This window comes from Microtus oregoni, unplaced genomic scaffold (genome assembly GCF_018167655.1).
Source record: "Microtus oregoni isolate MIOR12 unplaced genomic scaffold, Mior012 000006F_ref0000085, whole genome shotgun sequence".
In the NCBI taxonomy this organism is placed as follows: domain Eukaryota; kingdom Metazoa; phylum Chordata; class Mammalia; order Rodentia; family Cricetidae; genus Microtus; species Microtus oregoni.
This window is the reverse complement of record NW_024543065.1, coordinates 1344228-1416316: the sequence shown is the minus strand read 5'-3', so window position 1 is coordinate 1416316 and position 72089 is coordinate 1344228. Positions and strand designations below refer to the sequence as shown.

At 43.8% G+C, this 72089-nt stretch overlaps 1 protein-coding gene across 1 annotated transcript; it reads left to right on the top strand.

Moving 5' to 3' along the window:
- The first annotated feature begins 29515 nt into the window (after window positions 1–29515).
- On the top strand, window positions 29516–44733 carry Tnfaip3 (TNF alpha induced protein 3). The gene is made up of 9 exons (XM_041654783.1): window positions 29516–29860; window positions 33277–33589; window positions 37183–37373; window positions 38118–38265; window positions 38404–38574; window positions 39979–40159; window positions 40355–41232; window positions 41954–42135; window positions 42670–44733. Exons 2-9 carry the CDS (start codon window positions 33283–33285, stop codon window positions 42952–42954), a joined length of 2343 nt encoding a protein of 780 aa, XP_041510717.1. The 5' UTR covers window positions 29516–29860; window positions 33277–33282; the 3' UTR covers window positions 42955–44733.
- The last annotated feature ends 27356 nt before the right edge of the window (window positions 44734–72089 follow it).

Genomic DNA, 72089 nt, shown 5'->3' with positions numbered 1-72089 from the left:
TGGCTCTCAACCTTCCTAATGCTGGGACCCTTAAATACAGTTCCTCATGTTGTGGTGACCCCAACCATCAAATTGTTTTCACTGCTGCTTCGTTGCTATAATACTCTATTGTTATGAGTTGTCATGTAAGTAGTTTTGGAGATAGAAGTTTGGTAAAAGAGTTGCAACCCACAGTTGAGAACCACTGCTCTAGAAAGAGAGCTGGGCATATGCAGCAATAAGTCATGGGGCTGTAACAGGGTAAGTGGAGAACTGAGGTGGGAACGTAGGTTGGGAGTACATTATACGTGTACACAAAGTATTAGTGAGGAAGTCTGGAACTTGATCTGGTGGTCAACAAGTGGAATTTTAAAATTTAAACTTTCATTAAAATACAAAATCCTGGTTATGTTATGAAGTTGAAGTATTTCATTTGCCACTACGTGTGTGTGTGTGCGTGAGTGCATGCGTGTGTGTGTGCATGCGAGTGTGTGTGTGTGTGCATGCGTGTCTGTGAGTGTGCGTGCATGAGTGTGTGTGTGCGTGCATGCGTGTGTATGTGTGCATGCGTGTGTGTGTGCATGCGTGATTGTGTGCGTGCGTGCATGTGTGAGGGTCAGAGAGCCAAGATATAAAGGCGAGAGAAGGCATCAGAAACAAACAAATGGAAAAACGCAACTAGGACGCTACATTTGCTCAGAAACTAGTAAGATGATTTCAAAGGTTTATAAAATGCTCCAGAACTTCCAGGCCATTGGGCTTGGTAATAAAGCAGTCACTTTCAAACTATAAAGGAGTGCCCTCACTGGTAACAATTTTATGGGAGCTAGAATAGATTGGAAAGAGAATTAAAGATGTGGAATTTGGAATATAAGGTATTGTGAAATTGGAATATAAGACAGAGGACGGGTTTGTTTAATGTATTAACTTAACGTATTTATTTATCTAACACCACACATACACACACGAAAGAAAACCAAGTCAGAAAACAACAACAAGGATGGGCATGGGGGAAACTACTGTAGACAACATGATCACAGAGGATGAGGAAAGTGAGCTTGTTTCATTTTATAGGACAGAAAGAGCTCATTTGTAGGAGAAGAAATGACAAAAGAGCCAATGGAACAGAAACTGAAACGCAGAGGCTGTGAGCTAGGGAGTAAAGTACAAGGGATGGGAATGGGTTAGACCTGGTCACTGAGGTTAGGGCCAATCTAGAAGAGCATCAGGGATATCTGTTTCTGAGAAGGGAGGAGTGTGACTATGGGTGTAATTTAAACACCCCCTGTCCTGCTTAGCTTTTATTGTCAACTTAACCAAGAGTCATTTGGGAAGAGGGAGTTCCAGTTGAGGGACTACCCAGATCAAATCTCCCTGTAACTTTGTCTGTGGTGACTAAAATCGTGACTGTTGATTGACATTGGAGGGCCCAGCCCACTGAGTGGTGCAATCCCTGGGCAGATGGTCCAGGCTTGTATAAGTAAACTGGCTGAGAAGGACAGCCGGCAAATACCATCCCTCCATAGTTTCTGTTTCAGTTCTGCTTTGCTTCCAATCTTGGCTTCTCTCATTGATGAACTGTGACCTGGAAGTGTAAACAAAATAAACCCTTTCCTCCCCTAAGCTGCTTTCGGACTTGGTGTTAACATAGCAACAGGATACAAACTAGAACACCTTTTCCCCAAGGTTCCTGTGTTTAAAGGCTTGAGCCCCAGCTTGGCTCTATGTAAAGGTAGTGGAACCTACAGGAGGTCCTTGGATTACTGGAAGAGTATGTGTTGTGTATGTGAAGAGTATGTGAATTTTAATTTAAGATGTATTACATCTGTTTATGCTGTGGAATATTTAATGATGCAAAGATGGGTTCTGTTCTCTTATGCAGCATTTAATTCTGTGAAGCTGTGTTACTTTGCCTGCCTAAAACACCTGATTGGTGTAATAAAGAGCTGAAGGGCCAATAGGTAGGCAGGAGAGAGAAATAAAGGGGGCTGACATGCAGAGAAAATAAATAGGAGGAGAAATCTCGGGCAGAGAGCAAGGAGTAAGAAAAGAAGAAGAGGAGAACAACAGGGGCCAGCCACCCAGCCACACAACCAGTCATGGAGTAAGAAGGAAAGAGAGATATATAGAATAAACAACGGTAAAAATCCCAGAGGCAAAATGTAGTTGAAGAGAAACAGGATACGTTAAGTTAGGAAAAGCTGGCTAGAATGGCTAGAAACAAGCCAAGCAAAGGCAGAGTATTCACAAGTAAGAATCAGTCTCTGTATATTTATTTGGGTGCTGGGTGGTGGGACCCCAAAGAGGTAAAAAAAAAAAATCAAGCTACAAGTATTCTTAGAAAGGATTGGGAGGAATGGCCCATTTTCTGTTCCTGGTTAGGGTTGTAATCACTTGCTTGCTCCTGATGTCCAACCGTGATATTATACAGCCAAAGATTTTATCCAGACTTAAACGATGTGACTTCGACTTTCAGCCTTCAAGAGTGGGAACTAAAGAAGCCTCTTTTCCTTATAAAATACCCGTGAGTGATACAGGAGATAGATGATTCCTCTGTGGAGGGGAAGGGAAGATTGGAGAGTCTCACCTGAGAGTTAGTGGAACTCAACAAGATAAACAGTAAAATCGTTTGTCAAGTTGGAGATGGTCCTGAGTGCTCATGACAGGCCACTAGCCACACTGAGCACCCTCCACGTAAAGCCAGGTAAGGCTTAGGTTTTGATTTGGAGCTGCTTCTACCCACATTGAAGAACCCTTTGAAGATAGAGTATTACTGGGATGGCACTATCCATCGAGGGGAGTGCATGGTAGAAGGAGTGGTCAGGACCACCTGTGCAGGAGGGAGAGCAGCAGTTCAGGAAAGGCTAGAATTTGTGTGCTGGACTCTGCAGGACATCAAGTGTGTAGGAAGTGACATCGGCTTGTGTGCATGAGGAAAGACGCCTGGCCGGATTGCACAGCATACAGAGACAGGCTGTTGCACGGTGGCTAGAGGAAAGGGGCAAGTTAGAACAGTCAGCGTGCAAGATTCAAGGGCGGAATAGAGCAGAAGTTGGTGGCATGCCTGGGCAGAAGGTTTGGAGATGTGAGCCAGGGCCAGACCACAGTGGCTCTGTTTCTCCAAGAGGAGGTTGGACTTTCCTTCTACGGGAAGGAAAGTCATCGACCAATTTCCATCAAAGCAATGGCAAGGTTATGGATCTCCCATCCCAGGAAGTGTGGAGAAAAGCTTGGAAGAATTCCACTTGGCAAGGAAAGTGATGACCGAAAGCCAGGAAGCAGGTCTTTGACTAGACAGAAGGAAAGTGAAAGAGAGAGGGTAAGCTAGGGCAATTACTAGGGTTTGGCCAGTGTCTACATAGAAAGTGAAAAACAAGTCCGGCAGAGTCCTGGGCTCCCGCCAAGGTAGCCCAGTAGGGGAGCAGGCTCGGGGGGTGATGAAGCCTGAAAGAAAGTAGGCAGAGGGAATGGAGTGAGCAATCAATCAGCCGTGGTTGCCAACTACCACGAGGGGCCGGAGTACAGTCCTTAAAATGAGGTGATCTTGAGTTCTGCACTGGTAGGCAAAGGTTGGGAGGAAAGTCCCCTAGACCATGGGTTTGCAAATCGTGAGGGGGACAAAGGTTCTGGGAGGCCTGGAGACCTGGGATACGAGGCATGTGTGGTTAAGGTCAAAATAGAAAGTTTTAACTTTTAAGATGACAGAGGTGGAGCGCTTCCTGTCAGCCTTGATCTCTGAGACGTGGCCTCGCTCAGAGGCAGGTAACACTTTCTTTTACGTGCTATGGGTATGTATGGTCTGCCCCGAGCATCTGGGCTCCCCAGCATGAGTTCGGCTAATAAGATATTCAACCAGCTGCAGAATAAAAAGATTGGGGAAAATACTGCACCTGCCTGAATAGATATAGAGAGCTTTACCTTGCTCATTATTATTATTGATGATGATGATGGTGATGACGAAACAAAGTCTTGTGTATCCCAGACTGATATCAGATTCAATGTATAGCTTGATCCTCCTGCCTCTCTCCCTCTCACACCTGAAATTACGAGCACGTGACACCATGCTTGGCTTTGCCACTATTTCTTACACAATATAATATAGCAACTATCTGCAGGAAGCTTCTGTCGTATCAAGTATCATAAGTAACCTAGAAATGATTCGAAGCATATGGCAGGATGTGCTTGCATGCGTTATGTCTAAGATTCGTGAGTTTGATCAAATTTTGCTATTCATAGAGGGTCTTGGGTCCAAACCCATGCAGATACTGAGAAATGACTGAAATTTGAGGATTTAATATTACAAGACCATAAGTGGGAAAGCTGACGTGACGGTGACGTATGGACGGGAAGGAGTAAAAAGCTTTACAGAAGATAGAGAAGTAGCGTGGAAGAAAGCCCTGGCTGTGGTTTTTAGGACCAGGCACCATCTGCTTGCCAGAGTGTCCCTTCAGATGTTGTGGCTGTGCCCTGCCCCTCCAACCCAGCTGACCCTTCTTTCAGTTCCTGGAATGCTCTGGACTCTGCTTCACCTCAGAGCCCTCACAAATGCAATTTCCTCTTCTGAGAAGTTTTAACACCCTTCTCTTGCTACTCTCCCTTCCTCCACCGTGGTCAGATCTCGTTTTGAAAATCACTTCCCCAGGGAGACTTTCCCCAAATCTTCAGGCCCCAACTCTGTGTTGGAGCCTGTCCTTAGACTTGCCCAAGCTACCTAGTATCTCTTAGCATTCACCGCAACTTCAGCTTAGTGATTTTGCAATGATTTGTCAATGCCAAGGCATAAGTTTTCTGAAGACAGATCCTGTCTACCCTGACATCCAGTACAATGCAAACCCTAACACAGTAGTACATGTGTGATCTTTTCCTTGCCTTTGGTTCATAGAACCAGAGGAATCCCTGGGCAATTGTGTTACGTTCACACACACACACACACACATACACACACACGCGCGCACACATACCCCCTCTACACTCACACCCACATACCCACACGTACACATAATTTGAGGGTACAGCACACGGAGGCAGTGAAGGCGTGACAACAGAATTCTGAAGAGGTTGGTCACAACACGTCTGTAGTTACAAAGCAGAGAGTGATAACTGCCAATGTTCCCATATTAAGTATTCTGCTATAAAGTGCTAAAATAGTATTATGGTACATTAAATTTTAGATTAAGTGTTGAAGTTGACTTTGAGGTAAATAGTTTATTATCATGCTTCATTATATCACAAAATGGCTAACTTCCCAAATTGAGACTCTATAGGAATCAAGTGTGGTGGCCAACAGCTATAATTCCAGGACTCGGGAGGAGTAGGATTGCTATGGTTTCCGCCAGTCTGGTCTCTTGTCTGGTGGTTTCTGGGGAATGTGGAAATCCATTTCAGGTCAGGTTACAGTTTTATTCTTTATGCAGTTAGTTGCTGGCTTCATTTTCCTGGTGTGGGAAACCTAGTTTCCCTCATCCGGAAGGCCCTTAACTTTCAGGAGAATCTGCCTAACTTCCCAGCCACTCAATACCAAGAGGTTTCTCAATTCCTCTGATCTTCTAGCCTAGACATTTCTTCTGTCACTGTTATTTTATCCTTCAAATTCCTCCTCCTCCCTCTCCTCCCCCTTCTCCTTCTCACTCCTCTCCACCTCCTCCCATCCCCTCCCTGTCCTTCGGTTATTGAAACAGGCTTTCATAGTACAGCTCCGACTTGCCTCCTTTGTGCTGGGATTTCAGAATGTGCCATTAAATTCATGTCTCATCCACTGAATTCTTACAGCATCTGATAGCTATGAACTTATGTGTAATAGATGTTATTCTGAATTTCTCAGCACGTGTTCTTAGGAATATCACGTATCCCAAAATGAATAATTAATTCCCTACCCACTAAGAGAAATCAAATATTGAATAACCTGAATTACTGGTATATTCCCCATAAGGTGCTGCTTGAATTGTCTAAGTACTGAATACCCCAAATCCACACACATTTAGTATTCACTTTATGCCAAGAAGTCTTTTCAAAATTGTTTTTAAAGAAATCTGTGTTTGTACTTTAAATATCCCTTAGGAGCCAAAAATGGCAGTATGCATCTGAATTCCCATCACTTTGGTAGGGAGTGGAAGCAGGAAGATTAGTGTATAAAGTCAGCTTCAGCTGCATGAGACCCTCTCTCAACAGAACAAAACAAAATGAAACCCAGAACCAGTTAGTTATGTTTGTGTGGTTCAGGGATCACTGCCATTTTATTAAGAAAATAGCAATAACATGAGGGCTAGGATCCTAGATGCACATATCCCTTAGGAAGCAGTGGAGGGACACACAGTCTCCAGTAGCTAGAGGGATTCCTTGGAGAACCTGCGATGGTTCTGTTTAGGGCTGAGGGCTGACCATGGATCCTGATAAAACTTGTAGTACAGTTTCTCACGCAGACAGTTCACGTTCTCATTTTTTAAAAGCTGAGAAAAGGTAAGATAATATTGGAAGTTCAGTCTTCTTCCTGTTACTGAAAACACATAGTATGGGCAATTCTGTATTATCCAGGAAATCTCATCTGACTGGAGGAAGTTACCAAATATGGGCACACAGTGTCAGATTGGTGTTCCTGTGCAAATCACCTGAGGTGAAGAGGTTGGGAATACCCTTATTAAAAATTCCTGTTCCAAATTCAACTTTAAAAGATGTGTTCAATTCTTAAAAGACTACTGATGGGAAAACACAACAGTCATAAGGTGGGGAATCACCCAAAGTTTTGTGTAGACTCATGGGATCCGAGTAAGCACAGGCACTAATTTCAGGAGATCTGCTTCAAGTGGCATTTCCTTTTGATCCACAATAGGCATCTTTCTGTTTCAGATTGCCTGTGCACAATCCCCAGTGAGGCCAGAGTCATCACCCACGCAGAAAACAGACAGAAATATGTTCACCACCCCTATCCACTTCTGGAAAAAAAATTTACATGGAGATGCAGAATACAGTCTGAACTTGTACAATTCTGTGGGTAGGGAGGTCAAAACCATGCATGGCTGGTTGTGTGACATATGAAGATAAAAAGTACAATTTCTATTTTCATATAAAACATAATTTATATATCATAGCGTAGTGACATAGAAAGATTGAGCATGCCTGAAACCCCACTTGCTAACCAGGAATCCTCACCCACCCTCCCTATCCCCCTGTCTAACTGCTTCTACTCATAGAACCCAGAGACTGAGATCAACACTTGAGTGTGGTGATTGAGAGCATGGATGCTGGATGCTGAAGCCAGTCTGGAATGCCACTTGAGGAAGACAGCCTTGGGCATGCCAATCAGCCTCTTTGTCTCTGTGCCTCTCATCTGATCAGTGGGGACTGTAAGAATACCAGCTTGTTAAGGGATGGTGAGAGTCACCTAAGTGGTTGTGAGAGTTAACTAGGTGATGGTAAGAGTTAACCAGATGATTGTGAAAGTTAACTGAATAATATTGAGAGTTAACTAGGTGATAGTGGGAGTTGACTAGGTGATTGTGAGAGCTGACTAGGTGATTTTGAGAGTTGGCTAGGGTACTGCTTGGGAAGCACTCAGTCCATCACCAAGCACCCCGTAAATTCTGTCTTCCTAAATTGTCCTTAAGGTATCCATACTAATCTTGTCCTTGTATCTTTCCAACCTTTCTCCCAGGGGTCTCCTGGCTCACTTTAAAAAAAACATCTTCAGAAGGATGCCTCGCAGATCTCACTCACACTCACAAGACTACTAAGCCCCCAGTTCCTAAAGGGTTTTCCTCAAAATTGTATAGTGTTTACAACGACGGTCTGTTGATTGACAAATTCTCCAGCAGGTCCCCTTTGGGCTGGTTGGTTCTGAGGTCCACTCATGCGCAGAGGAGCCCTTGTCCTCTGGTATAGCCTGAGACATTGATGTTAACAGTGTAATTCTTGCATTATAATTCATCTCTTCCAGATATCACACAAGTTTCCTGTAGCTTGATTGTAATCTTGGTCAGCAGTGACCCTGTGAGTCGGTACTTTCTAGTTTCACTTTGCACACGAGGAAACTGAGGCATTAATATGAAGTTATACATGTTACCATACTGGAGCAGTCATCTCTGTCACAGAGGCAAATCGGGAGATATGAGTGTCCCTTGTTTGTCTTGGCCACCTGTCTGCCACCTGCCACAGTGGTGGTAATACAGAATGAGCTTCCCGTCTTCTCTGAAAAAGTATTCACTCCTTGACATCGAAATTCCTAATCATTCCACACCACTGGTAAAGGAACTGTGTGCCGTGAGCTGGCAAGGTTTTCCCATTGTTTTCTATTGTTTTGCAGTGGTAAGGATCCACTTCGCTTTACACATGCCCGGTGAGAGTTAACACACACAGCCCCAGGGGTTTTGTTTATTTCTTTGCTTTTTGGGTTTTCTTTTCACAGTTAAGTAACTAAAACAAAAAGGGAGATACAACTTTGTGACACATGAAGATTACATGAAATTAGTCGCGGTGTCGCAAAGGAAGATTTCCTGACGCACTACCACACTCGGTTATGCACATATGGTCTATTGGAGCTTAAGGACCACGGAGGTAGAGCTGATAAAACAGAGACCACGAGGCCCACAAACCTGAAAACATTTACTGTCTGGCCAAACTGGCTGTAGATTTTTGTTACTCAATGTGTGCGTCAGGGACGAGCAGAAGCAGCCTCACCTAGTAGCTTCTAAGTGGACTAATGCACCAGGTCTTAGCTCAAAATCTGAACTGGAGTGCATGCTTTAACAGGCTGTCCAACTGCACCCTGAAGCTTATATCTGTAAAGAGATCCACCTCAAGGAAATCTGGCTAAGATGGTGGAGTTTGGCACTCCTGGTAAATCCACGGAGGCTTGGACATCTTGATCCTTAGATGATACAGATCCAATCACATCTTGTTTTATAGGCTACTTGAAGGGACAGAAGTCCTAGGTGTATTAGACTTGACAGTGTCAGCCACATAGATGTATTAAGTACATTCTAAGCTGAGCAGTGGTGGTATAAGCCTTTAATCTCAGGCAGGCAGATCTCCGAGTCTGGGGTCAGCCTTATTTTCAGAGGTAGTTCCAGGACAGTCAGGGCCACACAGAGAAGCCCTGTCTTGGAAAAGCAACATTCCAGCTAAATAGTAGCTCCCATAACCATGAATTGTGCACGTGTGAGCTGTGCACAGCATCCTTAGAGCCTCATTTCAGCTCCACAAAATCTTGGGACAATAGCCAAGCATTTTCAGGGTGATTGATCAGAAGTTAAGAGGCAGTAAGAGCAGAAAGCTGTTACAGAATAAATAAGGAGCTATTACTTTGTTTGTTCCCCACCCCACCCCCTAGCTTCCCCTACTGGAGCCAATAGCAGGTGCAACCCCACCCCGTGCTTAGGGACAACTGTGTCCTTAGTCACTCTTCATGTGACTCAACATCAAGTCATCACCTCTTAAAGAACTACTGTCACCACCTGGAAACTGGGTGACAACCTTATGTCCCATGTATTCACTCAACAAATAGTCAGCTGACAGAGTCCAACAGGAGGGTCTTTCCTTGAGAACACCCCAACAATAAACCAGAGGGACATATGGTTCTTAGGAACAGGCCTTCCATTTGTATTAAAGTGATTCAGATCTACTACCCAAGTATCTACCTTGCTGACACACAAGATGGTCCACCTTGTCAGAGAGAAAATCCTAGACATGTTCTTTGAGAAAGAAGGTCCTCTGACACCCAACTTAGCCCTCATCTCTCTGCCAACTCAGGGATGCTGGATGCCCACATACTGCCAGACTCTGGACCTGTCTCTGTTGGACCATCAGCGTGACGCTGACTTTCATATGCCTTACCCATTCTTCCAATGTTAGCTTCCAGCCCCAGGTCCTCTGGGACAAGGCATGTCTTTCTACTTTCTAGTGACAAACCCGAATTCACTCCTCAGTTGTATGTAAGCTTGTGTGGGTGGTGCTAATGGAAGCTAGGAATTTTGGCTTGAGTCATTCTCCATGTATGACTGTAGGGGTTTCCTTGTTTGTGAAACATACAGAGATGCCTGGAGAATGTTCTTCCTTTGGCAAATCCATTTTCCTTGATCTGTGAGCTCCACACACCTCTTCCCTTGGGAAATAAGTCATTTTCTGAACTGTCCTTTTGGACATTGTGTTAACTAGATTGGAGAGGTGTTAAGCAGAAGTGTTAGAAGCTCTTCACTACCTAAAGATGTCTACACACAAACGTGAACAGGAGAGAGGGTAGTCCTGAGTATTTCTGTGGTATTTTCAGATGATGTGGAAATACACACCTTAACCCTTGAAAGCAAATATATCAAAAATGATACATTCCTCAGGGCTTTTTCGGGTTGGTATTCAAACCAGGAACTGTACAGTCTTTGGCCAAGGTGTGGTTTTATTGACAGAAAGAATGCACACACTCATTTCTAACATAATAATGCTTCTGCATCAGATGAAAAATGTGTGTCCTGACATAGCCAAATGCATTACAATGTATTTTACAGTTGATTTTATTCTCTCAGTTTGTATGTATATATGCATGGTTGAATGAATCACATGTGTAGGTGTGCATCATGCCATAGCACGGAGGTCAAGGGACAAATTATGGAGCTGGCTTTCTTTCTCCTCCCACCTTTACATAAGTTCTTGGGATTGAAATGAAGCTGTCAAGCTTTGTGGCAAACACCTTTACTCATGGAACCACCTTGCTGGCCATTGGTTTAATTTCTTCTAAATCTGATAAATACTGGTTAGGAGCGCAAACTTCAGAGACAATGGAATCCCCATTGTTGGATTAGATCTGTGACCCAGAGTGTGAGTTATTTTGACTGTAAAATGGGATGATCACACCAACATATAAATTCCACACATTATATAAGAGACAGTGAGACACTGAGTTCAGTACTGAGCACACTGTGTGCATAAGGCGTATGGAATACACGGATATGGAGCGCAGAGCTGAGAGGACCACCCAGACTTGCTGTATGATTGACAGTGACTTCCACACAGGCACTTCTTCCTGGGTTCAGATGCTTCCTTTATGCTGGCAGGACAGCCCTAACCTGTTTAACTCAACAACAAGGATGCCCACAGATACCCTTCCATGAACCTATATCAAAGATGAGGAGGACGTAATTGAGTTTGGCACAAGAAGAAAAGAGTCCAATGATAAAGCCAATTATGAGTCACAGCCATGGAAATTTGACATTGTTGAAAGACTGATTTATCTTCCTGGGTTAGTCACCTATTCCAGGATATGGCAAGTGTGCATTTGTCAGACACTGTATATCTGACTGTATGTTACATGTTACACTAAGGCATAAACTGTATATTATCTGGCTTTAATCTTTGTACGAGCTCCTTAAGGTAGTGTCTTAGTGAGGGTTTCTATTGCTGTGATAAACACCATGACCAAAAGCAATATGGGGGGGGGGGTCTGTTTAGCTTACATGTCTATAGCACAGTACATAATTGAGGGAAGTCAGGGCAGGAACTCGAAGCAGGAACCTGGAACCAGGAACTGAAGCAGAGACCATGGAGGAATGCTGCTTACTGGCTTCCTTTCCACAGCTTGCTCAGCCTGCTTTCATATATGACCAGGGACCAATAGCCTGGTGGTGGCCCCGCCCACAGTGGGCTGGGCTCTCCCACATCAATCATTTATCAAGAAAATGCCCTACAGATTTGCCTATAGGCCAATCTGATGGAGGCATTTTCTCAGTTGAAGTTCTTCTTCTCCAACAACTCTTAGGTCAAGTTGACAAAAACAAATACATATTCCAAACAGGACAGGTAGGTACTACCGTTATCCTCTTTGTATTATCACCTGCCTTATATAGAAAGTTCAAAATGCTACAGAGACACAGAAATAATTAAATGGAAAGACGTAGCTTAGTCTTCAATAAGTAGAGTCAATATCATAAATATGTATATAGTTTTCCTGATTTAACATATAGGTTTGTAGATTCCCTTCAAAATGAACTAATTGGTTTTGTTGATGGAAGAGGAACTAAATAAATAGATCATAAAGTTCATGTGAAAAAAGTAAAACAGTAACGGTCAGGAGAATTCTAAACTTAAAACAAACTTAAAACAAACAAATAGCTGGAAAGCTGACCCAGAGGCAAAAGTGCTTCCTGCTCAAGCATAAGGTCCAGCATTGGATCTCCAGAGCCCGTGTAAGTGCTGGATGGGTATCGTGGTGCAATTCCATCCTAAAAGCTAGAGACAAGAGGTCCCAGAAGCAAGCTTGCCAGCCGGACTATCAGGATCAGCAAGCTGTCAGTTCACCTGAAAGACCCTGTCTCAATGAAGGAGGTGGATAAACTGTAAGACTTTCAACATTAGCCTCAGGCCTCCAAACGCATGCACATATGTGCACATGAACCCACATATATGCAAACATGCATGCACACACACCTCACATGTGAGAAAAAAACTAAAAGTAATATTTCATTGGATGTCATCACATGCCATACCATTCTGATTATAAAAACAACTTATTTGCATAGGAACAGATAAAACATCAGTAGCACAGACCAGAAATTCCTGCAGTGAATTAAAAGGCACAGACAAAGTTAGTACACAGTGAACTCAATTGGAGATTGACTCAATCATCCGTAAATGTTATTGGAATCAACTGGATAAATACAGCAAAGTTATGTCTCTACCTCAAGGACTAAAAGACAGTAAACTTCAGATGAACGAAATATTTTTTTGTGAAAAAGACAGTCATAAAATGTTGTGGGGACAATTGTAGGAGAGAACTTTCTGCACATGATACAAACCCAGAAGACACAGACCATTGTTTTTTTTTTTTTTTTTTTTTCTAAAGCTCTGCTTGGAAAGCCACCCCATATGCAAAGGTAAAAGACTAAATTTACATAGTCTATAAATATGCTTATATATTTGCAGTTTATAACTCAGAATGAGAACTAATTTCCCTATTCAAAATGGTGTGCACACTTTAACAAAAAGAAACCAGTGCTCAACACAAAGGTCTTGTGATTAGAGAAAAAGAAGATAAAAGTGGCCCTGGGGGCTGGGGTGGACATGGAAGGACAGAGAAGGGATTGTGACTGGGGTGCAGGATGTGGAACTCCCAGGGAATCAATAGGAGTGTTATGTGGGAAAAATAAAAAAAAAATATGGCCCTTTAAACATAAAAGCCTGTTCAACCTATGACAGGGAAGATTTCTTTTTCAGTTGTGGAAATGGCTCTCGGGCACTGCTGGTCAAAAAGAGACAACCACAATGGGCAGAAAGTGAGCAGCTTTTCAGCTTCCTCTCTTCCACACAGAAAAAAAATTTGGCCCTGCAATTCCATGTATAAAAATAGGTCTTATAGAGACATTGATATATGTGAAATCACCCACCCACACTGCAGAGTTGACTTCCGGAGCAAAAGATTGGGAGTCCACGAGCAGTTAAATGATACCGGAGCTGGGTACATATGTGTATATGTATACGTACATGTATATGTGTAGTGGAATATAGCAGCCATTAGCAAGACAAGACAAATTTCAAGTGTTCATATACACACCTCCAAGCCATGTTAAGTTAAAACAATAACAGAACCATATAAGCCACAGAAAGAAGCTTCTAGAAGTTGAGTGACTTGCCTTATAGGACTTTCCATTGTATGAGGACGATTAGTACTAGAACCGAACGTTGTCTAAGCACAAAGCCTAGTTGTAAGAGACACTGGGCACTGTGATTCTGTGGCCACCAAGGTCACGCATGTTGTTGGTAAAATGGTACAGGCCAGTGAACGTCATAGTTTTGTGACCGTGCGGCATTTGTTTCTCAGGACGGTTTGTTCAAGGTAAAGGGTGTGGGATGGAGGAACCGGCTTCAAGATACTAATTCATTACAACTGAACAATTTAACTATTCTTATTTTATTTATTTATTTATTTATCTGCGTGTGTGTGTCTCCCCACATACGAACACTCACACCATGGAATGTATGTTGTGGTGAGAGGATCGCAGGTGTCAGCCTGATTGGCAGGTGTCATTACTGCTGGGTTGTCTTGGTGACCCTGATATTTCCCCTTTAACCCTGTCAGAGACATCTGGGACAAGAGGGATAGGTAAGGTTTTTCTCCTCCCCCCACCCCGACTCAAGTCACTTGAACTGGTTTCCCATTGAGACATGTAGTATTGAATAGCACGAGAAATCCTTCTCTAGGCCTTCCACTCCTTGGAAAGCATTTTGTACCCTGAAGAAAGCCAGGTACTTGCCGCAAAATCTTTTCTGTCCTGAAGGAAACAGCAGTCAGAACACATGAGCTTATCAGTCCTGGAAGGGCTCTGGTAACATGACGGTCCCATTCACGTTCACAGAAGGAAATGGATGCAGAGTTCTTATCTAATTAAAACAGCTTGGGGAAAGAAAGTGGGCAAAGGGTAATTACAAGACCTAACTTGGCATTTGGCCCAGAAAAGCCAGGTTAGTTCAATATTTCTTTTATGGCCAAAAAAAAAAAAAAAAAAAAAAAAAAAAAAACACCTGCCAGGAAACATCAAATTACAGTAGTTGCTTCAGAGTGGTAGGAAAATTTTCGCCCCTAAATCCCATGTAGTTAACACATATAAATTTTGTGGCCCTTGGCGTGTGTCCTAGAAAAGCAATCATTCATCCTTTGTAGTCGCTAATATTGAGATGAAGATTCCAAGGAATTTGCACTATCAACACTAAGCTCTGGTCCAGCCCCCTCCTCTAGTGTTTATCAAGTAGAAGAAAAAGAGCCTTGCTTAGCAAAGGCCTACTGACTGGTGTTTCCTAGAGATTCTCTAGGGGTGCATTGGTTTGTTCTTATCTGATTCAGACTTGCTGTGCTGCAGCTCAAGGCCAGGAGACCCGGGCTTGCGTCTGACCTCTGAATCTGCTAGTCTTCCCCTGCGTACCAATTCACTCCACGGAAGACAGTCCTCTGAGGAGGAAACTCACCCAGGACATTTGCTTAAATCAGATCACTTCTTCCCAGGAATTACAAGGTATAAGGCAGATAGAAACAAAGCCAGTTTGCTAGAGCAGGGAGACTCCTTACCATCCTGCGCTGACTTGTGATGACCTTGGTTTCATCTCCAAGGAAGGAAGGATGCTCAGGAAGGCTGTAGTTTGAAGAGCTCTATCTTGACTCTAAGATTTCAAATTCAATAGTCACATATTTGGAAAAAAAATAAATATATAAAGAAATCTTGAACTCCCCTGTATAAGAAAAGCAAGATCTCTTCCTCTTTAATATGGAAAATAACCATGAAGGGCCTCCATCTTTTAATTTGAATAATTATAAATAAACCCTGGGGAGTGGTTGGGAGAAGCCTTGTCCTGTGAATAGGTGAAGAGATAATAAGCAACATTTATTTAATAGACCTTGCTATGAGCCAGGTACTGCCTGAGTACCTCACATGTATTCATGGCATTTAATCTTCTCTAGAGCTGTTATTATTCCACTTCTCAAGTCAGAGATAATGTGGAGAAGCCAATAATGTGACGAAGGTTGTGGACTTGGTGTGTAGCCAGCCAAGTCCCACTTTGAATCCTGCAGTCCGATGCAACCCCAGGACCCAGATGTTCTGTGTCCGGTGTTTACCAGCAGGATATTGATTGACAGCAAACCCCCTGATGCAGCTGCAGAATAATTTTGAACTTAGAATGGCTCCAACTAATAAATCCAATCAGGTTTTTTTTCCTTCCTTCCTTCCTTCCTTCCTTCCTTCCTTCCTTCCTTCCTTTCTTCTATTTGATTACTTATGTTTGGCTACCATATAACTCAGATTGGCCTTCAACTTTCTGACCTAAAGCTCTTGATCCCAGCCTGGAAAGAGCTGGGATTCCCAGCATGCATCACCAGAGGTAAATCTTTCAGTTTGTAAATGAGCAAAGATGAAGCCAATTTAGGAAGGGAAAAAGAATCTCTTAGCAAGTCAGAAAATTCCACCTTTTACACTGATTCCTAAAAATGATTCCTGAGTGAATTTACAGCCTAAATATTTCATTGCTTTTTTTAAAAAAAATTAAAACAAGAATCAACTTGGGCAAATTCAAGCTTTCCAGTTTGTTACTTGGTTCAGGAGATTGTTTTATTTCACCATCATCTGGGTTAGTTCTAGGAAGGCACCATAAAAGCCAGCAGACTCAGGTCCTGGACCATTGTTCAGTTATTATTATAAAGACAACACCGTATCTAGGAAGTAAGACAGAATGTGATAAATATTTTCAAGTGATTCAAGTTACAGGGCCAAGCATTTTTTCATTCACCCAAGAACTACAATAATTTTCCTGATATTCAAAGTTAGAAATGTATGTATCAAGTACTTCTATTAGAGTTTGTGTTTTCAGTCTCAAATCTCACAGCTGTTCAAGTTTGAATGTTTGATATCAGGCCACCTACTTAACATCAAGGCCAGCTCACAATCCGGCATAACCAGAGATGCTGAGAGCTGATCACAAAACCTTTAAGAATTTAGACATCTCTCCTCAGAAATCCATTTCACAGAGGAAATGTAACAAGTTAAAGATTTTTTTTAAAAAAATTAATTGTTGATGTTGATTTGGGTTGGAGGTTATCCTATAAGATATCAAAAAGTCACTTTTGTAGAGGCATTTCATTTGTATTTTAATAAATAAAACTTGCCTGAAGATCAAAGAGTAAAACAGCCCCACTGGTCAGACTTACAGACCAGGCTGTGGTGACACACACATTTAATACCAGTAGCCACACTAGTTTGCCATAGAAACTGGGTGGTTCATGCCTTTAATCCTAGTGGTTTAAGCATAGCTAAACCCTAGAAAGAGATATAAGAAAGGAGGAGACAGCTCTCAATCACAGTCTCATTCTGAGATTCCTGGATGCAGGATTGGCATTTCGGACTGAGGTAGAGTACAGAAGCTGGCTGTTCGCTGATTTTCAGGTTGAATTCCAGTTTCTGCCTCTGAGGTTTTATTATTCATGCTACATACTTTTCTCCTCCAAGTAGATATAATTTTATCCTAAAAATAAATAAAGCATCATGCTTACCTAGCTGTATTCTCTAGAGAGCTGCACCGCTAAAAACACATTCCTTAGATTTATTTCCAGCAGGGAAATCTCAGCCTCACCTCATCACCTGAGCTTCCCATGAGGTCTACTAGAGATATGCCAACTACAAAGCCTTCTTCTAAGATTCTAAGAAAAACTAGAAATTAAGAAAAACCCTAATTATTAAGACTTTAAGAGAGTAGGAAGGGAAATAAACCTTTTAGTACTGTAAACAAAGTATTAATAGTTTCTATGTCATTTATTAATGAATAAAAATTAAAATACAGTTTGAAACTTCCAAACATTTTCCCTTGGGGGAAACAGCCAATCTGTGTTAGTCAGTTGTCCACATGTAACAAAATTGACTTAAAAGGTTTGGGGTCTTGATGTCACTGTATTGTCACTTGGCTCCCCTGCTCTTGGGCCAATGGCAATGTGGTGTTAGTTATCTAACAGAATGAATCTGTTCACGTCACAGTAGCTGGGAAGTGAGAGAAGATGCCTCTTGAAAGGTACATTCCTGCAGGCAGAGTTTCTCTGTGCTCTGGCAATCAGCTCTGCCCCACTAGCCAGCTCCCAAATAACCACAAAGAGACTTACTGTTCATTATAGATGTTCAGCCAATGCTTAGGCTTGTTACTAATTAGCTCTTAGAACTTAAATTAACCCATTTCTATTAATCTACTCATTGCCACATGGTTCTTGGATTTACCTGTCCTCCAGCATGTCTTGCTCCCTCTGTGTCTCCTGAGTAACTTGACTCTGCCCTTTTTCTTCCCAGTGTTCTCTCTGCTCCAAAATCCTGCCTAGCTATTGGCCAGTAAGTTCTTTATTAACAATGAGAGCAACACGTTCCTTGTGACATTCGTTCCTCTCACTAGCCCTTACCTCTGACAGGCTCTTCCTCAGCTACAGGCTGGGGACCATGCCTTCAACTCTTAGGTCTTAGCTGTCATCTATTCAAACCATCCATAATGCCCACTAAGTAGGAACAAACAAATATGGTCAACACATTCTGCGTAGACTTGATACAACTCTGTCTTACTGGTATTTATTATTTCAGTCAAGAAAGGAGGAAATGACTGATCAGGGTCATTGCAGGAACATGCCATCCTATTTCCAGCTGGACTTTTTTCTTTTTAGATGATTTAACGTTCACTCAGAAACACTTAATAGCAGGTTTGGGAACATAACATTTAAAAGCAGTACATCTTGTTTTCTGGTCTTGTCTTTGTTCTCTACCTTGTGTACAACGATAAAACATTTTAACAGATTAGCCCAGCACTTAGGTTCTGTAAACTCCATTGACTGTTTATGCTCGTGAAATACCATATATGCTAAGTTTTATAACACTATTTTTTTTTTAAGTACTGGGCATGGAGCTTAGGGTGGGGCTAGCAAAGGGCTCCATTACCAAGCTTCATCCTCAGCCAACAACTTGCTCATTTTAACCTTTAACGATTCCTAAGATAATTACTGATTTACAAATCCTTGTAAGAAGATCCAAGTGTCAAGGACTGGAAAAGGAAACAGTTATTGCCTGTATAAATACAGATTTGGAAATATACACAGAAGAACTATTCCCTCAGGCAGGCAAGATGACTCAGTTGGTAAAGGCACTTGCTATCAAGCCTTGATTCTAGAGAGAGAACTAGATTCTAGAGGTTGTTCTCTGACCTCTGTTGTAATATGAGCGGTGGGCCACTTCCCGCCACCTGGCTAGTTTTACCCGAAATAATTACACGGAAACTGTATTCTTTTAAACACTGCTTGGCCCATTAGCTCTAACCTCTTATTGGCTAGCTCTTACATATTGATCTAACCCATTTCTAATATTCTGTGTAGCACCACGAGCCGGCTTACCAGGAAAGATCTTAACCTGGGTCTTTCTGGAATGGGAGAATCATGGTGACTCCTGACTCGGCTTCTTTCTCCCAGCATTCTGTTCTGTTTACTCCGCCTATCTAAATTCTACCCTATCAGAGGGCCAAGCAGTTTCTTTATTAATTAACCAATGAAAGCAACAGATAAGATACAAGACCCACCTCCATCAGACCTCCACACAGGGGCTAGTGACAGAGGTGTGCCACTCCCACCTATACAACCACTGTAATAAATGAATGTAATCTTAAAGATTAAAAGTAAAACTGCCCCTTCAGTCACTCAGTGATTTTATTCATCTAACAAAATCTTACTTATTCGAGAACCTAATATCTATCAGACATACTGCTGGGCTCAGCAGATACATACTGAACAATGATAGGTAGGAGTCCTGTACTCATTTCTGATGGGGAAAGGCAGATAATCATTAGTTTTCCAGAAAAAAAGAAATAATTAATAAATGACCTTAGAGTATAATAAATAGTGCAAAGAAAATAATGAGAAGGAAGGGAGTGCATTATTTAGGAAGCTTCTCTAAAGAGACTTGAAAGCCAAGCCACTGGAAAGGCAATCTCTGCAGAGAAAAGACCTCTCTTCCATCATTTTTCCATCATTTATGGTTAAACAAGAACCATGAGCTTTTTCAGTACTTATACAGAGGCAAAGCTGCTTAATGAATGGTCAATCAACTTCGCATATATCACCATGAAAGTGTAAAGCGCTGTGTCTGCTCTGCATGTGCTACTATACAGTCCACGAGCCTGAGGCACTAGGCTGGAGATTTAAAAACATCCGCACACAGACAGATACACAGGGACAAGGGTCAGCCTTGAAACAGGAATGCCAACTTTATTGTGCTCCAGGGAAGCTTCTATAAGGATCCTTAACTGACAGCCACGCACTAGCTCTTGGGATTTCCAACTGTAAAACCCACCAGAATTCACTCCCCTGCCATCAGAAACTCATGAGAGTCTTGTGCTCAGAGCAGCTGCAGGCACAGGAAAACAAGTTGTTTTGCCCAGATCACTCCAGCAGAGAAAGGGTCTGAGGCAGGTCAAGAAAGTCAAGGGGCCAGGGGTCTGCAGCCCCCAACAGCTCCTGCTTTTCTATATAATTAGATCAGGTCTATTTTGGGTTGAAGAAGCACATATTCACATCTTACCCAAAAGAACACTTGTCTCAGCATGCAAGGACTCTGTCTTAGGTTGACTGTGACAGGCTCCTGTCTTACCTGTCTGGCTCACTGGTCTTTCCATAACCTGCTAACCCCTACTGTGCTCAGAGGAAGCCCACTCTCTTGGGCAAATAGCTGCTGCTACTGCTCCTGCTGCTGCTGCTGCTGCTGCTGCCGCCTGTTGTAGAGGCAGAGCAACAGAAACCTTCTAGCTACAGGAGCTTCTAAGGGCAGCTGTTCAGCAAGCCAAGGCTGTATGGGAGTGGCTGGATTGGCATGGGCGTGGCACAAATATAATGAAAGGAAAGGGAGCAGCCAACCATATACTCCAACTGTTTTTATAAAATGTCAAACCAAAAAAAAACAAAAAACAACAAAACAACAACAACAACAAAAAAAAAACACCTTGGAGAAAATTATATAGGGAATTCTGAATATCTAAGGTAGTGGCAACCTGTCTGGCTAGGGTATCAACAGTGCTAGCCAAACAGTCGTCTGACTGGTGACAATTCCAGTTGTCTCAGAGGCTGCAGTAGTGACAATAGCAACCACCACAATTGTGGTGATCCTGAAGTCTTAGCCAGAACGGCTTCACCAACCCAGGCACCAACTGGACCAGGGCGATGTGCTGCTGGCACCACACTGCAGAGTCAGGGACTGCTGCCTCCTCACCCAGCCTCTGCCTTCTCGGCCTCTCTGTGAGCACTCACAACAGTCAAGCACTCGCAAGGACTCCAGGAAGCAGGCTAGCACCCAGGAATCACAGGAGGAGCCAAAGCTCACTGCCTGCATGTAGTAAGAAGGCCTGCTTGTTTTCCAGCTGCCTGGCAGTTTAGACCCAAAAATAACCACACAGAAACTATATTATTTAAAATACTGCTTGGCCCATTAGCTCTAGCTTCTCATTTTCTAACTCTTAACATCTTAATTTAAGTGATCTCCATTAAACTGTGAATCACCAGGAGGTTGTGGCCTACCAGAGTTTTAGCACATCTGTCTCTGGTGGTGACTCATGGCTTCTCTCTGACTCCACCTCCTTTCTCCCAGCATTCAGTTTAGTTTTCCCCACCTAGCTATGTTCCTCTATAGCTCTGCTATAAGCCCAAAACAATTCCTTTATTAACCAATGATATTCACAGCATACAGAGGGGAATCCCACATCACCTCCCCTTTTCTGTTTAAATAACAAAGAAAGCTTTATCTTTAACATAGTAAAATTACATATCTTTTATCATAACTAAGGAAAACAATAACTATAATTATAAATTCTTCAACTCCATCAGACTTCAGAAGGATATAATAGTACCTAAGTAAACAGGAAGTATATTGCAAGCAACTTCCAAAAATTCTAGACATGACAGAGATATCTCACTGCCTGGATAGTCACCCAAAGTTCTTCTGTACCATTGGGGTATCCATCTTCAGCCTACAGGCCCATAGTCTCTGGAAGACTTTCAACGAAACAGGAAATTTCAAAGACAGTTCCACCAGTATTGGCAGTTTTTCAGTCACTTTCTTCTGTGTCCTACAGAATGTTTAACAGACTCTTTCATGAAGTAGGAACCAGAAGGATTGTCTCACCTTTAGGCAAGTTCAGCAATCATTGCTCTGTGGGTCCTGCATGTCCAGTTTATGCAACAATTCAGGTAAGAGCAGTTTCTTGCCTGAATGGCTAGCAAATTCTCTGAGGAGCCTCTTTGATGTCCATCTTCCTCTTAAAGTAATTGGTGCTGCCAGGAGCAGATATGTATCTGTCATGAAAATTCTTAACTTCTTAAAACATTTTAAATGCAATATTTTGTAGTCTTTGAATGATTTAAAGAATATCTATTTATCTGAAATACATCTCTGTACATCTAGAAAATCTAACTAACATGACTATAAGCTTAATTATTATAGATGAGTCTCTATTTACCTATATTTCTTAATTATACATTATGTTTTTAAATGAGTTAAACAAACACAATACCTTAATCAGGAGCAGATATATATCATAAAATTTATATTAAATTTGTATCAATATACCAAGATCCATACCAATGCAAATCATCCATCTCTATAGCATATCCACCTTTAAATAAAAACAAACATTTATAAACAATATTTGGGAATATGGGAATAGTTATTCTCCAAACTGCTTCCTGCTGTTTATTGGGCAAAGTAATTTTTTGAGGGGTGTTCAAGGCAACCTTTCAGGGGGTCTTAGTCCATCAAACAATATTAGTCTGGAAGCAATCCACAGGTTCTCATCCTTTGTGAAAACAAAAGAAGAACTTCTTTTCCAAAGCAACATATACTTAGACCCAAATTCTGAAGTCAAGATACCTTTATAATATACATGTTGCTTTAGCTTAGCAGTCCATACAATGAAATGTCTCTCTGTACTTAGCTCCTTCACATCAAAAAATTCTATGAAGACACAAAAATATACATAATCCAGACACTCTGTGTATATTCCATCTTTATGTGGCTTATTTTTCTTTACTCTTTTTTAATCTATGACTATCTGTACTATGTCTCTTTAAAGACTTTGCCCTTTTTTAAACCATTTACCTTTTTTATAACTGTTTATACTCTTTTTCTTCTCTCTTCCAAGCCTACATACATTTATCCAACACTGTGACCCATTCATAGGAACTCATGAGGGTCTTGTGCTCAGAGCAGCTGCAGGCACAGGAAAACAAATTATTTTGCCCAGTTCATTTCAACAGGCAAAGGGTCTGAGGCAAGCAAAGAAAGTCAAGAGGCCAGAGGTCTGCAGCCCCAAACATGAAAGCACATGTCTAGCTATGTCTATGGGAGTCTTTCCACAAAGTATTAACTGAGCAAAAGCAAGCAACCTGAGTGCAGGTGGCATCATCCATTGGCTATGCTACCAAAATGAATGAAGGGGAGAAGCCAAACTGAGCACCAGCACCCATATGTCTCGGCTTCCTTTGCAGATACAATGATACCAAATGCCTCATGCTTCTCCTCCATGCCTTCCTCATCCCACTCCTCATTCTGTGAGCCAAAGCCAACCTTTCCTTTTTCAAGATGCTTTATTAGGGTACTTGTTAGGTACACCGAGGAAAACAGCAGCAAATACATAGATATAGGGCAGCCCTCTTGTCTCAGGCTTAGACAGCACAAAGTTCTCTTCTAAAGCTAGATGTACCAAGTTCTAAAAGAAGTCCAAAGAGCCAAACCATACAACGACCTATTCCAAAAAGCCATGGATCAAACATAGATGTTGACAGCAAAGAAGAAAAAGAATGTAGCAACACCAATACATATACTCTGTTGTTGGTGAGTAAAAAAAGAACATGTTTGTATTTAATACAATTAGATTGCCCTTCCCACTGTTATTAAATCTTGAGTGTGACTTCTGCCCAAAGACTCTCAGGGTGGAAGTGCAGCCATCTCTTCCTCCAGTCTGCCAAGGAGCATGGAGTTTCCACCTCCAAGTTGAAGGATGTCCTGATGTCCATAGCGAGAATTGCTCAAAATTTCTAAGAAATATAACACAGTGCCGTGTAGTGCTCTGTTTCAATAGAAGTGAGCAGGGATCAATTGCATTGCCAGTCAGTCCCAGAAAAGAAGTCCCCAAGTGAACTAAAGCCAAAGTTCCGTTTTATGAAGATGAAGTATAAAGAAGACAGGAGTAGCAAGAAAGCATTGTGGTAGAGATCCCACATTGGCCCAAGGGGACTGAGGGACAGATGAAATGTGTGTGTGTGTGTGTGTGTGTGTGTGTGTGTAGTGTGTGGGTGGGGATCAAAGGTTCATTTACATATTTGCTAACAACTAATTTTTCTCAGTTAATAACCAGCTTACTGTTTAAACCAGCACAGCACAGCAGTGAGTTCCTAAGAAGCCATTGCCCAGTCTTTCCTAATGGTTCGTATTTACTTATTAATAGTTCCCTCTACAAAAACAGAAATGAAACCAAGAATTGAGCACTTTTATTTGTGATACAAAATAAAATTACTCGGCCAAGTATCTGAGGCAAGTGGTGACAGTAAATTAAACTGGAATTCACAGGAGTGAATTTCCTGAATAGTCTGGGATTGCAGCCACCCATTGCTTTCAGCCCCCGTAGCACTTGGCTTCAAACCTTCTGCCTTCTTGAGAAGGATCTTGTTCCTGGGACTAGTGACTAACAAAGTTACCTCAGATGTCCCTCTACCAGAATGGGTCTTGGAATTCTTCCTTCCCCCAGATAGCTCCTGTAAAGGATTGGGGGCCCTATAGGGCATACCCATATTTCTATATGGTATGACAGCCAGGCTATCAAGCCATAGTCAGTATCTGAAGGGGTCATGTACCCTTCCAGACAGGCTGTCACTACCCTAACAAAAAGCTCAGGATATGCTCTCCTTGCTTTGTAATTACATAGATCATCTGAGAAGAGGTGTCAATTCCAAGCTAGTGACAGAGCTGAGGATGTGACTAAAAGCCATTCACCTGGTTACCCTAGGAGACAGAATGCTAATGAATTTCCCCCTCAGTTTATGTTTTGATATATAATGCTGTTTGGAGAATAAACCAAAGGAATTCTTCTGCATGTGAACTCAGGACTTCATGAGGGACCACTGAGAACCTCCCTCCCCATAAAGCCATATGAGTGTCTTTATTCTCGTGCCTCCATGCCCATCAAGAAAAGATAGTTTATGTTGAGATCTGGTCCAGAGAAAATAATTTCAGGTCCAGGCTAACACCGGTCCCCGACACTATAGAAGAGGGTGGCATTTTGGAAGGAGGCCGCTTTGATGTGATGATGGAGTCCATAATGTCATAACCCCATTCCCACAGAGAGGTGCTTTTGTCTTCTTAGAACTAGTTTTGTAGTGGCTCTGACTTGCAAGCTGTATCCTTTCTTCCCTTTATTTTCTTTATTTATTTTTAAGACAGAACCTTCTCTGTAGCCCTGACTGGCCTGGTACTTACTATGGGGCCTGGAGCAGCTTCAAACGCTTGTCTCAGAGCTGGGTGGCTGGGACTACAGGTGTGCAGGATTCTAAGCTGCCTTGTAATAACTAAACCACCAGACTTGTATCAGGCCCTTGGAATGTGTTTATTAGGGGATCTCTTTTCACTAGAGAACAATGCTGGGAAAGACGGAAGGGGCAGTTGAGGGCACAGATGTCCAATTTTACTTGGATCCATGGGTCCTATGTTATGAAATTCCAAAGCCTCTCAGATGCTATCCCTGATTACTGACTGATTAAAGTCCTCAACATGGGAGTAGGGAAGATGGCTCTGTCCCTTGTCTGAGGTGGGTGGCCCTGGTGTCCAGGACTAACCAGCTCAACTACCACCCAGACCCGCAGTCAGGCCTAGGGTTGACCCATTCTCAACATCTATGCTATCTAGGACCTGCTGGAGCTCATGATGGGTGGGGTCCTGTGGAATGATAGCTGCAGGATCTCCATGACTCTCAGAGGCCGTGGGATATCCTAAAGGAGTTTCGTTGAGGGCCCAGTGAGGGTGGTGTGTGTACCAGAAACCAGAGGCCTTGAACCAGACCAGTGGCTCATTGCAATGAACATTTGCAAGTAAAGCTGACGGTGTGACACACTGAGGCTTCTAATGCCCAATGCCATCAGGAAGAATGAAGAGCTGATGGAAAGGTGGCCAAGATGGAAGAGCGAAGAGGCTTTTTGTTGTTATTTTGTTTTTGTTTTTGTTTGTTTGCTTGTTTTCAATTTTTTAAAATTTTTATTGGGGGGCACTGTAGGGGGAGAGGAAGACATGGAGGTACTGGGAGGTGAGCAGAATAAAGAAAGAAAAGAAGGAAGTAAGGGAGGGAGGGAGGGAAGGAGGGAGGAAGGGAGGGAAGAAGGAAGAAAGGAAGGAAGGAAGGAAGGAAGGAAAAAGGAAGAAGGAAGAAGGAAGGAAGGACCTTAAGTGCACTTGGGCTGAGCCCACACCCGCTACTGGTCACATTCCCATTTGTCTTCCTTTAATGAAATTTCAACTGTTCCTCCTTTTTTGTTCAGTGTTTGTTGTTTCTGTTTGCTTGTTTGTTTGTTTGAGACAGGGTCTGACGTGTAGAGGCCCAAAAATGTGAGCCTATTTCCTTGTTGACCAAAGGTCAGAGAATTGGAACCTACCTCTATTCCTTCAAGGTTGTTGTGTTTCTACCTCAAACAAAGTTCCCATCTAGATTTACATCAGAGAGTTCTTACTCTCAAGGTTATTGTCATCAGGTGTGGCTAATATTCAGCCCTTGTATTTCAAGAATAGAGAAGTAGATCTGTTTCTACCTCAAACAAAAGTCTTAGGATTCTTTATGGAGACAATATTGGATTCCACCCTGGGAGTGGTTTGCTACAGAATGTTTTGTTCTAGGAGGTGTGAGCAGACTTGTTTTGTTCTAGCAACAGAATGTTTAACTATGAAAGAAGCCAGAGACTTTCGATTGGTATGCTCATTTCCTTGTGTCATGTTAATGCAGTTTTTTGTCTTACTCCTACCTTTTGGGGTCAGGGGTATTTAAACCAAATGGAAATTAAACATGGGTGAATTTCAGTACTCACTGGAATTTCCTCCCAAAACTATCCTATGTTTCTCCGTTTCATTATTTTTGTTCGCGTCTTCATATTCTTTACTATATTTCTAAATCTACCCTGGCAAGAGATATTTTTGTCGAGGCTGGTCCCCAACACTTATGAAGCCCACGAAGGTCTTTAACTATGTTGCTAATGATGACCTTGATCTCCTGATCCTCCAACATCCATCCACCTTCCCCCAGTTCAGGAGTTATAGCAGGACCCTGAGATCCCCACTATCTTAGGATCTTTATCTCTTTCATGGTGTGGTTCAAAGACACAGGGCTGCAGGCATACTCACACAGTTTACATCCTGGATACGAGCCGTCAGCCACAGCACAAATGCTGACACACAGCAAAACTGGCAGTGAACTCGGCCTTCTAAGAGCCTTCTTTCTGCATACCTAGAATTCCTCTCTCCAATAGAGACGTTTTTCTACCACCAGTCCACTACTTGTTCATAAATATTCCTAGCTTTTGGCAGAGCCCGAGAATCTTGACAGCATCGACAGCAGAAATCCTGATGGGTCCCCTTCATTTCTTCGCTGGGTTTTAGAACTCCGTTTTCCCCCCAAACGAGTCACTCCGGACACTCATCCTTCTATCCTTTCTTTCTGATTCCCCAGGAAGACACTTCTTACCGGTATTGTCCATATATTCAGAGAGGGAAAGCTAATTGTGCAGACAAAAGTGCCCTGAAAGATATTCAAAGCTAGGAAGTATGCTCTCCCCCATCCCCAACTCGGACAGGAAGTCGTGGGGAGGTTGGGGGAGGCTGGAAAGACTGGCAGCAGGGGGTGAGGGGCTGGGGTGGGAGGGTGGGGAGGGTGGGGGGGGCAGTGTAGAGAGGCATTCCTAAACTGCACAGTGGAGCTGTAGGGAAATGGAAAAGGCAGCAATCCCACCAATCACAAACCTTAGCAGGCAAGATGGTAAAGCGGTTCTATGGGGACAGTGGTAGCGACAGGTATGAACTTGGCCTTCCAAGTTTGTTAATCTTCCTTATTGAATCCTCAGCTCAGCGAAGGAGCCAGGATGGGCACAGGACGCTGCTGGACTAGAGGAGGAGCCGCCTGAGATGACAGAAAGCCTGCTGGTTCTGTTTGCAGAGCAGGGCCTGGGAGGGTGGTCTGAGGATTAATGTTCTACGCATGGTGCTTTTTTTTCTGTCTGGTGTCTTTTATCACCTCAGTATGCCTGGGAGGTTTCCTGAGGGTGGAGCTCACATCTACTGTGGCTAGGTTGCTGAATTTATCAAAGGGATTCCTAGGCTTCAGATGATCACGTGGTTAATCCTCTCTTGTGGGCTTTGGAACAAGACAGACCTGGTTCCAAAGGCTGCCAGGCCACTGTGAACATGAGGCTTAAGCTCTCTAAACTTCATTAAAAATAATAATAATAATAATAATAATAATAATAATAATAATAATAATAATAAAAACAAAACATACCTGAGCCTATAATAAATACTTCAGAAATACCATTTTAGATTACTACCACTGTTTAGGTATGGACAGCTGCAAAAACATCTGTGAATATGAGGGCAAATACCAGGTTTTAAAGAAACTGGAGTGGGGTCGTTCATTAGCCCAGAAAGAATTGGACCAGTCTTGAGACAGTGGCCAGTACCCTCGCTCCAAGTCTTTCTTCACCCAACAAAAAGTGCCACTGTGCCCTGTCACTTAGCCCAGTCACCGCTGGGGAGAAGAACACACCTTTCTGGTTCCAACGTGCAACACCTGGCCTGGCAGTCTGACAAACATACCGAAAGTCACAACCTCACGGAGGAGCATTTCTGTCTGGTTTTGCGCTTTCTTTTCTAGGAATCCTGCCAAGGGGACCCAGAAGGGAAAACTCCAAGACAGAAAAACCATCTCGGCCTCTCCCGGCAGAACGCAAGCTTCTCTGTCCACGTGATGCAACGCTCTTTCCCTCCCAGAGAAAAAGGCAGACACGAGGATCCTGTGTTGGTTTCTTGGGGTGAACTAATCTCAAACCAGCTAAACAACACCTAAGAAAGCCTGGGGAAAGATGGCAAATAAACTCGGAGCAATTTCTAAACTAAAATGCTCCTTGGAGCTCCGAAATAAAGGAGAAATGGAGTGGAGGGGTGTGTGTGTGTGTAGTGTGGATCTAATTCTCTCTGAAATTGACCTTAGAACAAGTGGATGTGTGTGTGTGTGTGTGTATGTGTGTATAGGGTGGATTTAATTCTCCCTGAAATTGACCTTCGAGCGAGTGGATGGGTGTGTGTGTGTGTGTGTGTGTAGGGTGGATTTAATTCTCTCCGAAATTGACCTTAGAACAAGTGGATGTGTGTGTGTGTGAGTGTGTGTGTATGTGTGTATAGGGTGGATTTAATTCTCTCTGAAATTGACCATCGAGCGAGTGGATGGGTGTGTGTCTGTATGTGTGTGTGTGTGTGTGTGTGTGTGTGTGTGTGTGTAGTGTGTAGGGTGAATTTAATTCTCTCTGAAATTGACCTTATTCCTGTAACTCAGAAGCTTCAGGACCGCGGGATCTGAAGTTTCTGTGCATTGCACTCAGCCTGAAGCTTGGGCATGGGGAACCCTGCTGCTTTTCCTCGCAATCCCCTCCGGGATCCTGCCGAGGGCTCTCTCAGAAGTTCTCATCACGTGAGCAGCCCTGACTTCAAAGCCGGCCTCAGGCCTGTGGTCCTGGGTGTCCGGGTGGTTTTTAGGGTTTTCTTTCTCTCTAATTTCCCTTCTTTTTTCACAGCTATTTTCTTCAGAAAAGAGGCTATAAAAAAAAAAAAGAACCTATTGCATTTCCAGTTCCCATCACCGCGATTTCCACATGGATGTGACGTGGAGGCCAGCTTCCGAAATGCCCAGGTGACTCACGCGGGGACACCCCGGGGCGGGACCCAGGAGTTTCTTCGGGCGGGGCGGGGACAGCCTCGAGCGCCCTCTGCCGGCCGGCCGCGCGCCACGCGGGCGTCACGTGACTGGAAAGTCCCTCGGAAATCCCCTGTGGCTGGCGACACACATACAACTGAAAGGCAAAAAAAGGGAACTGCCCAGTCTGCTGCCTTCGCGCCGGAGGAGTGCCACGGGCTTTGAGGCCGCGGGGGCGGAGCGGCGAGTCAGGCCGCCGACAGACGTGCACACCCCCGGCCAGACAGCGAGCCCGATCGGGCGTCCATGGGGCTCCGCCTCGGCCCGACCCCCACCCGGACCCGGATCGCGACCCTCAGCTGCGGCGAGCGCAGTGAGTGACCGCGGGCCACTTGGGCTCCAGGGCACCGTGCGACTCCAAGAGGTGAGCGGCGTTCGGACTGCGGGGTGCACGGCCAGCAGGATGCGGAGTGCACGGCCAGCGGGGTGCATGGCCAGCCAGATTCGGGGTGCATCGCCAGCCCGGTGTGGGTCTGCCTGGCTCTGGCTTTGCACGGCTCCTGGGACGAGGGTATGGTTGACCAGAGCTGAGGTCCCGGTGCCAGGTGTTAGTTAGGTGACAGCCCTGGGTTTCTCCAACTGATTTGTAAGCTGTTCCTTTCCGGTCCTGCAGGGTGACATAAGGTGCAGTTGGCTGATGAATAGTCATCCCTTGGGTCCCTAGGTCGTGCTGTCGTGGGTGATTTGCTTCTTCTTTCTCTCTCTCTCTTTTTTTTTTCTCTTGGGAATCAAGTGCAGCATGCATATAGGCACGTAGACCTCGCAAAATCGCGCTGGGAGTTTTATCCCATATTGTACATAACCAGCCCAACGGGGGATGGGTTTCTCAGAGGCCACCTAATCCGATTTGGAGGCTTCAGTCATGGAACCTTCCGGGGACAGCTTCCTCAGACTTAGTGATCTGGCGGGGAGGGGGGTGGATGTTGGGGGAATGCTGTGAGATTGTCGTCCCTAGTTGCAGCAATGTAAGAGTATGCGTGCAGAAATGGGTCTCTGGCTTGCTTGTTGGGGGCTCCACTTTAGAGGGCACGTTAAACTCCCTTCTGCAGGCCCACCCCACACTCAGACTGTGGTTGTCAGTCCGGCTCGTCCCACATCCTGCCACCTGGCCTCTCAGGAAAGCTGAGGTATTAAGGGCTCTTTTTGGAGCGCGCTTTGTTTTGAGTTCTCCTGGTCTCTGATCTTTGGAAAGCTAGTCTGGTCAAGTGTCTGGGGGCACCCTTTGGAGCTGAGCATTGTTAATTAGTCTTCTGTACACTGATGTCCCAGATTATTCAGCAGCCAATCAGGTCTCCATTGTCATTGTCTGAGATACTTTTTGGACCTTTGAAATTCTTTGCATGGTTTTTTTTTTTTTTTTTTTTTTGGAGGGGTACTTCCCAACAATTGCCTGAGGTATATCTGTTGATAAATAATACATAAGTTTCCACATCGCAAACAAAACAAAACAAAAATCTGCTCAGAGTGGAAAAATAAAACCCGGGGAAAGACTTTGATGAGTAAGTTCTGTAGAATCTTATTGATCCTGTGACAAAAATTGGGAAATTTGTCTGTCAAGCAGTGAGGTAACAAATATATTTTTAAAAGTTAAGGGTGGTGCTGTAATTTTTTTTTTTTTACCCATAAGACACTACAATAATGTCAGGAAAATTTATTCTCTAAATGTGGGGGAAGTCCAAGAACTGGAAACTTGAGCCGTGGTTTAGGTTTGTTTTAAAGAACTTTTCCACGCCTTGCCAGGCAGTTTATGAATGGGATCGCAGGGGGCTAGCAAATAGTGCCATTTGCATGTCTTGCGCATGGTTTAAGGCCCCCACCGTTTTTAGACATGTGATAAAAGATCTCTAGTGTAGAACAGTCAGAAAAACAGAACGAGATGCAACTCATGGATGGAAAGTCTTCCTACCTTCTTGTCTGGTACTGAGGGCCGCTGTTGGATACTACAAGGAGATGGGCATAGGAAACAGAAAGATTTGGCTTCTAGGCAGAGCTAAGACTGTGGCTCCTGGGCCCGAGATAGGCCTTGCCTTCATTGCCTTAGCTGCAAACCTAGTGTTGTGTGATATCAAGGCTGGAAGTAAAGTCATAGTTTAGCTATAGCATCAAGCACAGGGATTGGCCTTAAGTGAGTGGCCTGGTATTGCTGGCTGCATGGATGGATGGATGGATGGATGGATGGATGGATGGATGGATGGTTGGATGGATGGAAGGATGGGGTAATGACATTGTGAAAGAGATCCTTGCTACGTTGCCAACTAGATGTCTGTGTGGTATGTATAGTTTTGTCTCATTCCTGCAATGTTTTTGCTTAATTCCATTTCCAAAGGATAACTGGCATCAGAGAGAGGAAATGGCTTCTATCTAGGCCTTAGATAACATTTAGATTAAGAATTCCAATGCAAATCCCCAGTAGCAACCTCTTCCTTTCAAGCAGGGCGCAAGAATTTAGACCACTTTATTGGGCTGAAGAGACCCTGGATCCACCCGGGAGTGCCTTCTCTAATCCCTAAATTTCTTCTTCATCTTACTCAGTCTTGACACCTTTTTACCTGGTGAGCTTGCCTTGGTAGAAAGCCTGATGCCAGAGGAAAGCATGATGCCAGAGTGGAATTAAGCGTCACCGCGAGACTTCTTAGGTGTTCTACATTGTTGTCTTCTAGGAAATCAGATTGTGTGGCCAAATGCCCTATAAAGGGTCCGTGGGGACAATGAGGCAGAACTGGCTCAGCATCGCTCCACCCTGGAGGATGTCCCTGTGCATCAGTGCTCATCCGTGCACAACTGGCTTGGGTGGCCGTGTGGCTACTCCTTTTTGTCCTGAGCAGTACCCTGGCCCAGATATTTTCCTGATTTGCTTCCAGGTTTCATTTCCTCCGCCTTTGACTGTGCTTGGTCTTCTAGGGTGAAGGAAGCGGAGGCGGTGTCTCTAAGCATTGGTACCTGGACCTCAGCAATAAGAGTTGGCCATCAGTTTAGTTGAAATCACAGAGCTCCCTGGTGTCTGTTGTTGTTTTCCTGGGAGGTGTGGTGTACCTCATTGTTATTCTGCTTTTTTTGTTGTGAAGTTCTGTGGCAGGATTCTGAGGTAGAGTTGACATTTATTTACTCTTAAGATTGCAAAGCATCTTGCCAGAAATAGGCTGATTTTGTGGTTGGTTATAAAACAGTCTGGTGTTGACTCTTTATAAATATCATAAACTCTCTAAAACAAGTGTTTAATACTTTTCTTTGTGGGCAGTACCATAGAGGAAATACCAGGCAGCAGCTAGATGCCACCTGGGATTTCCATCAAATATTTGCTGCCTTCGCAGCATCAAGAAGGGGATGTTTGAGTGACCTGGATCTAGACTCCTCAAGAGCAAGCACTGAGTGGTGGTGGTCTTCAATGACAATCGAGACTAAGGACTCCTATAAGCCCTGAACTGACCTTCAGAGGTCCTGGGTGACATCGGAGGGATCTGAGGTTGGCTTTGGGGAACGGGACCTGTCACTGACAGACAGACTTGGCTACCTGACAAACGTTACTGAAAGCATGGGTTATTCCCCTCCTCCTCAGTACCCACGCTCCGCCTTCCTTCTCTTGTTTAGACTAATCTTTAAAAGTGATGTAGCTTACAACAGTCCAGTGTGAGTTAATCTGCAGGGCCAGCTAGTATCCTGGGAGCTGAGGTGACTAAGAGAGTAATGACAAGATCAAACACTGGGGTTTCTTGCTGACAGGTATATGGGAAAAGTGTTAAAGGCAGGCTAACGGAATGGGCTTTTCCCCTTCTTCTTCAGGCCTTGATGAGGAGGACCATGGCTGAACAAATCCTTCCTCAGGCGTTGTATTTGAGCAATATGCGGAAAGCGGTGAAGATAAGAGAGAGAACCCCAGAGGACATCTTCAAACCTACCAATGGGATCATTCATCATTTTAAAACCATGCACCGATACACGCTGGAGATGTTCAGAATGTGCCAGTTTTGCCCACAGTTCCGGGAGATCATCCATAAAGCACTTATTGACAGAAGCGTCCAGGCTTCTTTGGAAAGCCAGAAGAGGCTTAACTGGTGTCGTGAAGTCAGGAAGCTGGTGGCTCTGAAAACCAACGGTAAGGCTTACCTTTTTCCTCCAACACCCTTCTACTAGCCTGGGGGTGGGGACACTGTTTCTGGTGATGCTTCCCCATTCATGAAGTTGTAATAGCAATAAACAGACAGCTATAGAAACTCAGTAAGGGACAGGTGACAGCCACGAATGTGTTTAATGAGTCTGCTGTTGTACTGAGGCAGGATTTCATTGTCTGAGCCAGGCTGGCTTCAAACTTGTGATCTTTCTGCTTCCGTCTTCCAAGTGATGGGATGATGGGATGGCAGGTGTGCAACATTCCATCCAGTTGCTGAAAAATTTATTTAAGGTAGTCGTGTGTGTGTGTGTGTGTGTGTGTGTGCGTGCGTGCGTGCGTGTGTGTGTGTGTGTGTGTGTGAAGGTACAGAGGACACGAAGGCTTGTGACAGGAACGCATTTCTAAACCCCAGGCCCCAGCTGGGGGATCCCAATGCTTACATTGGCCAAACCATCTATCACCTTCTCTGGCCCGAATGGGATGGCTTTAAATGGTTTTAGGTTTAATAGGAAAGCAGAATGCTGAGACCAGAGTCACGGTTGTCCGCCACTGTCACTGGAAACATGCTTGTGATGGTGGTCTTGATCCTCCTGGGTTGGTGGCATTTTTCAGGCTCACTCACAAGTGGATGTTAAGCAGTGGGGACACCTTCGTTTCTGTTTCCCTCACCTAGGTTCTCTTGCCTAAGCTGATGAGATCAGGACTTTTCTGCAGTGGAGTTCTTTACCTCTGATAGCTGTTTTCTATTACCAACTTCACTGTCATATTTCTTTTTAAAATCACATCCTTTGAGTAAGAATGTGTGCGTGGGCTGCAACATCCAATGATATTGTTTCCTACAGTTACAGAAATTCTGCCTTTAGGGCGTAGATATTTATTATAAGAACAGAGATTGTGTGAGACCAATTAAATACTTACAGTGTTGGTAAGAGTACAATCTCATTTTCTTGTATCAGTGACTACATTCTCTGGGTCAGAATAATACATCCAAGAGTAGAAAATCCTTGTTGGCAGTAATGTTGCTGGGAACGGTAACTTAATAACTTAATTGGTACATTAACTTAGGCTGTTCTTGACTTGAGTAACTTGGTGATGGGTTGATGTGGGCTTTTGTTTGTTTTGATTCTGGGACTCTTGTATATCACCTCTACATCTTCCCTATATTTATGAAGCTTAGACTCTTAAGAAACAGAGTCAAAAGAAAACTGGAGACAGTGATTATCTACATTGTTCTTGGCATTAAGTCAAGTGATGCCTCGTAGATAATTATGCTAACTTGTCATCAAGGGGCTTATAGACCTGACAGTTTGTGGTTTTTACCATGTCCCATTTTGTTACAAAAAGAGAGATGGAGTTGAGAGAATTAGCGATGGGGTAGAGAAAGAAAAGCCTTATCTTGCTTGCCACTCACGGAATTAGCAGACATTATATAGTATTTCCTTAACAGAGGAAATATCTGCTTTCCTGTGTGTGGGGGGGAGCACAGTAAATGTTAAACACTTCCTTTGCCATTTAAATTCTCAAGGATTCACGCTATAGCTAAAACTACAAAAGCAAAGGTGTTTTGGTAATATGTTGGGGGGAAAAAACGTGGATTTGGGTCCCCAGAATCCTCATTTTCCTGCTTTGAAGAAAAGCTCTTAAAATTATAAGAAAGGAAGAAAAGACCTTCTGGGGGGTGGGGTGGGAAGTGGCTTTCTGCCCTTTGATTATTATTAGCATCTTTTCTTTCCTTTTAAAAATCCTTCCCCTTCAGGAGGGTTCCTTCAAAGGCTGGTCTGTTTGGGGAGGGGGTGTTTCGGGAGTCTGCATTTGAGGATATGAGACTGCGGTGAACGAGGAAGGGAGTAAGTAGGTGGCATAAAATTGAAACTTTGTGAAAATCCCAGCGTCTATTGGCTGCGGCGATTTCACTTGTATAGTGAGTAGCCGGGTTCCAGCTCAGCCTGACCACACCCACTTGGAAAGTCCAGGGTGCAGTTCGCAGTTTAAATGTCTACACACCAGAACAAAACGTACAACAACTGTTGCTCAATTGCTAGTCAAATATCTCCGCACTGGGGAATTCCACATGTTACTTAGGGAATTTTATGCTGCTGCATCTCAATAAAGAACTGAAAGTAAGCGCAAGAAGAAGAAAAAAAGCCTTATCTTTGCTCTAGATTTTGCAAAGGGGAAATTTCAACAGAATGCAGTCCTTGCCACACCTCGGCCTGACACTGGGCTCCAATAGTCTTTCTGCTCATTAGTTCAGGGAGTTGTTGGAAGTGGACACACTGAAGGAATACTGACTGACCCTGGATGTGTATTTGACAGGTTGTGGTTTACTGTTTTGCTGGAATTAGAATTTGATGGAATTTCAAATAGCCTTATTGCTTTACTGACAGAATGAAGTGTGTGTGTGGGGGGGGGGGGGGAGCCTATACTCTTAACTTTTTAAAAATTAAAAGTATTTAATACTTTCCAAAAGAAAATGAGGAATTGGCTAGTTTTATATCACCCCCCCCCCCAATGTTTGGGACATGAAAAAGAATGCATTCTGAGACTTTGCCTAGCATTTGTGAGGCACCTGAGTACTGTCCAGAAGTGACAAAAAATAAAAGAACAACCTGAAAGAATGCAGTCTGGTGAATTGTGACTTTTATCCTGGAAAGGCCACAAATGAGTGTAAGAAAATTAAACTTGTATCTTTCTCAAAATGATAACCTCGCAAACACTGAATTATTTTATATGCCAACATCTTTTTAACTTTTATTTTTTAATTCTTTATTTTATTAATTGACTAACTGATGACTGACTGATTGAGACAGGGTCTCCTGTGATTTAAGACAACCCTTAATTCTCCTCAATTCACCCTGGAGCTAAAGATGACCTTGACCCTCCCAATTCTGCTTCTCAAAAGCTAGAATTAAGATCCTGTACGTCCAAGCGCAGCCGCCTTTCAATTCTATTAAAGGGTCTTTGCAATTGTTTACAGACAGGTCCTCCTAATGCATTGGAGGCTGGGGCAGGGCCGGCAGCAGTCTACAGGTCATTTGGTGCTGTCAGTCGTACTCAGTAAGCTAGGAGAGGAAACTCCCAGGTCCCCAAAGCTAAAGTGGAATGACCAAGTCATTTACCACTTAGTCATAGCCAGACCGGCCCTATCTAATAGGCTGAGCCACAGTGGCTTCCTGGTTTGTGTATTGCCCTGGGTGTGAAACCTTCCTTAGAACTAGGGAGCAGGAGTGCCAGGACCTTAGCCAGCAAACCAAAGACTAGGAAGAAGAAAAAGGACTAGAGTTCATAAACTGGTGTCCTCGTTCCACAAAGTAGAGGAGAGCTCAGGAATGTTCCCAAAGGCATCCAAACCAATTAGGGGCAGAGCCATGCTACAATGGAGGTCATCTGGCTCCTCCCCCTAAAAGGAAGGAAAAAAAAGTTTGTTCCTACCATCTGCCATTGGTAGCAGTTGGCCCTTGATTAAGATCAACCATACAGTCTTCCAGCAGTGGGCTTAATTTATCCTGAAAAACCTTTGCAGGGCATTCACTTTGGGTTGCTTATCTTTGCCACTCACGGCTCCCTTCTGTCCTCAGGTGATGGAAACTGCCTCATGCATGCAACTTGTCAGTACATGTGGGGTGTTCAGGATACGGATTTGGTCCTGAGGAAGGCCCTCTTCAGCACCCTTAAGGAGACAGACACACGGAACTTTAAATTCCGCTGGCAGCTGGAGTCTCTGAAATCTCAAGAGTTTGTGGAAACAGGACTGTGCTACGACACTCGGGTATGTTTTGCACTTGTGCCACAGCCCCATGGTGGACAAAGGGTACCCTGGGCCAGTCCCTGCTCCCTGAGGAACAGATGACTTACAAGTCATATGAGCTGAGCTAAGCACTGCATACTCAATGGAAAACACCAAGAACCTCTGTGGGATTAACCCCAGGCGTTAGCCACTCACTGCTCAGGCTTGTGAGCAGCAGATCCCTCAGTGTGCCTGGCTTCCAACCTTGGCTTTGCCTTATGTACTCCCCTGACTTCCCAGCCAAACCAGGGAGAATGTACCTCATAATCCTCATGGGTTTTTTTTTTTGTTGTTGTTGTTGTTGTTGTTGTTTTCTGAGCTAGGGTATCACGTTGCTCAGGGTAGCCTTGAACCTGCTATTCAGCAGAAAATGACCTTGCTGTGTAGCTGAAGATGATCTTCCTGCCTCCACCTCCACAGTGCTAGGATTGCAGGCATGCATCACCATGTGATTTTATGTGGTGCGAGATGTCAAACCCAAGACTCTATGCGTGTTAGGCAAGCACTTTTCCCAACTGAGCTATCCCCCTGCCCCAGGTAGCAAATTTTTCTGAAAGCAAATGCTGTCTGAATCCCCATCAGCTTTGAGTTTGCTATGTAGTGGGAAAAAGTAAGAAACCAAAACTGGGGAGGGGATGAACATTTGCATGACAGGGGACAAATGCAGAGGGACATCTGAGTGACCTTCTCATCTATTCTTCCATTCCTCTCATCTTCTCCTCTTAGAACTGGAATGACGAATGGGACAACTTGGTCAAGATGGCATCGGCAGACACAGCTGCAGCCCGGAGTGGACTTCAGTATAATTCCCTGGAAGAAATCCACATATTTGTCCTCAGCAACATCCTCAGGAGACCCATCATTGTCATCGCAGGTGAGGTGCCTCAGAGTTCCATGCTTCCCTGGATGCTTTTCAGCCATGATGCTCTAACCCTGAGGAGAAACCCAGGTTCCCCCACGGCTTCATGAAAGTCACCCAGGGTCTTACTTTGTTTTCTTGTCCTGTTAACAGACAAAATGCTAAGAAGTTTGGAATCCGGTTCCAATTTTGCTCCTTTGAAAGTGGGTGGCATTTACCTGCCTCTCCACTGGCCTGCCCAGGAATGCTACAGATACCCCATTGTCCTAGGCTATGACAGCCAGCACTTTGTACCCCTGGTGACCCTGAAGGACAGTGGACCTGGTAAGAAAACATCAGTTCACATTCGTAATCCTGTTGGATCCTGGAGTCCCGTGCCTTGCTCTATTGTTCCCAGCTGAAACTGTTTCAGTTAAGGCTGGTCTTTTGTCATTTGCTTAGTCAAGAAGGATGAACTAACTATCCCCTATGTGAAGTGCATGGAACCAATATTTCAGATTTCAGTGTCTTTCATATTCCTGAACGTTTACGTAGATTTTACCTTCTCAGCATCTAACCCCAGTCCAGTCAGATTTGTAGATCTGGGATTTTCAGATTGGAGCTGTACATGTTGGCACAGCAGTGCAATTGCAGTAAACATACTATTCTGCAATCTTTTTGAGTATGACCTAGGAAGCACTTTCAGCATGGTAAATACATGTTGGGCGGTCTTGTGCATGCCTCCACCCCTGTTAATGGTACTACATGACAAATTAAGGTGCGCAGAGCCTCAGTATCGTGTCTGGCACAGAGCAAGTAGATGTTTGTTGTGTTAGCTATTATTATAATACCTTAATGTGCGTAAGCGCTGTGCTAAGTGCTCCAGGCGGCTGTCGTTCATTTCATCCTCATAGCATCCCTGAGATGCTGGCGTGAGTAGTCTTATCAATGAGGCCATGAAAACTCAGAGAGGTTAAATGACATGCTTGGCTTGACATCAACAAAGTCAATATTCTAACTCTGGTCAGTCTGCCTGGTAGGCCTTGAATGTAACCAGTTCAGATCTCCTGTCTCTTGTCTGTGGTTACAAAATCAGCTTAGGTGACCATCACCAGATCGGTGGACAGAGAAACTGTGATATATATACATGGAATTGTATTCAACCGTAAGAAAAAAAAATTGTCATTTGCATAAAAAATGGAGCAAGAGATAATGATATTAACAAACAATATAGACTCAGGAAAACAGCATGTTTTCTCTTACATGGAGTCTAGAATTATTTTTAAGGGTATAGGGCAAAAGACATGGAAGTAGAAGGCAGAGGGTTTCGAAAGAAGTGGAGATAGCAGGAGGGGGAGGGGTGAGAGGACATGAAGTTCAGATATAAAGTACACTTATACACATGTACAAAAACACAACAGAAAATATAGGATCTTTGTGTTGTAAACAGAAACTAAAACACCTCGTGGCCTTCTGGCTACAATAAATACACAGAAATCACAAATGAAATCCCTGCTTAAGAAGTCCTCTAATGCTAGGCTCCTTGGCATTCTGTGAGCTCCCTGGAAACAAAGCATTTTATGTTCGCATTGACCACGTTTTGTTTTCCTGTTTGGCTGTTGAGTGTGACTGCATGATGCTTTCTGTATTTTTAAAATCGAATCACTCTGTATATGACCTTACAGGCAGGATCATTTAGTAGAAGAGTATCTTTTTCACATGCTATTTTTTTCTTTTTTTTTCCTTCAGAAATCCGAGCTGTTCCTCTCGTTAACAGAGAACGGGGAAGATTTGAAGACTTAAAAGTTCACTTTCTGACAGTCCCTGAAAGTGAGACGAAGGAGAAGCTTTTAAAGGAATACTTGATGGTGATGGAAATCCCTGTGCAAGGCTGGGAGCCCGGCACCACTCACCTCATCAATGCCGCCAAGTAAGCCGTCTTCTTTGCTTGGTCTGGTCAGCTTCAGAACGGGATAGGAAACGGTCCTGGCCACACCGGGTCGTACGCCTGCGTTTCGGTACTGGTTTTGTGCCACAGACTACGTTCCGGAAATGTGTTCTGGGAGCTAATGATGTCAAAGCCTTGGGTTAATTGGAGTCACTTATTTTCCTGTTTGCTCTTTAGGTTGGATGAAGCTAACTTACCCAAAGAAATAAATCTGGTAGACGATTACTTTGAACTTGTTCAGCATGAATACAAGAAGTGGCAGGAAAACAATGAGCGGGGCAGGAGAGGGGCGCATGCGCAGAACCCTTTGGAGCCTTCCACGCCCCAGCTGTCATTCATGGATGTAAAATGTGAGACACCCAACTGTCCTTTCTTTATGTCCGTGAACACTCAACCGTTATGCCATGAATGCTCAGAGAGGCGCCAAAAGAACCAGAGCAAGCTCCCAAAGCTGAACTCGAAGCTGGGCCCTGAAGGACTCCCAGGAGTGGGACTTGGCGCCTCAGCCTGGAGCCCAGAAGAAACAGCTGGAGGACCTCATTCGGCCCCGCCCACCGCACCCAGCCTTTTTCTGTTCAGCGAGACCACAGCAATGAAGTGCAGGAGCCCCGGTTGCCCTTTTACATTGAATGTGCAACATAATGGACTCTGTGAGCGTTGCCACAATGCCCGGCAGCTCAATGCCAGCCACACTGCAGATCCTGGTAAGTGCCAAGCCTGCCTTCAGGATGTCACGCGGACGTTTAATGGCATCTGCAGTACCTGTTTCAAAAGGACTACAGCAGAGCCCTCTTCCAGTCTCACTTCCAGTGTCCCTCCCTCCTGTCACCAGCGCTCCAAGTCTGACCCCTCACAGCTCATCCAAAGTCTCTCCCCACACTCTTGCCATCGAACTGGAAATGACGTCCCTTCTGGCTGCCTTTCCCAGGCAGCGCGAACTCCCGGTGACAGGACGGGGACAAGCAAGTGCAGAAAAGCTGGCTGCATGTATTTTGGGACTCCAGAAAACAAGGGCTTCTGCACGCTGTGTTTCATCGAATACAGAGAAAATAAACGTGAGTGAAATCCTAGATTGCCTACTGCAATAGTTACTGCCTGGAGAGGGGTCTTTGAAGGCAAGAAAGTAGCCTATCCCAGCAGTCAGAGCGATTACATCACTGCGGCGGCTTTCCATTGGCTTGCGCAGGGGACTGCCTCTTGCTCTGCTGGTGTATCTGGAAGCACTGGGCGCTATCTCATTATGTCAGCTCCAGTTACCACATACCCTGTATCAAAAGCACCCTATCGATATAATTCAAACTAGCTCAGGATGAACCCACTATGTAGCCCAGGCTGGCCTCAGAATCCTGGCAATCTCTTTGCTTCTGTCCCCCGAGTGCTAGGATAAAGTCATTGAGTGTCTGCTAGCCATGGATAGTTCAGACTTCAGCATCGTCGATGGGATAGTCTGAAGAGGGCTGACAAGAGACAGGAAGTATTTACAGATACCAGGAAAACATCTGTGGGTTAGGGATCTCTAATTCAAAGGGCAAGTGGGCAGTTAATGCCTGCAGTTCTGTTTTCCGACTGATCAGTGACCCGTGTTCAGAGCGAGAGACCAGTTAAGCCAAAGATGTCCACTAACATTATTTTTGCTGAGTTTCTAAAAGTTTGGCCTCAAGTACGTGTTGAAGGCTGTCCTCATCTATGCTGGGAGCCTGTTTCTTGTCTAATGTCAGTGTCTGTGCATGCACAGTAACCCAGATGTGATACTGACTAGCATCCACTCTTTTGTAGAGTTTGTCACCACTTCTGGGAAAGCCAGTTCCACAGCCCCCAGGTTCCAGAACAACGTCCCGTGCCTGGGCAGGGAGTGCGGCACCCTCGGGAGCACCATGTTCGAAGGTTATTGTCAGAAGTGCTTCATTGAAGCTCAGAACCAGAGGTTTCACGAAGCCAAAAGGACGGAAGAGCAACTGGTGAGACATTTGGTGGAACTCTGGTGTCGGGTCCCCCATCTGCAACAGATAGGCTGTCTGTCCCCTTATGACAAAGGGTCCCTTTAAAAGTTCTACTGGAAGGGAGCCTGGAAAAACCAGCCATATTTTGTTGGCGCATAAGCTGGGTGTATTACCAAACTGGCCAAGCACACTTAGAATTGATTCTGAAAAGCTAGTACATTCAGCCCGAGAGGGAAACCTCTGAGAGCATATGGGAAGCCAGGAGGTGATTGATCAGAGACCTCTTAGATTTGAAGGAGAAGAAGACTTCTCAAATAATCCTTTGTCCTGAACACCCCGAATGTTCCATTTATTGCCATATGGGGTGGGGGGACCTTCCCCAGATTGGATTAGCTTCTGCTGGAATTAGTGTGGAGCTAGGGATTCTCAATTACACATTCACGCTTCTCTGGCTCAGGCAGGTCAAGCCCTCTGTAGAATCCATCCTGTTAGTTTAAATCCCCCTCTGGTCTCCTGAGAAATGTTACATGAGTCTCTGTTCTGTCCTCTCAGAGATCCAGCCAGCACAGAGACATGCCTCGGACCACGCAGGGAGCCTCGAGACCTAAGTGTGCCCGGGCCTCCTGCAAGAACATCCTGGCCTGTCGCAGCGAGGAACTATGCATGGAGTGCCAGCACCTGAGCCAGCGCGTAGGCACTGTTGCCCACCGGGGTGACCCCACTCCTGAAGAGCCCCCTAAACAGCGCTGCCGGGCCCCTGCCTGTGATCACTTCGGCAACGCCAAGTGCAACGGTTACTGCAATGAGTGCTTCCAGTTCAAGCAGATGTATGGCTAAGCGCAAGCAGGTGGACTGGCCCAGCAAGAAGAGGCCTCAAACTGCCAGCGAGAGTGGTGCTGTCCTCCAGACCCGAGTGCCATAGAAGGGTGAGCCCTGGGACAGTGGCTTCAAATGTCTGAGCAGAGGAGGCAAGATAAGCTCTTCATCATGGCCGTGACATTCAGGTTTGGGAACCAAGACTATGTCCAGGTGGGCTGGCTGAGAGTAGACCTCGTGACCTGTGACCGGCAGTGCATGATGTCAGGTTCAACGCAAAACTGTTGCTGCTCGTCTACCAGGAGTCTGGGAGATCTTTAGATGTGGAATACACGCTAGGATTGGCCCCAGTTCCTGGGCCCACCTGCCACAGGAAACAGGAAGAAAGGCACAGGTGGGTTGGAGCCTGGAACCATCTTCCTGCCCCCGCCCCCTCGGAAGCTTTTCTCAGAGAGCCGAAGCTGAATCCTCAGAGCTCCAAAGCCTCTGCAAGAAGCTCGAGGAAGCTCAGGGAAAATGGATGTCAGTAGAACACTTCTGTAGTCGGTGGGCTTCCGTACCTGCTTTCTTGGTTCCCAAGGTTTTGCAGGAGAGCAGAGCCGCACATGGACTGTGACCCTGAGGCTGCTGAAATGGAACACGTTCATGTGGAGACCAAACAAGCTGCTCTTGACTGTACGCATGCACCTTTCAGAGAGGAGAACATCTTATGGGAAGACATGCCGCCACGGTCGTCATTGTCTTCGGTTCCAGAGAGGTTAGTTTGGACTGAGGTGTGTATCTGAGTGTGTACATATGTAATATACCCTTATATTATGTATGAGGGAGGGTTTATTTTAAACAGTGAAATGGTGCCCTAGAGGAAACAGGAAGACTGAAGAATAATAACCTATTTTCTGGTTGTTGTCAGCTTGCTCCTGTGTGTACAGCTTGTTACGTGAATTCAACAAGCTGCTCCCGTAAAGGGAGCCCTCATTCTACCTTATTTATTATGAACTTCAAAGTTATTTAAATGAAGATTTGCTTCTGCAGTATTCTCTTGGAATAACATACTTGCTTTCCGCCATGTTCTGGGAACCTGGCAAATTCCTGACCTTGGGGTGTCGTGGGGTGGTCTGCTCTCTCTACTTGTTGCCTCCCTAGGAAATAAGGGATTGCTTTATGAATAAGGGCTGTAGAACCTGATGCTTCTTAGGACTCCCCAGCTGCACAGGAAGAAATTGCCATCTGTCTTCTATAGTTGCTTCTAAGTATCCTACCTCTTTGAAGAGAAGATGGGGATGGACTGGTGGTGAGAGTGGGGAGGGACACAGAAATCTCGTGGCCTTGAACCCGAGCCTTGGGACTGCAAAGCCAATAGCCCTGAGGATGAGGAGGTTTCTGCCCTTGGCTTACAGCTTTACTGTGTGCTTTGCACTTGCCTTAGGAGGGAGATGCCTTTCTCCAGAGGGAAGGGCTGACATTCTGGGGTCTAACCCAGAACCTGAAGATGCTTGTGATGTCTAACTCTACATAGCCTTTGCTCCCCATATCTGACTAGTGTCTTTCCCCAACTTACGTCAAATACAATGCAACGTTTTCATTTAGTTCTTTCCAAGTTAATAGTCTGTTATTTCGTGTCTATTGATATTTTCATTCTTAATGTGAAGCCATGCAATTATTTATACTTATTATAGAAAGTATGTGAAATTTGCACATTTAGTTGTCTTTCATAGAGTGAAGCTACGTTTTTTGGATTTCTTCAGATTGTCTTAAAGAACTGTAACTTCACAAAAGTCAATATTAAAAAATAAATTATTTAAGAACAAATTCTGATGTTTTCTATTGATGAGTGTTGGGAGAAGATGGGCTCAAATGTGAATACTTTGAAGTCTAATGGGTTGTGGGTGTACCTTTTACCCATGGGAAGAGAGATAACTTCTGAAAAATAACCAGGGGGTTGGAGAGAGGGCTCAATCTGTAAGTGCCTGCTGCACAAACATAAGAAGCTGAGTTTGATCCCCATCACCTTTGTATAAGCCGGATGTGGTAGCATATGCAATTGCACATGTTTGCACACGCATGAAACAACCAGTGGGTGAGGAATAAGGGACTCAAGCATGGGCCTTGGGCTTAGTGATGCCACAGAAGCCAGATAGATGTGTGAAAGCTTCTTTCCCCACACCAGTGTTTCCCAACCTTCCTAATGCTGCGACCCTTTAATACAGATCCTCATGTTGTGGTGACCACCAACCATAAGACTACCTGTTTCTACATAATAACTATACTTTTGCTACTATTATGAATTTTTTTTTCTTTTTTTCCGAGACAGGGTTTCTCTGTAGCTTTGGAGCCTGTCCTAGAACTAGCTTTTATATTCCAGGCTGGCCTCAGACTCACAGAGATCCACCTGCCTCTGCCTCCCGAGTGCTGGGATTAAAGGTGTGTGCCACCACCGCCCAGCTACTATTATGAATCGTAATATAAATATCTGATATGCAGCCCCCAAAGATATCTCAACCCAGAGGTTGAGAACCGCTGTGGTCCAGGTCTCAGGAGACTCCTGCGGAAGCACTCATGAAGTAGAGAAACGAAACAATAAAGAGAGAGTGACTGGGAAAGGAAGAGGAAATGAGCGAGAGGAACACTGGCATGAGAGTAACTGTGCGAGGCAGGGCAGAAGAGGTAGCCTGGCTATGTTAACCACCAGAGCTGGAAACGCTATCAGCTCACCCAGAGGGAAAAGGAACCAATGTCAAACCCCAGGTGGATTTTACCTGGTTCTTAGGACTGACCCGCAGAAATAAGACTCCCCTCCTTAGATCTGATTCATTTTCTTCGGCAATTGTAGATTCCAGGGAGGCATATTTGTTCTTTTATTATAAAGGATATTGCAATAGGATGCAAAAGGATATTATAAAGGATGAATACAGATGGTAGCAACATATCACTCAGTATCCTGGAGGCTGAGAAGCCTCCAGGCCTTCTCCGAGCTGACCACCTTCCAGGCACCACCATGTGTCTAACCATATGGAAGCACTTTGAACCCTGACCTTCAGGGTTTTACGGATGCTTCACTGCATATGCACGATGCGAGCAAAGACAACTGTGCGGACCCATGGTGGGACAGAAGGAATATAATATTAACAGACTAATATTAACCTAATATTAACAGACTGTATGGAAAGGCACAGAAGGGCCTGCCTATTGCTAATAGTCTTTGCTTCTGGACAGCATAGAGCTGTTTCCTTGCAGGCATGGAGCAAGACACCTTCTAAGTTACAAATGTGATGCTTAACACTGATTGTCAACTTGATAGGATCTATAGTCACTGAGGAGACATACCTCTCATCGTGTCTGGGAGGGAGTTTCTAAATTGGGTTAACCGAAATGGCAAAATGCCCTCTAAAGGTGGCTTCCAGGGGCTGAGGTCCTGAATGCAATAAAAAGGAGAAAGGGAGAAGCTAAGTACCAGCATCTCTTTCTGTTTCCTGACTGCAGATGGAGTGTGACCAGCTACCTCTTGCTCCTGCCATGATAGACTGTATCCCCCAGGCTGTAAACCAAAATAACCCCTTTAGTCCTTAAGTCCCTTCTTGTGGGTCATTTGGTCACAGTACTAAGAAAAGGAACTGATAGCAAACAAAAGAGGTCAGATAATCTCTTTGTGACGAGCTCTGAGATGGAAGGTTGGGGTAAGAGGCTAGGAGATTTTGAGCTGCCTTGAAGACAAAGTTTTATATCTTTCACCTAGTTTGGTGAATTATAAGGCAAGAACCATGAAGTGTGGCCCCTACTCCTACCCCCACTGCAAATGCATCATCTCTGGGAAACTGAGTCAGGACCCTACACAGCTCCTGAAGTCTTTATTGAGTTCCTTGGGTAATTCAGCCAGATTTTAGATCCATGTTTGTTTGTTTTTTTTAATTATCCTAAAAACACTTTTAGCTTGTGAAAAATCATTTAAAAATGCAATGAACTCCCTTTAGCAACATTTTATTAAATTTGTTTCTTCTGCTTCAAAATTATTGGATGGGCTACTTGAAGGAAAATCTCAATTATTGTGATCTCACACCCACAAATATTTCAGTGTGTATTATAAAGTCATAAGAACGTGCTTCTAGCCGGGCAATGGTGACACATCTTTTAATTCCAGCACTTGGGAGGCAGAGTCAGGTGGATCTCTGTGAGTTCGAGGCCAGCCTAGTCTACAAGAGCTAGTTCCAGGACAGGCACCAAAGCTACATGGAGAAACCCTGATATGGGATTTCCCTCTGTATGCTGTGATTACCATTGATAAATAAAGGAACTGCTTTGAGCCTATAGCAGAGTTATAGGGGAACAGAGCTAGGCAGGGAAAAGTAAGCTGAATGCTGGGAGAAAGGAGGTGGAGTCAGAGAGAAGCCATGTAGTTTTGCTGGAGAAAGACGCTGGCACTTTAGGTGGTAAGTCACAGCCATGTGGCAATCCACAGATTAATAGAAATGGGTTAAATTAATATGTAAGAGTTAGCCAGCAAGAAACTAGAGCTAATGGGCCAAGCAGTGATTTCAGGGTTAAGCAGCTGGGAATGAATAAGCAGCCTCCTGTTACAAAAACACTGTCTCAAAAAAAACAAAAATAAAACAGAAGGAAAACCAAGGATGTTCTCCTTTGCATCCCTAGCTTAATCACTTTGCATTTCCTTGTGGTCCAGTAGTAGCTCAGGACATGGTGGTTTAATGAGAGATGTATTCTGAGAACTGTACCCTTCGTTGGTGTCATCACTGTGTACATTGCTAAGCAACACCATTTTATGGGATCACCTTCCTGTGTCTTTGATCAAGATATGTCATTAAGCTCGGGTGGTGGTGGCACACGCCTTTAATCCCCAGCACTCGGGAGGCAGAGGCAGGCGGATCTCTGTGAGTTCGAGGCCAGCCTGGTCTAGAAGAGCTAGTTCCAGGACATGCTCCAAAAAGCTACACAGAGAAACCGTGTCTTGAAAAGCTAAATAAAAAAATAAAAGATAAAAAAAAAAAGGAAAGAAAAGATGTCACTAAGAGATTAAGAGTTATATTGCTGGAATCTAATTATCAAATTATCTTCTACATAAAAGTCTTGCTGCTTCTGATTGTTATTTATTCTCTACTATTTCATTTTACTTTTACATACTATATTAGAATGATAAGGTGCTTGCGGTTTTTTTGCCTTGCGTTTTGCTTTTGAGACAGGGTCTTTCTATGTAGCACTAGCTAGCTTGGTACTAACAATGTGGTAAGCTGTCCTTGAACTCATGGCCTCGTGACTGAGTCTTCCAAGTGCTATGATTAGAGACCTGTGCCAACAGTCCCTGCCTGAGACAGTTCTTCTACAGAATATCCCTCGTTCTGAACTTGGATCCTTGTTTTTTTGCGGCATAGTTAACTTGAGCCTTGTCTTCTATACTTGATGTTTGCAGCTCGGCGATGGTAGTGCGTGTCCTATTGCCACCCATCGTGTGTGCACTGTGTGAACACTTCTCCAAAAGATCATAAACTCTTGACAGAACCCTCTCCTTTCCCTCCATTCTCTGTTTGCTCTCTTACTGAGCATGGTAGTTAGAGTTCTTCAGTCAGTACAATGAACATCAGCATTTGACCATAACTCAGCAGCATGTCTAAAATAGTAAGTGACATAATTAACTCTGACTCAGAGGATGGCTTCCAGACAGGGAACAGAGAGAGCTGAGAGGGCACCAAGGACTAGGTGAGAGCAGGGCTCCTATTTGAAGTGGGTGAACCTTTGGGCTGGTATGGTTCACCATTTTATGTAATGGGTACATCCATGTTTATGTTAAAGTGGAGACCCTGCCCTTCTTCGGAGCAGTAAAGAAATTATTGCCCCCCAAAGGCAAACAGTTCAAAACCTTGGGTAGAAAGAAGTTACATTTGCTTCAGTTCCCAGACGTTCACCCTACTGCTACAGAACAGCACAGGATAACATACACACTGCTGTCCAGATGCTCAACATCTGAGTCCTCCTATGCTTGAGGGGACACTATCCTCTCCTTAGCCGCCTCTCTATTTCCCCCGCTCCCACATCCCACACCCATGGTGTGGATCTCAAATCCATCCCTGCCCTCCATCCTGGACTCCAGTCTGAGCCTGAGCCTTTTTTGTCTTCTAACCTCCTGCTTCTTCTTTGTAGTCATCTTTTACTGTCCCTTTACCTGGTCATACTTTTCCTTAAAGTAAAACTACATGCTCCCTCAAATGCCCAAAGCACGAAAGTGTATATCCTGGGTGTAAAAAGCAATTAGGACACTGCTGGGTTTATCTTTTGATCTTAAACAGCATGATGTAAACTGCATGCTGCTAACAACTGCTATTTAAATTGGCACCGTGACTCTCCATTTGTCAGCGTTGACGGTGGATCACTGACACATGAGCAGTCACTATCATCTGAGTAACTGAGTGACTTTGCCCAGGAGTGCCTGTGAATGAACCTCTGTGTTCATTCACTCCCGGGTGCAGTTTCACCTAAAAACCCCTTTGCTGTATGCATGCTTAACCTTGGAAACCAGATTTGTTTTTCCTGGTCCTGAGGATTAGGCCTCTCTCGTGCTAGGCCAATGTTTTACTACCTGGAAACCAGATTTTTTTTTTCCCGTTTCTTTAAATATTACCCAACCAGAGGCTGAAGAGATAGCTTAACAGTTAAGAGTCCTTGCAAAAAACCCAAGTTCAGTTCCCAACACCCGTATTGGTGACTCTCAGTTGCCTATAACTCCAGCTCCAGAGGACCCAATGTCTTCTTCTGGCCTCCAGTGACAAATGAACACAGACACACAAACACAGTCACAGACACACACACACACACACTATTTTCATGATTGATTTTAATATCAACTTGCCACAAAATAAAGGCACCTTGGTAAGAATCTTCAACTGGAGAATTGTCCTGATTGCCTTAATCGATGCTGGTACCACCCAAATCGTGGGCAACACCTGAGCACAGTCCAGGTAAAAACAGCAGGAGAAACATGGCTCTACTTTTGCCCCCTGAGTGTTCCCTCTTAATTTACTCTGCTGCTGCTGCTGCTGCTGCTGCTATTGATTCCTTTACTGATATCTGAACCAGGGATTCCATATTTCCATCATAGACCAAGAACCAGGGGCCCTCTCAGAACCTTCCAGATTTTTCAGGAAATTGTCAGCCTTTGAGATATCATTAGGCTATTGTTATTTTGATTTAAGCTAATTTAATAAATGTACACACAAAATACACACACACAATTAAAATTTAAATATAATGGGAAATATCTTTCCCTTCCCCAACCAGAAAGGTGCTTTCCTTTCTTTCTTTTTTTTTTTTAACAAGGTCTCACTATGTAGCACAGACCTGGAAATTGTAACTCTCCTGCCTCAGTCTCTTGAGTAGTGCAATTACAGTTGTGTATGCCACCATGCCAATTCCGGGGGAGGGAGGCACAGACATTCTCATCCTTGGCCTGGAGGAGCATTTGTAGACTTTAGGTGTTTCTCTTTCATAATCCAATGAATCTAATGTGCTGCACGGATTTAGAACCATCAGATTCCATGAGGTGAGGGAAATTTAGGGCACAAAACTACAGTGCACATCTAGGGTATTAAAGGACAGTGGGTATGTCCTTCTGCGGGTGGCCACAAGTCCACTATGACATCAAAAGCAATGTCCCAGTACCAAGAACAGGTAAACCTAGGTCCCAGGTAAGCCACTGTATTGATGGTTCATGGACGGACTATTCTACCAAAGAGGTACCAAACTTGCTCTCTCCTCAGAGAAATGTCCCAGGGAAACACTGCTATCACTGTGAGCCTGAAATCAGACACTAGGGAGTAGTGACACTCCCGCTAAAGGGACATGCCCTTCTCAAATCCTCAGCATTGAAGCTCTTCTCTTTATTCAACAAGAACCCTTCAGAATCCTGTCTCTGAACAGGGTGCTTGGAAGGACACTGCCAATATGGCCTCTGAGATTTTGCCTGATCATTTCCTCACTTCCAGCACCTTGTGGGTGGCTTCTTCCCTTCAACCCTGATCACGTGCTCATAAGTCACCCTCTTCCCGTAACTTGATGGTTCTAAGAACATTTGTTACTTAATTAACTCACACACACAAAAAAATCTTATTCCAAGCTAATGTTTTTCTCATTATTAACTTAACTCCTGAGTTAAAGTCAGTAATTTGGAAAATCATTAGAGTTTATTAGAATGGAATGTGACATACAAGTTTTGAATACTTTTGCAGTGTGTGCATGTGTGTGTGTGTGTGTGTGTGTGTGCACAAATGAGTCTGAGAGTGGAAGGGGATGCACACAGTGCATATATGGAGATTGGTAGACAATATCTGGGAGTTGTCTTTTTCCACCAGGTGAGCGCTGGTGATTAGTGTCATCCATCAAGCTTGGTGGCAGTCAGCTTTACCCGATAAGCCATTTCACCAACTCCGTCATATTTTTTTCCCTTTATACTAAGAAGGACAGTTGGCTAACGTCAGTTCAGGTAGGAATCAAAACAAGAAGGAGCATGTGTACGGCTTGAGAAAGTGCAGCAGATGCTAGCAGGAGTTACGTTATACTGAGAAGCCTAGGTTAGGAATGGAGGTTAGGTGATGGAATTCTTACCAAGTATATACAAAGTCCTGGGTCCAGTCCCCCACCCCCCACATACAGTAGGGGTGGCTGGGCACACCTGTAATCCCACAGTGGGAGATGGAAGCAAGAAGGTAAGAAGTTCAAGATCATCCTGAGCTCAAGATCATCCTGGACTACATAAAATCTTGTCTCAAAAATAATACGTTAACTGTCAAAACAAAGTAAGGAATTTGTAGTTCTGAGATAAGAAAGGGAAAAAAATTAATAAAACTCTCTTTTCATTGTATGTGCATGCACGCACGCATACACGCGCGTGCACACACACACACACACACACGCATGCACACACACACACACACACACACACACACCCTACCACTTCAAAACAGTACTCATCTATTTATGTGGGCGTTTTAAATATTTTCCAGTATCTGAATCATTGAAATTCTGCTCAGGTTTGAGGGAGCTGGATCTTACTAGAGGGCTAGCCCCTCAAAATCCTCTAGGTCTTGGACGTTCCACACCCCCTCATTCCATCCAGTTTCTGAAGGTGAAACCCATTAGCATGTAGTTGAATATTAGTTTCACAAATGTATACACAAGTGCTCTGTAAACTCCAGGTATATAGATTTTCCAGTAGAGTGAGTCAGAAAATAGGAAGTGCCAGCACTTTTCACATCTCATGATCGTCTTTAGAAAACAAGCCTAAAATCAGCTTGAACTTTAGAATTTCTTACCCAGAAGCACAGAGAACTACAATATAGCATGGCTAGCTGGAGGCTCAAGTGTGCGGATCACTCCTCGAAGAGCTGAAGACATCAGTAAGTTTAATATTTTCAAAGCCAATACTTTGACGTAGCAAGGAGGAGCAGCTGCCTGGTAACTGGTTGTTAATGTTGTTTTCTGTCTCTTGCCTGTAGTTACTAGTTTATATAGTCAACATGGAGAAGGGTTTCAAACAGGAGACTGCTATTAGCTGAGTCTAAGATACCCAACATTAGCTGGATGGTGGCATACTCCTTTAATCCCAGCACTAGGGAGGCAGAGGCAGTGAGTTCTGTGAGTTCAAGGCCAGCCTGGTCTACAAGAGCTAGTTCTAGACAGATAAACTGTTAGTTTATCTGTATCTAAACAAATTCTGTGCCCCTTTTGTTCTCTAGGTAGGATTTGGTGTTTGGTTTGGTTTGTTTGTTTGTTTTTATTTCTTTGAAATAGGGGTCTCACTATATAGCCCTGGGTGGCCTGGAACTTACTATGTAGGCCAGGTTTGCCTTGAATTTAGCAATCCTCTCTCCTCAGTCTCTGGAGTGCTGAGATTCTAAGCATTCACCATCACATCTGTTAGGAGTTTGTATTTTTAAGAAAAAGCCAATTTAAGGTCATATATCTGAATAAATATGCTAAGTACATTAAAGAGAGTATTTGCCATCAAATGTGCCAGTGGTTATGAGAATAATCACCAAGCATACTTTCTAGGTCTTCAAAAAATTACACCATAAAATATTATTTAAAAAATAAAATATCTAGGCTTTTAATTCATGAAAAAGTCTATTTAACAAAGATCATCTAAACTGTCATCTCCTCTGACATGCCTGTCCATCAATCAAATGACCTTTCACCTGGGCCATCTCACTGCATACAGCCAAACCCTCTAAATGATCCTCTACAGTGCAGCCAGTGGTATGGTATCTGTAATGGTCTACTCTGTCCCTTTAAGAGATAAGCCATGCCCACTCCCTCCCCAGTCCACCAAGGCAAGCTAATCTTCAGCTTCTAACCTGAGTCCCTCCCCCCTCTCAGAGGCAGCTTCTGTCTCTCCCTTCTCCCCACATCTCCCATTTCACCCTTTTCTGTCTCTCCCTTCTCCCCACATATCCCCTTTCACCCTTCTCTGTCTCTGTCTCTCTCTCTGCCTGTGCTCTTCCCCTTCTCTCCTTCCCTTCCATAACCCACTAAATAAATATCCAACCTCACTCTGCATGGAGTGCCTATCCATGTCTCTCTCTCTCACCCACCTCATGGCTCCCTGCTCGGGACCAGCTGCCTTCCTGAGACCTGAAGTGTAGTCTTGTGGCTTGTCTATCCATCTCAGTCTCTCATCCACCACACAGCTTCCTGCCTGGGACCAGGCTGTCTTCGTGGCCTGCTATGGTCTCGGGACCCACTGCTCACTGCAGCCACTTGGGGATCCGTAGCATTTTACATTTACCATTACAGTATCTTTTAAAATGTTTAATCATACTCTTCCCCCGGGGCCGTGGAATACTCTCAACTTGGTGGTTTCTAGGGACAAGGACACAAGTGAAATCTATGTTCCCTGAACTTTGAGTAGAATGTCACTTCCCACAGGACTTGCTTCCACAGGGGGTCAGGTTCCAAAGAGGATGTGTGGAGTGTGTAGGGGTGGGGAGCACACAATGTGAGGGTGAGTCAGGTTGACTGCCAGCAACATTCAATTGAGAAAAGATTACTTCACTTATACTGCACATAGGATTCAATGGGAGACAAGGGGCATGTGAGCTGGGGTGTGGTTTGAAATCAGGGAGACAAGGAGCATGAGCAGGGGTGTGGCTTGAGATCAGGAGTTGAGGAATCTAGCATTGACCTTGACAATAGGCACCAGTCACACATTAATGAAAGGGCTGTAAGTTTCTCTTGGTGGAGATAAGAAGAATGACTGATTTACCAAGCTGGAACTTTCCTCAAGCCCCAAGGAATGGAGACTCTTAACCAAATGTCTGGCCTTGGGAAAAGGACTCTTGGGGAGCAGACACCACACTATGGTTTCTTAGTCTTACTATATGGGTCTGTTCCCTTTGTAATGTTCCCAAAAGGGAAGGTCCTGATACTTTACTCTGTTCCCATTATACTGTACCATTCTGACTTCTCTGTATTAATTGAAATCTTGCCTTTAATGGCCTTGGGCTCTGGATCTGAATTGTAGACATTTCATTCTTGGGATCAGGTGCGTCTAGTAAATCTCTAATGTTCTTGTTCTTGGCGTAATTAGGAAGGCACAATAGAATTTCTGGTTCTGTGGTGGCAAGGTTTTTTTTTTTTTTCCCAAGGAATTATCTTGTTTAGAGAGGCTACTGTTAAGTTTAAATTCAGGTGAATGGGAATCTACCACCTCAGATGTAATAAGCCAATAAAACCAAATTAATAAATCCAGGTTTATTCTGAGCACAGCATTCCTAGGTAGCTCCAGGAGAAGTTGAGGAGAGCACATGTTTTTCCTCTGAGCATTCCTGGGGAGTGGTCATTCTTTGGTGGGATTTCTCAGGGGTGGAGTCTGGACTGAGGCAACTCCATGGGGAGAGAGTTTAGGGTGGAGCCTCCATCCTTCCATTCTAGACTCTTTGGATATATGGATGCTAGGGACTGGAGTGAAACCTTCACCCAAACAGCTACCATAATATACATTTTTATCCTTTTACCAAAGCCCACACAAAATTTCCCAAAGGGCAAGTGTAATGGTAAAATGCTGTGCAGTTCCCCGAGGGGCGACAGTGGGCCACTGTGGGTGGTTTAGGGCAGAGGCGGGTGGGAGACCACGGCAGGCCATGATGGGCAGCCAGTCCCATGATCCGAGGCCTCTGTGGGTCCCAGGCGGGTGGAAAGTAAAGGGTGAGAGACCTCAGCAAGTTGTCAGCAGGACAACCCATCCCACAAGGAGCTGCAATGGGTGAGAGACAGAGATGGATAGGCACACCATGCAGGGAACGTGGGTATTTATTTAGTGAGTTATGGAGGGGAAAGGGGGAAAGGGGAGCAGAGAGAGGCAGAGAAAGAGAAACGGAGGGGGAGAGAGGAGAGGAGAAGATGCCTCTTCAGGGGAGAGATGGAAAAGAGAGAGCTCAGGCTGGAAGCAGAAGTAAGATCTAGTTGCCTCAGCGAAGTTGGGAGGGGTTCCAGGGCTACACATTTGCAGAAAGGTGCTCAGGAAAAATACTTAGCCATGCCCGGGACCTTAAAAGACCCTGCGGTGACCTATATGTGACATGGTTGCATCACCTACGTAAGCCCTTGTGCACATGCATGAGCTCCACCATCCACGTATGAAGCAGCTACATCAACCCCCTGTGTGCACGCGCTCGGCAGCCTTTAAAAGCTGGACTCACCTTTGTAAGTTCTCTTTTCTGCACACCAACTTTCCCAGGCCTGGTCACATGTCTCTAATAAACTACTAAGTGGGTTTGTGGTGTGCTTCGTGCTTTTACTTCATTCTCACTTGCACCAGGTAATTTCACAGGACGGCAAGACATTAATATTGAGAATCGTTGCAAATGGAAGTAAGATGGTGCTGGAGAAGTGTGGTCTGCAATGTTGAAATGCTGGAACTCTGTCAAGCTGCAGTGGAGTGGTCACCATGTGGTCCACGCTAGTTTTACTATTTTTGTTGTTGTTGTATTGTTGTTGTTGTTTTTTCGAGACAGAGTTTCTCTGTGTAGCTCTGGCTATCCTGGAACTCCCTCTATAGACCAGGCTAGCCTCCAGCTACTAGAGATCCACTTGCCTCTGCCTCCCAAATACTGGGACTAAAGGTGTGTGCCACCACCACAGGACTGGTTTTTAACAGATCTCCAACTAAACCCAAACCCACAAGACCCTTGGTGGCATGCACCCTGAACTCTCCTCTTCTGGGTGTTCTCAACATCCATTTGGCTATCATGCATAGTGCAAGACTGCCATGGCTGCCTTCCCACAACCTGCAGTATCTGAATCAGCTAGCCAGCACCTGAGCATTCTTCAGGACTTGAGCCTAAAGGCTCCTAATCAGGGAAACACACTATCAATTTTGATTTAGCTGCTCTCTTTTAATTCAGTGGAAGATATGACTTTGTCATTTTGAGAAGTCAAAACACTTGAAGAAGTGTTCGTCATAAATGTGAATTTTTTTTTTCAAGTAAGAAAATTACATTTTGTTGTCACCTGATTGCCTAACTCAATGTCTAAGACCATTTGGAGTTTCTCTAGAAGTAAATATTGAGATAGTATTTGAGAGAAATGGTGGTTATCAGTGAATATGAGGCCAGCCTGGTCTATGTAGTGAGTCCCAGGATAGACAGGGCTACATAGAGAGACCCTATTGTGAAGAAGAACAACAAAAAAGATATCATGTTTCATCTGAATAGTGTGTGTGTCTGTGTGTGTGTGTCTGAGTTTGTGTGTCTGTGGTGTGTGTGTGTGTGTGTGTGTGTGTGTGTGTGTGAGGTGCATGTGTGTGGTTTTTCTTGTGATCGCTACTCCTGGATTTCAATTCAAAATCATGGTATCAAAGCTCAGTATGTAAAAGTGTTTGCTGTGCAAACAGAATGACCTAATCCAGAATCAACGTCAGAGAAGATATGGTCGTGCTTGCTTGTTATCCCAGTTTTGGGAAGTGAGGGACAGCCACAGCTCTGGGTTCTCTGCCTGCCTGACTGCCCCTACTTGGTAAGTTCCAGGCTGATGAAAACACCTGTCCCCCGCTCCCATCCCATACAAAAGTAAATGAAAGGAAAAGAAAGAAAAAGACATTCAGGGCAATTTGCTGTTGACTTTCAGGAGGTGCACAAATTCGGGAATCACATCTCCCTGTCTATGTCCACTGTCTGATCTGTCACCAGGCAGAATGCTTTCCTTTTTCCTTCAGCTTTTCAACTCTCTGCTGAGGGTTTGCCAAAGACCTTTGAAGATGGTGCCAACACCGACGGGTGGTTCCAGCTAACACCGCCAGGTGTCCTGTGGACTGAGGCTGCCCATAGCTCGGAGTCTCCGGGGATCTGGTCTTGAGACATGAAAGGGTGCGGTTCAGAGGTCCTTTACATCCATGGGCTCTTACCCTGCTGACAACACTTTATCTTATATTAATGCCCTCTGAATGGTTATTTGGGGGTTAAAGTGTTTCCTCGGCTTCTGAGTCTATTAACTCTTCACACTGGGAAAGAGATGCCTGCTTTCTGAAATGAAATGGGAAGTCTGCTCAAAGAGGAAGTTGTCTCCCCTAAGCTTCACTGCATGGAGAAAACACTGGAAAACTTGGCCAGAGTTCAAGTCCTAAAGGCGCCATTCATTAGTTAAGCCACTACCACTAAGTCATCAGACTTTGTATCACCTCATTGGAGAAACAGAAATTTATGGAGCCTCTCTTACCATCTCACAGAGTTGTTTGAAGATTCAAAACCAGCTCGGGGAAATTGTGTAAAGATACTTTAGTGAACAATGAAGTTATAAAGGTCAGGATTCAACAGAACTCCCAAAACCTCAGCCAGGATCTGGGTAAGGTGCAACAGAATCAGATAGGAAGTTGGAGTTAGTGGACGATGGTCCTGGATGTGCTGGTTTGCTGTCAAAAGTTACAGTGTCAAAGGGACATGGTGAGCTCCAAATGTCATCAGTGCCTGTGAGGTCCGATTTGAGGCTAAACCAGACCATCTGGGCAGCAGTCAATCTCAAACTGGACACACAGCGGGGCTGACTGGGGTCTGTTTGCAGTAGCATTTCATCATAAAATCCAAGTACAGACAGTGTCATCTCCCCATCCCCGGCAGCTTGGCACAGGATGGGCTATCTGCATATTTGTATTGACTTGATCTAGGACCTAGAAGAATAAGAAAATAAACATCAGGGAATGAGAGGCCCCAGAGAAGGGAGGCGTGAGACCTAGTTGGGAGCGCACTTGAGAACTTCCAGCATTCATCCAGACAAGAAGCCCAAGACTCTCAGTAGAGGCCCGAAGAGAAAGGACACGGAGCACAAAGACACGGGAGGCTTCCCCAGACACCAAGGCCTTGGTCTCGGCATTATCTCAAGGCACGCTTCAGTGCTTGGTCACATCAGCTGTGTGGGCACTAAGATGAAGGAAGAACAGAGGTGACAGGTATCTAAAATGCAACAGGAAGTGAAAACATATTAACATGTTGCCCTATTGAGTTTTTAAACATTAACCTTATTCACCAGAAATACAGTGCAAATTTTACCTAAAGGGATTTTTTGTTGTTGTTGTTGTTTTGCATCTTAGTTTAGTTTAGTTTAATTTTTATAAGACAAAGTTTCGTGATGCAGCTCAGGGTGGCCTTGAATTTATGATCCTTCTGCTTCAGCCTCCAGGGTACGAGGATTATAACCATCACTCCTGACTTCGAAATGGAATTTGATGTGGATTGACTTTAACAAATCATTGCGCACACTCCTGTTACGAGGCATATCTGGTTCAGGGAACACTAAGAAAGCAGTGGAGGAGTGGTAAACAGCATGTATGTGCATGTGCTTCTATCTAGGCTCATGTGTGTGTTTCTGAAGAGAGAAATGGATAAGAACTGTTTTGACAAGGTTTACATGATAGCATTGCTCATAAAAGCAATGGCTGCCAAGCTTGATGAACTGAGTTCAGTTCCAGGACCCACAGGGTAAAAGGAGAAAACAAACTCCCTGATACCATGAGAGTAATCTTCTGATTTCTGTCTGCACATATTACTTGCATGCTGTGGAACACTACACACACACGCACACATGCACACACACACACACACACACACACACACACACACACAGAAACATATACAATAAAATAGATAAACCAAAACAATTTTTAAAAGTGTCTGAGACATGTCTTAGAGACATTGACCAGAAGTTCCAGAAGGAAATATGCCAAAATATATATGACAATATCTTCCAGTTTGGTAATGCTGTAATTTCTTTTTTTTCCTTTATGAGTATTGTAACAATGGTTATGATATGCTTGCAATCACCTAAAAATGATCTTTTTATGCTCTGTCCCTGCTACTATCCCTATCATTCATAAAGATGGAAGAAGCACTCCCACTGTCCATTCTAGAAATTCAGTTTTTTCTTGCTATGGAAATCAAACTCAAGCACAGAGTTGGGCGAATAGTTCAGTAGTACAGTCCTTGGGCAGCATCACGGGCCTCTGGGTTTGCTTGGCAGCACAAGAAAAAAGCAAATAGATTCATTATGGACTATTTAGTTAAACAAATAAATAGAGCCTTAAAGTGTTGAATTTGGACAAGAATAGAACGGGACAGGAAAAATCATGGACCAAACTTACCATTACAATAGTAAATGGATAATAAACTATTAGAAAAGCAAATCTAGGCCTCTATGGAAAGCTACTACACCAAGACCAAGCTAGCTCCATCCTAGGACAACAAAAGTATATAGTAAAATTGGCTGTAGCACAGGGTTAGAGAGATTTCCAAAAGAACAGAGAGGTCGACTAAGTGGCTCTCAAATGCTATCTCCCTAGTTCTGGATTGCATTTCTTGAGACTGTTATTTCATATGTTTCTTGTAGACATTGAAATTTTCTTATGGTCGGGTAACAGAGCTGAGCAGCAGAGAAAGGAAGAGATATTTAAGTAGAGTAGCATGGAATAAATTATAATTATAAATAAAACTGAGTTGGCCATTTGGCTCACAATGCACTAAAAAAAAAAAAACACAATTCTAGACAAAGCACGGAAATCATATGTCAAAAATAAAATTTTAAACCTTAGAAGAAAATATAGACAAATATTGTTCTGACTTGAAGATGGAAAGGGCTTCATAATTTTGTAATTAATTAATTAAATTTTTACGTAACAATCTCAGGTTCTCTTGCCCCCAACCACTTCCCCCACCCCAATCCCTAGCTGCTCCTCAGAGAGGGTGAGACCTCCCCTGGGCAATTAACTAAGTCTGTCCCATTGCCTCTCAGCCCAGATTTCATGTTTTCAGTGAGTGTACCCTTGGTGACCAGCACACGCATCCAGAAAACTCATTGCTTATAAATAGCAATGAAGTTAAGCCTCCATCTATTTTTTAATGCAGTATTAAATCTGAAGGGCTTTTTGCCTATTTGCCCCAGTTCCCAGGCGTGCTGTGTGGAAAATAAGTGTACCGAAGTTAAGTTTTCCATATTCTCTTTTTCTTGAAGTAAATATCAGCATTAAGAAATAAAGACAATTTTCTTTTTTAAAAATGGGCATATGAGTTAAGCTTCAAGGACTTTACAGTGATCTTGTGTGGAATATATTTAATGAGTAGGAACTTACAGATTCATGACTTTGAAGCAGAATGCCTGAGCTATCAAAATGCCTCAGCGGGTAAAGGATCATGCCACAGCACTGTCCCTGAGTTTGATCCTTGGATGCTATATGATGGAAGACTCTAGCAAGCTGTTAGGAGGGACAAATTACTTCTTCCTGCTGTGTTCTGAGCACAAAGAATGGCAGCCCTCCATCCAAACTTTCAAATCGGATTCCTTATTACCCGAGGGTGAGCTATCTGTGAGCATTTTCTAGAATCTTCTTCTCCTTCTCCTTCTCCTTCTCCTTCTCCTTCTTCTTCTTCTTCTTCCTCCTCCTCCTCCTCCTCCTCCTCCTCCTCTTCCTCCTCCTCCTCCTCCTCCTTCTCCTCCTTCTTTGTTTTTCTGGTTTCCCCGACAGGGTTCCTTTGTGTAACAGCTCCAGCTGTCCTAGAACTAGCTCTGTAGACCAGGCTGGCCTCGAACTCACAGAGATCTGCCTGCCTCTGCCTTCTGAATGCTGGGATTAAAGGCATATGCCACCACTGCCCAGCTAGAATGTTCTGTCTGGTGCTTATTAGAGAATAATAGTGAAATTCACATAGATTGGATTTCGGGGGCTCTCCCCTTTTCTGCTAGACAATGTTCCTAGGTAGCTGTTTCACAGTTATATTGCTGATAAAACAACTCTTTGGGTGAGAGAGTCTGCTGAGGTTTTAACAAAAGTGATGGTTTTATGCTGGTGGTCTGGAAGAGTTCACGACACCTATATGTGTGAACTTCACACATCAAGTGTCCCCAACAGACAGACATCATCCTGCCAGTGTTGGTGGGAAACCTAGAACAAAAGGGGATTGGGCCTTTCAAAGGTGTCAGCCCCTACTCCTGGCACACAGATGTCTGGACATTTGGGACATAGCAGGTAAGGGGACTGGAAACTGAGGGTTTTATTAGGGTCTTAGGTCAAAAATGCAGAGCATGCGCAGCGGGTAGAACAGTCGAGCATCCTAGAGCTCTTATTTTGTCTGTTACTGGAAGACTTAGGTACCTCAGACACCCTGGAGGGGGCTGTGGGGGGCTGTGGAAAGACTCACCCTGCTCTTCTAATGCCCCAAGGACCCCACAGCCTTGCCTTATTTCAGCCTCAATGGCAGGCTGTGTCGTTTCACCCAGATACGGCGGCTACACTGATACGATTGCATCACCCTGGCTGCAGTCATGTGTGATTAAGTAGATATGCTGGAAAGAGAGTGGAGGGAGGCTATTCACGATGTCACTTAACACATTTTCCCTTTAGTTTGTAGTAAAATCAGTCATGGGTGGTGGCAACATGCCTTTCTGTGGATTTGATGTCTAAATTTCTAGACAGTATTTCCCAATAGCTTTACTCTTCCTCTTCTTCTTCTTCTTTTTTTTTTTTTCAAGTAGGCTAAAATAAACTTCTGGCTGAGGGTGGGTGAAGGAGACATGAAGTATGATAGTGACTTTTGTTCCAATGTTAATTTTCAAAAACTCCAGATGTCTAATATTGAAAGCCAGGCCGGAGCACACAGAGTTAAAGAGCTGACTGACTGCCCCTCCTCCCGGGGAGGCTGAATCACCCTGGGAAGGAAAGTCTGGCTCACCTGGTCTTCTGGGGTGCTTCTCTTCTGTGATTTCTTTCTCTGCTGCTAAAGGGGATCTGGGGGAGGGGGTGGTAAGGTGAGTGGGTAGCCAGGAAGTGTGATAGTTTTTTCTTGGTTCCTTGTGATTGGAGGAAATTCTGTCTTCTCCTTTTGATTCAAAAGATTTTTTAGCCAAGTAACCTTTTCTTTGTTCTATAGAGCGCTATGACTTTTGCTAGTGGAAGCTACCCTTTTGGGGGTGCCAAACCAATTCACTTTGCTATGACTCGATCAAATGAAGTCACGCCGATGGAAGCCTGCATGTTGCTTCTGGAGGTCTCTGGAGGAGCGGGGCTCCCCTTCAGTAACCAAGGCTTCACTTTTAGCTGTGTCTGTTCCAATGTGTGCACTTGATGCACCTCCTTGAACTTGACTTCACTTTCTTCTTTCCCTGCTTTTCTTTTTCTTTCTTTTTTTTTTTTCATTAATAGGAATACTCCACGGCGCCGGCTGTCAGGAGACCCTTGGCATTTTTCATATCCAATCTAAAGGTGATGGCTAAAACATGTTACTAGTAGTGCCCTGTGCCAATGCATGGCGAGAAAGTTTAGACCACAAACTTTTGAGTCCTTTCAAAAAAACATGCTCAAATTCAGGAGTGATGTAATAAATAGTTCAAAGAATGATTTAAGATCATTTAGCATATTTCACTTTGAAGACCTGCTTCCTATTTCTGCTTAGTAAGGAGCATTTTATTATCAGTGTATTTCAGCAACTAACCACATATGTTAGTTATATAAGTTAGGGTTGGGTTTTTCTTTCTCATTATAATTGAATGTCACCCTAAAAACACACTCTGAGTTAAGTGTTATCTCCATTTGACAAACAACTAAGTCTCAGAATCGTCACACAGCCATGTCTGAAAATGTCAGCCTTGTTTCTTAAAAGCCCAAACTACCCTGGCGTCCAAAAGGAACAGATATATTGATAAATTCATTCTAATACCTTCGGATCTTAATAAGAAACTAAATAATAAGTTAATACATGAAGGCATAGTTTCTAAAGAACATAATAAGACATATAATTATCCTGAGCTTAAGAAGTCAGACATTCTAACCCTCTTGAGGGCGCATGCGCCCCTTTTCATCTCTATGATGCTCCACTCCAGATAGTAGCCACCCAGGACAGGGAATGAGCCTTCTCCTTGGCTACAAAGGAGGCTCTGAACTATGATAAAGTAATGCGTTTTGTTTTCAGTTCTACTTTGTCTGTATTTACTCTAAATAATTTACTGGTCAGTTTTGTTTAGTTATAAACTTTTCAGACTTAATCTTTTGTGGCTTTCTCTTCTGATTAAATATAATCTATGTTTAAGTGTGTAGGGTAAAATTCATTTCTTGCTGCAACTCAAATATCCAACTTTATGAATTTCATTGATTTGTCCACCCCTTTATTTGTGTACATTTGTGGTTGCCTTGTTTTTCAGTACAAACCAGAGAGCATTCTTATCCACGTCTTGGTACTATATGATGTAATTTTTCTTAGGGGTATATCCTAAAGTTGAAATCAGCAGGTTGATGGAGCCCCTTGAAGGGAGAAATGAGGGGTATAATGTGACCCCATTTCAGTGTATAATATGGCTTTATTTCATTGTATAAATGGATGAAATTCTCAAGATAAAGAAAAATGCTTAAAAGTCAGCAGATTGAAGGTTGTATAATGTCTGCAAATAATAAGAATTCTTTCTTTCCAAAAATACTTTTTAAAAGTATCTTTCTCATTTTTATCATTGTCCTATTAATGTGTCCATTGTTTTGTACTGTTTTTTGTCTTACACAGTTTTGTTATTACATTTTGTTAGATCTACATGTTGCAAATAAACTCTGCAAAGTTTGTAGCTGAATTTTTTTACCAAGTCTTTATTTTTACATTGTATTTATATTTACATTATTTTGATTCTTTTATTACATTATATGTATCCTATATAAGGTAATATATAATATAATAAAATGTTAGTTTTATTCCATTGCTAAACAGAAATCTTTCTCTTTGCATTAATCATGCAGGCATTGTCCTAAGTTGTCATTTAAAACTCTCATTAGTAGCCAGACAGAGTGACACTTGCCTCTCTGCAACCCTAGCACTGGAGAAGCTGAACCCGGAGGATCACCAGGAGTTCGAGGTCAATCTGGCCTGTGTAGAGAGATCCTGTCTAAATAAACAAACAAATGTCTTTTTAGCTCTGTTGTTCGGGTTTAAACTTTTAATTTTTGAAACTGATTTTAAGATATGATAGAGCAGGGGGTAGGGAATGCTGTCCATTTCTATGAACTTTAGGGGTCATATGACATGTGAAGCCAGACCGTCTGGATTAAGAAATAAAACAGCACAGAGGGTCTCTATAAAATTCGGTTCTTCTTTAGAAAATGAAAGTGTTTCTATTTCCCATGCCTTCTGTTTTCTCTTGCTTCTACATTTATATACTTACCTTGTTTTCTACGTTTTGTTGTTGTTGTTGCTGCTGTTGTTTTTTTTTTGTTTTTTTTTTTTGTTTTGTTTTGTTTTTTTCTAGAGAAGATTTCTTTCTGTGTAGCCCTGGTTGTCCTGGAACTCACTCTGTAGATCAGGCTGGCTTTGAATTAACGGAGATCCTCCTGCCTCTGCCTACCAAGTGCTGGGATTAAAGGCATGTGCCACCTCTTCCTGGTGAAGGGTGTCTTAAACTGAAAGTGGTGGCTTGTGGTGAAGTTGAGGAAGGGGTATCAAGAATTTTTGTCTGAGAAAAAAACAGAGACTATTGTCTTCTTAAAAAAATTCTTTTCTAACTTACTGGCAGTTACATAGGAACTGTTGACTTCATGCACCAATTTTGAGTTTTAATAAATTACAGATTTGAGAAGACTCTCCACAAGCATTCTATCATTTGACATAGAATTTTCTCTTTTATTTGCTTATGTATTATTATTATTTGTGGGCATGTGGAGGTCAGAGGACAATTGTCAGAGTCAGTGATCTCCTTCTACCATGCATTCCAAAGAATGAGCGAAGGGCATAAGGCTTGTAGAGTTAGTACCTTTGCCCACTGAACCTATAATTCTCAGTGTGTGCAAGCATGTGTATAGAAAGGCTAAAAGCATATCCATTTCTTTATTTTATCACCTCAACAAAAATTAATTTTACCTTGATATATTTATTTGCTTGATATATATTAATTATAATATGTTATATATTTATAATTTATTTGCATATACATTTATATATGCATTATATGTATTATATACATAATAAAAATTTTCCTTTTTTATTCATTTTGCTGTTTATTGATTAATTACTATTTGGTTTTTTGAGATGATCTTGCCCTATCCCAGTTTCGTCCACCTCCAGCCTCAGCCATCGCAGTGCTGGGAATGTATAAACATATGTGTCAAGCCAAGTTTTCTCATAGAATAAAATGACCAAAAACATTTAGAAAAATTGTTATAACAACAACAACAAAAGAATTAAAATATCAACAATTCCATCACACAAGTTAGTGAATTCAGACACATTGCTTCGAATCACTATTGCAGTCCAAATGTGTTAGTTCCAATTTCAAGGATTTTGCTTTCAGGTGAATAGCCACCATAAGCTCTTTGATGTTACAGCCATTTAGCTTTTATTCAATAATAAGTCCATTTTTATTCAAATGCACTCGTACTTTGCAGACATTGATGTAACCTAAAGGTGAGGGTGAGATATCTGTCTGTCTGTCTGTCTATCTATCTATCTATTTATTTATATGTCTATTTATCTATCTTTCTATCCTTCCCTCTTTTTCAGTTATTATAAACCTTCTGTGTCTTTTGATGAATCCATTGTGTATTACATGACTATGTAATATATTTATTTTATTTTATCATATAAAAATTCAATACTTTTCTGTTATAAAGTTACAATTTCTCATCATTCTATAAAAATTTTCTTAAAGTACGTTTTAAGAAACCGTGTGAAACTCTGAGAGTCTTGGCAGATTGTTTGTAGAGATTTTGTTCTGTCCCTGTGCCTGATGCATTCCGTAACCATCCTGTCCCCTACCTCTTTACCTCTGTCCTTCTCTGCTGCACATGCCCAGACACACACACCAACCTGCAAGCAAGCAGGTTCATTCACTTGCACACACACACACACACACACACACACACACACACACACACACAGTACTCTAAGGTTGAATCATTAAATGGAACCAACAACTTCCTGAAAATTTCACTAAAACTACCTAGGAAAACTTTGCAAAATTACCCACCATAGAAATCATTGCTCCCACGGAGTTGGGGGGAGAGAGAGAGAGAGAGAGAGAGAGAGAGAGAGAGAGAGAATATGTGTGTATATTATATTTTTGGTGTACTTTTCAAACACTTTTCTAAACTGTGTGACGAGGTGCACGCAGTTTTAGTTTTCTTCCCAGAATGGACAGAAGCGGCTTGCTTTAATCTCTTTCTATCTGATGGAATTCCTTCGTGTATTTATTGCACTGCTTCTAAATATAAGTGTGGCAGGCTCTGCGCCGTCTGTGGTCACGTAGGGGTTTTTGGAAACAGTTTTAACTTGGGGCATACCCTGAACGTGGGCAGCGCCCACACATGTCATCTCAACCCCCTGTCACCCTTTTGGGAAGTCCTTGTACCCGCGTGAGGAGATTTTTTTCTGCTTCATTTTAGCCTCCTCAGTTCAATGGGGGGGGGTTTCCTTACCTCCCCAGCCCCAGTTTAATCCCCGCTCTTTAATAGAGTCAATCTTATGTTGAAAATGCACGATCTGGAACATCTGTCTTGGCACTTTTTTCTCACTAAAACGTTGTTTCTAATATCTATGTCTGGGCCCTGTCTCAGAGGTCCAGCAGTAATTTGTCTTGGATTTCACCCCACGCATGAATACACTCTTCTGTACAGTATCGCAACGTCAAAATGGCTCCTCCAGAGGAAAATGAGACAGAAAGGGATGGGAGTCCGATGGGTGAAAGAGGGCCGTGAAGCACGAACGAGTCGCCCCTCTTTCGTGGCGACATGGTTTTCAAATAGGACACATCCTGCCGCTGTATGAAAATGAGATGGTGTGTGGTATGACCATCTCCGCGGAGCCATCTGCTTGGTAAATCCTAGGTGTCTCCACACGGTGAAGCTCACGGGGCCATTCCCTCTCATTTCCTTCACAGAGCAGAAAGGGAAGGGAAGGAACATGGGGAAGAAGGGGGAGGCAGAGGCGAAAATACAAGGGAAGACCGTGAGGAACTCGAGGTGAGAGACAGACAGGCACCTGGAGGGAAGGACAATGGCTTGCTGACAGAGGAGACACCCCAAGAATGGCCGGCAAGGGTGCCTTCCATACAGAAGGGAACACTTAAGAGCAAAGAAGAAGGTTCAGGATAAGAAAACAAGAAATAAGGACAGGAAAAAGAGAGCCACAGGGAACAACACCCGGATTTTTCCCAGACAGAAAGGTGAGACAAGAATGCCAAGCTGAACCTGAGTTTTCACACGATTTCATTTTTTTGTTTTTGTTTGTTGTTGCTGTTGTTTTGTTTTTGTTATTTCGAGACCGGGTTTCTCTGTGTAGCTTTGGAGCCTGTCCTGGCACACACACTGTAGACCAGCATGGCCTCGAACACACAGAGATCTGCCTGCTTCTGCTTCCCAAGTGCTGGAATTAAAGGTGTGCCCCACCACCGCCTGTCTAAATGTCCCTACTCTTCACGCCAAAGGGTCCCAGAGACAGAGTTACACAATCAACAACTCTCCAGGGAGACTGAGAGCTAATATGGAGGGCGACTTTCCCCACGCACCTCCTTGTCTCTCCACCCAATTTCTCCCTCGACTCTGCACGTTTGTCTACACACTCTCAAATTAAAAATGAGCACCACTACTTCTTGCCTTTCGTGTATAATTAGCATATTTTATGTATCTTTCACAGAATCTCGCCTGCCATAACTCCACTCTTATTAGGGAAGGTGTATATTTAGGAGCAAAATCAAGGGCAGAACTCTAGCTACTCTCAGCTGGCAGCTTTCTCTTCCTTTTCTCTTGTGTGTGTGGGGTGTTTTATTTGTTTGTTTTGTCTGTTTGTGTGTCTGTGGATCAGGTGCAAGCCTGGTGCCCAATGAAGCCAGAAGACGCCCGTGCCCCTGGGGCTGGAGTTACAGCCGGTTATGGGATGCAGTTTAAGCACCGCGACTCAAACCTAGGCCCTCTAAAAGAGCCGCCAGTGCTTTTAACTCCTGAACCATCTCCCTAGCCACAAACTGACAGTTTTCTTAATTTAAATCTTCAGTCTGAATTAAGACGCTTTATTGGGGTAAACAGGAAAAAACTTGCTAAGGTATTGTTCCCAGGGTGGTCGGGAGCCAGGCCCTTCCAAGCCCATTGTGTGGCTCTAACCCCCAGCCCATGTCTGCTGTGCTGACCTCAAGGTGGTTTCGTTCTTGTACTTTTGTTTCATGGTTGGGAGACTTTGTCCTTAATTCAGCATCTCAGCCAGGAATCGAGGGCAAGGGAAAGTTCCCACCCTTTCAGACTAACTTTCCCAAAAGTTCCCACTGTGAATCTGCCTAATGCTGTGCCAACAGAAATGAGTCAGGTCTCCTGTCTCGGGGAGAGGGAAGGGTAGGAAAGGCCTCCCTGTTCACCTAGCCTGATGGAAACAGGACAGAGAGAGGGGCTGAAGGTGACAATGGAAGCCTATGGCCCAGGCTCATCCGTTTGGCTAAGCCCTCTTCTTTGCTTTGCTGTCTCTTGATGCCTTCAGGCATAATTTCCGAAGCGCATTGCTTTGATAGGAACAAAACCTGAGGAATTTCCACCAACTAAAATAAGGTCAGCACATTCATATCTACAAAAATAATTTATGGAATATATACATATTAGAGTATTACTCAGCAGTAAAAAACAAGGACTTCTTGAATTTTGCATACAAATGGATGGAAATAGAAAACACTATCCTGAGTGAGGTAAGCCAGACCCAAAAAGAGGAACATGGGATGTACTCACTCATATTTGGTTTCTAGCCATAAATAAAGGACATTGAGCTTATAATTCATGTTCCTAGAGAAGCTAAATAAGGCGAATCCAAAGACAAACACATAGGCATCCTCAGGAATATTAACCTTCATCAGGCGATGAAAGGAGACAGAGACAGAGACCCACACGGGAGCACCGGACAGAAATCTCAAGGTCCAAATCAGGAGCAGAAGGAGACGGAGCACGAGCAAGGAACTCAGGACCACGAGGGGTGCACCCACACACTAAGACAATGGGGATGTTCTATTGGGATCTCACCAAGGCCAGCTGGCCTAGGTCTGAAAAAGCATGGGATAAATCCGGACTAGCTGAACATAGCGGACAGTGAGGAATACTGAGAATTCAAGAACAATTGCAGTGGGTTTTTGATCCTACTGCACGTACTGGCTTTGTGGGAGCCTAGGCAGTTTGAATGCTCACCTTACGAGACCTGGATAGAGGTGGGCAGTCCTTGGGCTTCCCACAGGTCAGGGAACCCTGATTGCTCTTCGAGCAGATGAGGGAGGGGTCTTGATCGGGGGGAGGGGGAGGGAAATGGGAAGCGGTTGTGGGGACGAGGCAGAAATCCTTAATAAATAAATAAATTTAAAAAAGAAAAAAAAAATAATTTTCTTATAATGCCCAGGCTGTAACTATCCTGACAGGAATGGAGACAGTCTCAAGAGGCCATTGTGTTGTGCCCCTCCCTTTGGCTATTGGCCTATTGAGACAATGGACCTTTATTCCCAAATTTTCATCTCCCCAGGAATCCCATGTTGACAGAGGGAAAAAAGCTGAAGCCATGAGCCAGCCAGAAGGGTAGCGTCTCTAAGCTGTGGCTCACAACTGTCTGTAACTGTTGTCTCCCAGAGATTTTACACAGTCTGACAACGTGCCAGACCACCTTGCAGGAGGAATGGAGTTGGGACAATGGCGATGGTTGCTAACACACCTTAATAAGAACTACACATACCTCGTGGCTTCTTTTTAAAGGCCTTTAGTCCCAGCACTCAGGAGACAGAGGAAGGCGGAGCTCTAAAGTAAAGGCCAGCCTGGTTTATAGAGGGCAGCCAGGGCTACACAGAGCAACGCTGTCTCAGACAAAAAAAGACATAATTTCAAATATCCACTAGTTTCAGCTTCTCCTGCTGGATATGTGAGCATATTACTTGAATACTGTTTATTCCATCCACCGGATCAGTTTCTGCAACTTCTTTAATGGCCGCCTTCATCATCTTATTCCTTTTAACTGCAGGGAATTTTCCATTGTCATTTGATTTTCCTGAAGTAACACAAATTTGTTTGTTGATTTGTTTTTCGATGTCTTGTTCAGTGTGTTCTTCTTCTTCTTCTTCTTCTTCTTCTTCTTCTTCTCTTCTTCCTCTTCTTCTTCTTCTTCTCCTCCTCCTCCTCCCCCTCCTCCTCCTCGTCTTCTTCTTCTTCTTCTTCTTCTTCTTCTTCTTCTTCCTCTTCTTCATCTTCTTCGACTTTTCAAGGCAGGGTTTCTCTGTGTAACAGCCCTGGCTCCTGGAATTCACTCTGTAGGGCAGGCTGGCCTCAAAATCGCAGAGATCTGCTTGCCTCTGCTTCCCAAGTGCTGGGATTAAAGGTGTACGTCACCACGCCTCACTTGTTTGTTTGTTATTAAGGAGTGACCCTTATACTTGCTCATGCTTATTGCCCACTAGAAAGTATTGAGGACCCTCTGACTGGCTTGTGACCCCCCCCCCTCACTGTACCCTGGGGGATCACAAGCCTTTCCATTATCTAGTTATTTATAACTTGGACTCCACCGTGTGAATTCTATAGTGAAAGTACATTGTGTTTACATCAAATTCCCCTTGTGTCTGATCCAGCGTCCAGAGTAAGTGGAGACTTCCTCTGAATGTTGGGAACATGGTGACTGGTGGAAGCTAAGGGAAAGGACCTGAACTGTGTAGTCTAGCTGGGTCACTCTTACTTAGTGTGATGCAGGTGTAACACCCTCCACCTTTGTAGAGCGAGCCACTCTGAGCTTGCTTCAGCCCACCTCCCTACCTCCCCTGGCTTTCTTCAGAAAGTAACAGCCCTCCCACTGGGTCCAGCACAGGAATAAGTGGCTTCGGAATGTGAAGGAAAGGGAGGATTGATGGCTGAAGCTGCTTTTGGCACCTTCACCGCACATGTGTTCTGGGGAAACACCTTCCTGCTACTGAATGGTCCCCCACCCCCACCTCCACTCCCCAACCCTCTCAATCCCACCCCGCCTACTTCCACCCCCCCCCCCACAGGCTGGAGGACAGGCATGGAAGATGGGAGGACGCAGAGCCAAACTGTCTCCATCCTGCCCTTCTTCCCTGGTGGCATTCAGTTCTCGTTTGAATTCATTTCCTCTTTAGAGAATCTTTCTGGGCAGGCCCTGAGGGCACAGGATCAAATTCATCAAGCTTCTTTTCTTGTCACTCTGCCACAATCTACCAACATCCAGACTCTTCGAAATCTGCCTGAAATATATCCAAAAACTCTTGTGTTTCTTAGGATAACTAGAAGTTTTACCTCACCAAGGAAGACATGTTAACTTCAGCAACATCATGATTGACTCCCAGAGCATCCCCTGAGTCCTGATGTTTGCCCCGACTTCCACTCCTTTCTAAGGAGTTGGAAGGTAAGCAGCTTCCTGAGAGCCACACTATGTATGCTGAGATTTTAAGAAAACTTCCACTTGGCAATATCACCCCCCACCACGGTTCATTTCTTCCCCACCCCCACCCCCCATTTGCTATATGCAAGTGTTGGTTTCACACTGAATTTAAAATGGTCCAGTCAAGACTTCCCTGGTTCAGTAAAAGGTCACTTGTATTCTAATAACTCAGTAACACTGGGAACTGCTGATGTTGTGAACACTGAGTGCTATGAACTGCCTGAGAGAACGTGAAAAGGTATGAGCTCTTCAGTGGAAATG

Excerpts from the sequence above, each read along its gene's own strand:
- Tnfaip3 (XM_041654783.1), top strand. The coding sequence starts at position 33,283 with ATGAGGAGGACCATGGCTGAACAAATCCTTCCTCAGGCGTTGTATTTG. Across the intron at positions 33,590-37,182 it reads GGTGGCTCTGAAAACCAACG|GTGATGGAAACTGCCTCATG; the intron begins GTAAGGCTTACC and ends TTCTGTCCTCAG. Across the intron at positions 38,266-38,403 it reads ACCCATCATTGTCATCGCAG|ACAAAATGCTAAGAAGTTTG; the intron begins GTGAGGTGCCTC and ends TCCTGTTAACAG.